The sequence below is a fragment of the Melopsittacus undulatus genome, chromosome 17, assembly GCF_012275295.1.
Source record: "Melopsittacus undulatus isolate bMelUnd1 chromosome 17, bMelUnd1.mat.Z, whole genome shotgun sequence".
Taxonomy (NCBI): Eukaryota; Metazoa; Chordata; class Aves; order Psittaciformes; family Psittaculidae; genus Melopsittacus; species Melopsittacus undulatus.
In genome coordinates this window covers 3,786,458-3,855,318 of record NC_047543.1, presented here as the reverse complement: position 1 = coordinate 3,855,318, position 68,861 = coordinate 3,786,458, and the positions used below count along the sequence as shown (strand labels likewise).

The window sequence follows — 68,861 nt, the reverse complement described above, 5'->3', positions numbered from 1 at the left end:
GTCGTGCAGAGGCTGCACTGGAAGAGGAGAGCCGCCAGAGGCAGTCACGCATGGAGAAAGGGGAGCCCTACATGAGCATCCAGCCCGCAGAGGATCCCGACGGTAAGCACAAAGGGGTTTGTGTGCACATCCACTGAGACAGTGCCATTACAGGACCAGCAGTAGAGAGAAACAGATGGAGATACAGAAAACTACCAGTGTACAGCTTAGAGTGTTTAACGTGACTTCCTTCCTATTTTAGTACCTTTAATAGTGATTTTCATTATCAAGTTTTATTTCATACAGCTAACAACTGACTTTTTCTTGATTCCAAGGTGTCAAATGTTATTTCAGCCTTTAATTATGATGAAGTAATACTTACAGTTCAAAACAAATAAGTCTGCTTAAAGCCCTGTAATGGCTTTAGTATATGCATTATAAAAGGCTTAGATGCCTGATTTAATCCAGCTCAAATGGAATTGTGTGTTTTATTACCAGAAGCACATAATTCTGATAGGCAGAGCTCTGGTATGATTAAGAGTACCTGAACCTTTAATCTGTTCAACAACTGTCAGTTGAGATTGAGGACATCACTTACCTTTGCTGCTGGCAAGTTGATGAGAAGGTTCTCAAAGTTTATTTGAGTGCAAGGAAAGGCCCCACCCAGTGGGAACACTCAGCCCCAGCCACCCAAGGACTGCTCTGCAGTTCACAGCCCAATGCTTGTTGAAACCTGGGGGGAAACGTAATCAGTTACACCCTTTTTTTTTCCTTCTCCTTTGTAAGTGCACACCTTGGAAAGAAAGCACAGGACAAGCAGCATTTTAGCCAGTGGGAGGTAACTGCAGAATTCATGTGAATACATTTAGTCTTCCAGTAGTTGGTATGTGGGGACTTCAGGGCCAAAGGAGTTCGGCTGGATCCAGCTGTATATTTGCTCAATACTTTTTTGTCTCTTGCAGATCTATTGCCTTCCCACTGTTTCTCCTCTTCTTTGCTTCATTTAATTGGGTACCTCAATGAAAAATTGAACATAACACATTGAAATAAAGGAGAAAGAAACTTTCATTAAAGTAGTTACCTTCTTTGTAACATTTTCTTGCATCATAGCTTAGGACTCTTCTTAAGATCTTTCTGAATAGATGGAGAATTATCTCGATTATGAAAGCTTGATGTGAAATAAATTTGACTTCTGGACTCTTCTACATGGCATCCTTCTGGAAGATAATTCATACTTGGTGCTTAACTGACTTTAATACTCAGCTAAATTTGAGTTATGCTCACATAACTTTCTTCTGTTTCTTTACCAGTATTTGATGCTATTTAATTACTGCACTTTTAAATTCTAATCAGTTTGACTTTTAATATCACATAATGCTGCAGTTCATGTTAAATTCTGTGACTAGATTAAAACTGCCACATCTTGCCAGAAATCAGAAGCTCCTTTAATTGGATCAGAGAGAAGAAAACTAAATCCTTGACCTGAAATATTCATAGCTCTTTGTGATTAATCCTGTAGAGAAATGTCAAACAAGACAGTTTAGTTCCTGTTGGGCTGCCTTTAATTCCTTTTCTTCACGAGAAGCTTACAAGGAGACCAGCACTTTGACCCATGTGCTCATGTATTTTCTCTCTTGAAGTGTTTTGGGATTTTTTTTTTGTAACTGTTCTTCAGTGAACTGCATTTACTAAAAAAATAAATCATTTCTCTTAACACTTTACTGTGAATTTTCAGTGATGAGGAAACGTATCACTGCTTGAGGTTTTCATTCCTCAGGTGTTTTAAAATCAGTCTGTCTGATCTGTGCTACAAAGCTTATTGAGAGAGGAGTCACTCTTCTCTTGGTATTCTGTAGTTTATACTGTTCTGGTAACACGATTGATCAGGAATGTGTAGGTGTGGGTTTATTTGGTGTACTAATAGTCCCTCTTGCTCTGGAAATGCAGAAAGCAGCACAGTAACTAACTAGGTGAATCCACATTTCAGGCTTGTAGGAAATGCATGTCAAATCCCAGCTGTTAGAGCTGTGTCAAGTAAATAGTTTGTCCTCATAAGGTGATTTTTCTGATGACCTGATGTTCTGTATGTGTTATTATGAACTTTTTGACACAACAGCAACTGGTGTTAAGATTTGTATCTTGTTTTTAAGAAGTGGTACCAAAACTAGACTTGGTCCTGGTTTTGTGGCATTAAAGCAGTTGCACTTAACACTCTTTTTTCAGACTATGATGATGGGTTTTCTATGAAGCACACGGCCACAGCTCGTTTCCAGAGGAACCATCGTCTCATCAGTGAGATCCTGAGTGAAAGTGTGGTGCCCGACGTCCGCTCTGTGGTCACCACAGCTAGAATGCAAGTTCTGAAACGCCAGGTTCAGTCTTTAATGGTTCATCAGGTAAGGGCAAATGAAATGAAGTGCTGATGAAGATAATGGTGTTGGGCAGTACTCCAAGTCTCTGATAGTTTGATCATCTGCATGACTCTTCTTGTTGGGTGTCAGTGTTCTCTACGCTTGAATAGCTCATCTGTCTTGGGAGGTGCAAGACACGAGGCGTCACCTCGCGGGCTGTTTTGTTAGTAAGAATCATGTTAAGCTCTAGTGTGTTTTTTTAGGATATCTTAAGTATCAATTCCACACCTCTTCACTATTACACACAACCCTTCTGGACGTATTGGAGTCTCCTGTTTAATGGGCACTGGTGGAGTTGTGACTTTGGGGTAGCTTATGACTCATAATCTTGTTTGTAATGATTCTTTATCCCAGTAAATGGTCCCTATTGTAACATTTTTCATTGTTAAACCCATACAAGGCAATCTAGTGAGGTGTTCCACTTTGCTTTAACTGGGCATGTGCCTCTTTTCCAAATGTACATTACCAGAAGACTCCTCTGTCAGTATAGTCAGTGTACATGTAGGTGAAAAAAAACTGAGACATCAGAATTTAATGAACAAAAGCAGATCTGGAGGAAGGTGGTATCCCTTCTTTCCTTTGAATTGTGGTCTTTCTGCATTAGAGAATGTAATTTATGTGTTCCATTGGTACATACCTGTGGGGTGTATAATATGAAAGAAAGCATGTAGTTTTTATGCTGGAAGATTCACCTCAGTTACATACATAGGATTTTCCACTTAGAGTACACCTCACCAATCCTGAGTGACTGCAAAGACCTGTTTATTCATACATTTCAACAGCATAAAGTCATTTATGTATTACATAGGTATATTTTTAAATACTGGTGTATATATTTCTATAGGTAGCTGCAAGCTGTGTCCAGCTCTTCAGATGACAGCATAGTAAAGTTCTCACAATTTATCTCATTTCCAGCGTAAACTGGAAGCTGAGCTTCTACAAATTGAAGAGCGTCACCAGGAAAAGAAGAGGAAGTTTCTGGAAAGCACAGAATCCTTTAACAATGAGCTCAAAAGGGTACAACTCTTGTTTTTCTCCACCTTGAGGAATCTGCTAGTTACCCATTTGTACAAGTGCTCTCCCCACAGTTCTGTATTCAGTGATGTGTAATTACACAGCTGAGGACTGCAGTGTCCTCGTGTGTGCATGCTGGAAAGTGCACAGGGCTTGTGCTGTTTCATGCTCCATCAGTGACCTTTAGTGGTGACATTCAGCCAGTACAGCTTGGAAGTCCCCTCAGGCATCATGGCTTGAGCTCATGGGAGAGTAGCTCTGGCTCAGGGAAGGTGGCCTAAAGCCACTACTCTCTCTGTCCTTGTCTGCATTCAAAGAACAAGCTTAGCTGGTTTATTCCCCCCTTTTTTTATAACATGCTTTTGCCTCTCTGCCTGGTTACTGATGTGTCTCCCTCTCTAGTTACTGATCATAAAGTTTGACAACACAAAAGAATCTTGATTTAGGAATGCTGAGCTCATCATTGGGTTTTACTGATGTTTTAACTGAGGTAGTAAAAGCTTTCCTGGTTTGTCTCTCTTCAATTGCCAGTTATGCAGTTTGAAGGTGGAAGTGGATATGGAAAAAATTGCTGCTGAAATTGCTCAGGCAGAGGAACAGGCTCGCAAGAGGCAGGAGGAAAGGGAAAAGGAAGCAGCTGAGCAAGCAGAATGCAGCCAAAACAACATCACAGCTGAGGAAGAACAGGCAGCTAACAAGGCAGAGGAGAAGAAAGAAGAGGAGAGTGCTCCAATGGAGACAGGTAAAGGCACAAGAGGCCCAGTGTGGCCAGGAGCATGCTCCCTCTGCTTTTGCTGTTAGTAGGAAGAAAGACTTCAGCATAATAATAGAATAGAGAACTTGATCTTTGTGACCTAACACATCTGCTTTCTTCTTAAATTGCTCCTTTTTAAACAGGAGAGAGTAAGATACCACAACGCCCTGTTTAATGTTTTGAGTTATGTACACAAGGGGAAAAATGCTTTCTAAGCCCCTCTCATCCCTTAAATACCGGTTAGTCAGAAGCAACTGAGAGTTTCCTTGTGCTAGTATCAGCATTAGGAGGACAGGACAGTGCTTATCCCCTGCTGCTCTCACCACCTGGTTTGCAGGTTGTGTTCTGTACAGTGACATTAGAAAATGTGGTCAGTAAAGCAGCAAGTTGTTGCCATACCAGAGTGAGCAGAAAGGAAAAGGCACCAGGGATCTGGAATTCTGCTTCTGGTGTAACAAGGCTTTATGGCTGACCTCTTGTTACAGAAGAGCCTCACCCAGAAGAGAGCACAGAAACCCAGCAGAACGGAGAAGAAGGAACATCCACCCCCGATGACAAGGAGAGTGGCCAAGAAGGGGGCGACAGCACTGCAGAGGAGGGAACCAGCGACAGCAACACTGGTTCTGAGAGCAACAGTGCAACCGTGGAGGAGCCTCCTGCAGACCCCAGCACTGAGGACAGTGAGAAAAAAGAATAAATATTGACTCATTTCATGTGTCTCTTTAAGGAAGTACTGGTTTGGTTTCAACCTGTGCTACACAGCTTTTGTATCTTCCCTGCCTGTATCCCTTGTTCCCAAAGGATACTGGGCTTCAGTAATGCATCACATTATCTGCAAACTGATGTTGAGGGGCCTTTAGAGGCACAAGGTGGCTTAAAGCAGACAGAAAACCTGTTAAAATACAAACAGGTGCTTTCTATTGCTTGGGATTTCTCCCCTAGAAGAACAGGTCTGGTTTTGGTTTTTACATTACAAATCAGCCCTTCCACTATTCTACTTGCATGATAACAGTGAGGAGGCCTTTCTCAAAGGCCCCTCTTGGCTGTTTGTGGCTGAAATGTGATGCTGATGGGCCTCCCTTCTCTCTGGGGGTTTCCTGAAGAGCTTGGCTCTGTCCTGACACATCAGCTTACTGCACCACGACCCAGAACATGTCCTTGATCTCACAAAACCAACCCCACAGCAGCCCCACTGCTTTGGTTCTGGCCAGCCAGGGACACAGCTCTTTGCTTTTAGAGAAAGCTTTTGCTGCTCAGGAGCACTCCTAAGTAAGGCTGATGGGCTCATTCTTGGGGGGGTTTGGTGCAAGAGAAGCTTTTCTGTAGTGACAGAAACTTGCTCATATTCCACATGCAACATTTCAGGAGATCCACTTTCAAAGGGATAAGTTGTAACTGTCCTTTTGCAGTAAATGATGTATCCTGGGGGGGGGGGGGGAGGTTTCTAATCAGAACAGCCTTTGCTTTTCTGTACCAATGAACTCCTTTGTTTCCTACTAAGAGACCAAAATCACCCCATTTTGTCCCATGTTAACCTGAAGCCCTTCTGAAAATAACCCACTGAATTGCTACAACAGACAGAAGCTGCTTCCTGTACATCTAAGAGAACACATGATGCATTGGGGTCAATAACCTGGAATGTTTTTAGGGAATAGTGGGTCCAGGGGTGGTAATGGTTTGTAAATCCTTTTGGTCTTTTTTTTTAATGGTTTAAATAAAATCCAGCAAGTTTGGTTTTTTTAAACTCACAGTGCTCTGGTTCTTGTCTCTTAAGGAATGCCTGTGTTTCATTTAGGGCTTCCACCAGCCGCCCTCCTGCTTGAGCCCAGAGGGGAATAAAACCATGGAATTAATTAGTGACATACCCAACATACAAACAGTTACACTGAAAAAGGGCTTGCAAAACCAAAGAAACCCCTGAGCTGGCCTTGACTTGTGTTTGAACACTGGCTACATCTAGAAGGATCTTTAAAACCAATGAATGGGAGAAGCTGTGGGGGAAATAATACTTGGAAGTTGTTACTGAGGCACTGCCTTGTATGCACACACAGAAATGAGCCAGTGGCAGTTCAGAACAAATGGGGTTGCTTGTTCCTGTTTTATTCCCTTAATTCCATCCTTGATCTGTTTGTGCTCTAGATCATGCACAAACTACTGGGAGCAGAGTCCTGTCAGCTGAGCTCCCTTTAATGAAGCATGTTGGTTACACAGAGATTACACCTTAACCTACACACCTGAAGATTTATTTACTGCATTTTGCTCTTCTAAAAAAGCATTTTCTGGAATGATGGTTGCTGCCAACAGAGTTTGATTACTTAAATGGTACCAGCTGCTTCCTGGACCACAAAGGGGCTCAGGTGGAATCAGTTGGTGCAGAAGTAGGAGGAGGTTCTACACCTGTGCTGCAGATGCTCCTTATGCCACAGTTCTCTGTGCTGGTCTTCTGCAGGGCCCATGTGCTTTTCATCTCCTCTGTATTCTCAAGGTGTATGCAATAACAGTCATTACTTGGTACATGCAGGGTGTGCTGCACCTCAGTGAGTAGGAGTCAACTTCAAGGGTAAAATAACTCCTCCAAACACATGCAAACCTGAACAAATGCCTGGTGGGCAGCGTTTGAACACTGACCAGCCCCCATGGGACATGGGCATCAGGGACTGGCCTGGTGAGAGCCCCGGCTCCTTTGCTGTGCTCCTGTAACAACCCTTCCTCATCCCTTCTGCTCCCCAGGCTGCAGCTGGGAACTGCTGCCCACCTGACACCTCTGATGGAGAACAGCTCATTGGAGCTCCTCATGAGCCCACACACCCACCTGGAGGGGCTCAGTGGGACCTGCTGCCTCCCATGAAGAGGATGGAGCAGATAAAGCCCAAGACTGGGCTGTGCTCTTGTCTGCTGGGCTCTGTGGTGTTAGCTGTCTGCTTCTTCTGATCCTCGTGTGCTTTATGTGGCAAAGGGCTGTCATCTCCTAGGGCTCCTGCTTCCTCCAGCTGTGGTGAGTGACCCTTAGCCCCTTGGGGACATGCTGATGTGGGTGCAGGCTGTGCTTTGGGTGCTGAGAGCACTTGTACCACGGGAGACAGTTGTTGGGGCCCCCCTGGGTGCCTCAGAGCTGGCAAGTCTCACACCCACAGGGACTGACACGGAAGTGAAGAGGCAAATCCAAAGCATTGCATCACGGTGAGGGAGTTGTTTTCTTTGCTTTGTTTTTAATCTTCATGAAACACCCATGTGTTTTCTGAGCCTGCTTCATGTTTTGTGACCTCTGCCATCCCCACGGCTCTGCTGTTCTGTGCCTTCTGCAGGGAAAGTCAAGTAGGCAAAGGTTCCTTCTGCGCTGGTTACTTCTTAAAACTATGCTTTTATCTCACCACAAAAATACATTTTGTAAAGGTTATGAAGAAGCCTGGGTTAAAAAAAAAGAAAAAAGAAAGTTCTTAGAGGGTTTTTTGGGTTTTTTTTTATTATTGCATTACTGTAATTATTAGATTTTATCACCAAAAAAACCTTCTGACCTATAAAACTGAACTACAAGAACAGGCCCACAGCATGGAGCAGGCCCCAAAAGGGAAACAGTGAAAGGGTTTAGATGTTTAAGTATGAACCAGGCACCTTATGAGATTGTTCAAAAGCAATTCCAGAGGTGCAGTGCTTTGCTCCTTGTAAAATACAGGTGGTTTATGCACCTTAATACCCTCCCAAAGCACTCGCCTGTCTACATGACTGTGGTCAGTGTCCCGTGAAAGACAAAAGTCTGATGTTTGTGCAGGAGCTAAACTTTAGGAGGAACAAAATCCCCAAACTTCTTGGGGGTTTAAGCAAAATAATCGCCTGCATATACATCACGTGGAGGGTTTGCAAAGCTGATGTGCTTACAGCAAAATGAGGGCTTCAGATGTAGAATCTGTGCTTGCAGAAAGGATTATCCCTGTGACAGAAAGCAAGAAAGAAAACAGATTAATTGAGCTTTAGAGGGATGAAATGTCAAAGTAAAGCTGAAGCCTGGCACAAATGGAGGCAAGGGCCAGCCCATGGTGTGTGGGGAAATGGGAGCTGCCACTTGCAGCATCATGTGCTGATGTGCGGCAGCTGGGTCTCCAGTTACAGAGCAGGCTCTATCTTGAGGGCCCATGATGGTGTATTTATCCCTCTCTTCCTCCCAGCTGTTGTGCTGAGCCCCAGCTGGGCAGCCCTGGCTTTTTATTTAATAATAAAAAAAGCTATTTTGGATTATTTTCTCAATTTATCAAAAGCTGCTTTAAGAAAATGCCACAGGACTGGCCATTACCCCAACACCCTGTGCTGACACACTATCTACACTCCTGTGCTTACCTCTCCTTCCACCCCTTCAACTGACAAGTGTTCCCAGCAGTCCCAACTGCTGGAATATTGAGAATCCTGCTCCCCACTGGCTCCGGATGAGCAGCAGCACAGGCTGGGAGCTTGCAGAGGTGCATGAGCTGGACCAAGCGCTGCCACCAGGCGTCTCTAAGCCTCCTGCAACTGCCTGTGTGGAGCCGGAGCGCAGGAAAACACCGTTGTACCCTTGGGTGCAAACTGCTCCTAGCTCTTACTCTGCTTCTGTGTAATACCTAGGAAGTGCCAGCCAGCAGCATGACTGTAACAGGGCTGTGCATTGAACTCCCCCCACGTTGTAAGGCTGCGCATTGTGTTGTACCAATGCATCAGGTACTGCACGTGAGCTTACCTGCACTCTCCTGTTTGCAACTGAGTGGCAGTTATGGGTTTCTAGCTTCATCCAGGTGATGGCAAAGAGAAAAGCATTAAAAAGAACACGGAATCTATCTTCTTCCTTTCCTTTTTCCGGCTTTCTAACAAAGAGCTGTTGTGAAAAATGCTTCAGCTGTGACAAAGGGATCCCAGGGAAGAATCCTGTGTGCAGGGGCATTGAAGGAAACCACTTCTGCACCAGCAAAGGCTGGTCTGGGCATGTGTCTCCTGCCAAGAAGGGTTGGTCTCTCCCTGCATCTCCAGCTCGTTTTCCCAGGCAAATGGATGCAATTTCCACTCTGCTCTTGGATAACTTGACATGCCCCTGCTCAGCAATCCTGCTACACATGATTCAGTTAGTCCATAAGGAGAATTTATAGCTGCACTCGTTTAATTTTCAATGTGAATTAAGATAAACTGAATCAAGATCATGTTAATTCCCAGTAAGAGTGTCTTTGTGTGGGCTTAATACAGGTTAACTAATCAACTTTAGTCTGTGCATGTGAATTTATCAGTATGTCCTTGGACACTTCAGGAAAGAGAAATAATGGCTTTAAACTGAGAGAGGGAGACTGAGGTAGGACTTGGGAAGAAGTACTGGCACTGTTGGGAAACGGGACCAACAAGTGTGTGGTGTTCAGGATCTGGCCACTGTCAGAATGGTCCTTATCACAGTTGGGATGGAGCAGGGAATTCCGGATTTGAGCCTTGACTTTGTTGTCAGCTCCCAATGACTCCTACTGCATGCCTGGGCAGAGAAATGCAGGTCTGGATGCTGTGATAGATGCTGTGAGTGCTGTAATAGGATGCAGGTACCACTTTAGCAGAGGCTAGGAATCAGCTTGAAGCTCTCTAGGCACCTTGGGTAACTGAGTGGAGACCAGCTACTACGCTGGTGGCTTGAGAGCAGGGATCCTGCTCTGGTTTAAGTCCGTCTCTTGTTGTTCTCAGTTCCCTTCTTTCACTTTGATGCTTTTTCTTCCACAGCCTTCAAGGGGTTTTTTGAAGTGGTTTTGCAGTTATCAGGCTGGTGTCTTATTTTGTCGTAAATCCTCACTTGTGACTTCGAGAAGTCTGTAGTTTCTGTAAACAGCTAGTTTCACTTTGCCCTTTTTTTCACTCAATTCTATGAAGAAGGCAAGGAAAAGGTCATTTAATCCTGGTACCAATTCCAGAAAGAGTGACAGTAACAACAGAGTGAAAAATCAAATCTGGTTTGCTCATTATCATTTTTTAAGGCCAGGGATGAAGAATCCCAGATGTCTGACAGCGATGACTGGATGAGCTGCCCTTGGAGAAACTACTGACAGGGTTATTCCCTGTTTCTGTATCCAGCTTTCTTTCAAAGACAACAGGGGACTGGTGTTACATCTTGCACCTTTTGAACACAGTAACACCAGCTTGCAGGAAGGATGCTCCCTGTATGGTCAGCAGATGCCTTAACCCTCAGTTTTCTTTAGGAGACCTAATGCTCTCTCTTTATCTCTCTAAACAAGTTATTGCTCACTAGGGAATGAAGAACAGGGAAGGCTTCAAAACACTCTCTAGACATAACCGATGGCTGTGGACCACTTCCTTCCTATTTCTTATCTTCTCTCCTTTCCCCACCTGTTATTCTGGGGCCTGAACTGTTTCTCACGTTAGTTCAGGCCAGAAAGGATCTGTCTGTTCATCATAGGCCCCTCTATATACAAATGGACCTGGTGGTGTGGGCACAAACTGAAGCAGATCTCATAGGAAGCCACCAAGCCTGGGCTGAGGGCACAGAGGAGCCACCAGCACAGGGGCTAGGGACCAGCAGTGGCAAGCAGAGGGGCTGTGTCTCTGCCAGTCTCCATCTCTGAGTACGTTTCCCTCCTCACGGCTCAGCTCCTGCACTGCTGGGAAGCTGCTTCAGTGCAGAGCAGATGCCAGCCCACTAAAACTGCCCTTTTTCTGCTTTTATTCTCCAAAAATAAACTGGGGACAAAGGCCATCACCCGTGGCATGACGCAGGCAGGGGGAAGGTGACTTCCCAGTGGCACCCAGCATGTGCTCTGCCCTCCTGCGGCTGCATAACCGGCATCATGGGCAACTGCACGTTGCTGATAGGAGCCTGCCTGATGCACTGATTGCTTCCTCTGCTGGGAGGATAAGGATCTTTTATTAACCTCATGGTGAGATCACAATCATGAGATGTTTTTCAGGGCATCCCCCTACAACCACTCTAAGAGCTCCTCTTGGTGAGGATTCCCAGCTCGGACTGCTCTTAATGTCAGGAATTTACTCATAGTTTTAACTTCTGCTATTTTGTTTGCCTGAAGGACAACTCTGTTGAGGCTCCTTCCACAAGCAAACCTCCTGACATCAGCACACAAACTTTCCCTGTGTGCCTTCCAAATGCCAGCTCAGTAGCCGGGGAGCTGAGGGGGAGGTTTGGGCAGGAGGCAAAGCTGGACATGGGAGATCCCAAGGTCTTGTTGTGTCACTGCTGGGCAAAACTAAGAGCAGAGAAGACATCAGTGTCCCTCCTTGACGTAAGAGGAGGGATGTGACTGGGAAGTGAGCAGTTAGAATAAGGTTCACCCTTGATTCACCAGTGCTTCTCTCTGGGTGACTCTGTCTTCCTCTAGTGAAGGGGAGAAACCCTTCCTGGTGCTTTCGGTCAGTGAAGGAGCAAAGCAGAGAGCAGGGGGATGGAGCTGGTGCTTCCTTCGGAGCTCCATGGCATCTTGTCCTGTGGCAGGGTGCAAGGCAAGAGAAGGACAGGTCAGCAGATTGCAAGGGACCTGCAATATATGGGTTTGGAGTAGGATCCTTTTACTTGTATGCAAAACCAGTGTGCTGATCTGGGTGAGAGCAGCTGCGCCCACCTGGACCCACCACGGCTGGGCGAGTGCCTTTTGGGGCTGGTTTCATCTCGATTCACTTACAGCAAACTAGTGGAAAATACAGGCAGGGTTTGAGTTGAGGATGCAAAACCATCCTGGGCTGTGCTCTCCTCAGAATGAACTGTACATTAGAGCTTCAACAGTTCTGCTTTCTAAGATCACACAGCCCGGGCTGGCCAGGCACCGTCTCCCCAGCATTGGGATCCTTTCCATCTTGGCTTGTCCAAGTGACTTAGCTGAGGGACAGACTGCAGGAAGTCCAACCTCACACACAGACGTACATCACACAGATTCCCATGAGATATTTCATTGCTGAACGAGCTACAGTTTCACGTCAGCTCAATTCCACGTTACTTGTTTTGATTCAGTTCAGCAAATTCAGTGTTTCAGATGAAGTGGAACCAACCTGAACTGAATTCCTTCTTTCTGAGCTAACTTCCTGGGGAATTTGTTAGGAGCTGCATTTGCTTTTGAGAAATCACATTGATGAACAACTGCCACCCAGGTCCAAGTGCTGTGTCCTGGGCAGCAGATTCTCACTGCTGATTCCCACCCTTCCTGCAGTGGAGGTAAGCAGAGTTTCTAATAGAAGACTGAAAATACCTGGTTACTTGGCTTTCATATTTACATATATATATATATATAGTTAATTTAACTTTAGAGTAACAAATGTGTTCTGGTGAGCAACCAGCCCAGTGTGGCTTTCCTAGGCACAGCTCAGGCCTGGCACTGCCAGTTACTCACGGGATACACACGTTAAAGGGAATATGTCAAAGAGACAGGATCACTAAGGCATGAAATAGACTGCAAATACACACAATCAAATTAAGCAAAGCTTTAATAACTGCTTTGAGAACTGCCTAGGTGTAAGGCATGACTGCACAAGAAGATTCAGTGTCATAAAGACAGAGTAAACTGTTTATTTTAAAATATTCCCATTCTTTTTTTAGGGAAAACAATTTGCTTGGATTGGCTCCGACAACACAGACCTTGGCACGTCCTGAAACGCTGAAGTTAAAGCTTGGGAGTCTGTGCAGAAAACAAAGTGCAACCAGCTGCTTGGCTGCTTTCTCTCCCTGTCTGGCTTGGATGGATTCTGTCTCACTGTGGATGGATTCACCCAGACACTGTCTCTCCCTCTGCAGCAGTGAGTACAGAGCAAACCTGGGTGCTGGTGCCTCTCCACACACCCACCACTGCACAGCCAGCATCAAGGCTTTGTTTCAAAGCTTTACACCCACCATTTCCAAGTATTCTGCCTGTACCTGAGAGAAGTCTTTCTTCTCTAGTCCCGCTTGGCGGAAGCGGTTACAAGATAAAGCTCTCTCAGGCAGTACCTGCCTGGATAATCGACCAACAAAGAGCAAACAGAGCAGTAAATAGACTCTCAGAGATGTGAACTGCATGTGCCTGGGGAGATAAGTGAGAAACCAGTGTGCTTCTCACCCAGTGAGAAAAGCAGTGATGTGCACTGGGAGCGCGAAGGGCAGCGCAGGGCAGCTCCTGTGGCGCCAGATAGAAACACTGATACACCTCCAAGCACCAGCATCCTGCCCATGAAGCACCCAGAATGGGATCAGAACCACAGCAGTGATGGCCCTACTGAGAGGGGAGCACTGAGGAGGTTCTTAAGTGACAGCTGGGCTGTGGATGGGTTTTACACAGGATCCTCCACTTCAGGTATATTTCATTTGGGCTTGAGAGAGCTAGAGAGGGAAACATCTGGCTTCATGCTGGAGCGGTTGGTGTTCAAGGCAAGGCGATCAGTTTAGGTTTAGGATCAGACTCTTACATACTTGAATTCTCCTGTTTTGGCTGTGGTTAGCCTTATGGTATCTTAGAGTAATTCAAATAGAAACATACCACTGTAATCTTGTTATTTCTAACAACAGCAAATCTTCAGATCTTCCAGCTCTAAACTATGCTAGAGGAGAACAAATTGGCTTTTCCCAACAGGGAAGTGTTTCCTTTCCTCGAGAGCCATGGAATTCACTGGCCATAGCATTTAGTGTGTAGGAAAGGTACTGAAGTGGCTGAAGCCACTTGCTTTGCAGAGGATGCTGCAAGCAGATGGGAGAGCAGTGAAGGATGTGGCCACTGGCACTCCTGCACGCAGAGATGTTTCATGTGGCAGTTGAACACCTTCTCTCATGTCCTCAGGGTCTGACGTGCAGGCAGAGAGATGACAAGGAAGGAGACTTCCCTCTTGTCCCTTCAATGACAGTTTCTCATGTGTCAGTGCAAAAGCAGATCCCACTTCATCTGACGGGTGTCAGTACAACGCGTGCTGCGGTGCAGGCACTGAGGAAGCACCTGAACCCCCAAGCGCATGACGGCAGCGTGGCACCGGGCACGGCTCTCCCGTGCTGCTGAAGGCATGAGGAGGAGGAGGAGGGTCCAGTGAGTGTCAGTGGCACCAGGGCGTGCCGTGAGCTTGCAGGGGTGCAGGAAGTATAAAAGAGAGTTTCCCAAAGAGGGTCTCTGGCAGGAGCTGCAGTGTGGGGAGGCTGCGCTGGGACATGCGATGCTCTCACTAACCTCGTGCCTGCATCTCTGAGACCAGACCATGGAGGGTGGTGAGTACCTGTTCTGCAGCCTCTGGCTTGTCTTCAGCTTTATTAACAATGCCCAAATTCATGTCCTGTGTCACATAGATGGAGCACTTTTAACAGAGCATTTAACAACACAAATGACTTTCATCTTCCTCATATGCAGCGCTATAAAAAGGGCACAGCTCCCTTTGACAAGCTCAGAAAACCTCGAATCAATTACTTCAGAAACACACACATAAAACAGGCTCGGAAGCAATTTTCGGGGGCTGTTTTGTCCTGAAGCAAATGAGCTCTTCTCACATAATTTGTACCTTTCCTTCTATGTTCTTAAAAACAAATTAAGACAAGGAATGCTCTCAGTGAATGAATCACGGAATTAGGAGCAAGTTTGTGTGAGTTATTGCTGAGTCTGTTCAGTCTCTTGCAAAGGGTTTCTATTAACAAATACCTCCAGTGCAGCAGCAGAGCTTTGCTATAAAGAGCTGGGATTTGTGCTTGCTCTGCGCTGGGATAGCCCCGGGTCAGTGCACTCACAGGGGTCTGTCCCTCTGCATCACCCTGTCCCAAAGCACCAGGGGAGAGCAAGTGAGCTCTTTGGAGCATGACCTCCCTTAGCACAGGGGCAAGCACAGTGGCTGCTGCTGAAAGCTTCATGCTTCCTTTTGCCGTTTGTTGTTGTTTCTCAGGTAGAGCTGTGCAGGCAGCAGCCTCCAGGAGCTCTAGTAGGTGGGTGGCCATGGCAAGGGGTGGCACTGTGGGTCCACAATGGGGCAGATAAGGTGCACGCTCTTCTTGCCTCTCAGGCTCTGATTTGTTCCTTTTTCTATGGGCTTTGGGGTTTTTATTGCTCACATATTTGCACACACTACTCCCAGTTGCCAGGGAGCGCAGGGAAGAGGGACAAATGCAATAGCTCAAGTGGGTAAATTGGTTTATAACCAGATCAACCAAACAGGGCTTACAAAACAACCACTACCTCTCCATGCCAGCCAGCACAGTCAGAGCTGCAATAAGGATGGTGAGAGCCTTGGCAGTTCACCCCAGTAAAGCTCTGTTCCAGGTGTAAGCTGTGGTGCAATGGGAGGTGTCACTGCCTTTTCTCTGTACCATTTTTAAATCACAGCTTTAGATTAGCTGGGATGCAAGAGGGTTCCCTGAGCATCCCAACCCCACGGGTTTATTGTGGCAGGAAAAAGAAAGAATTAGTGAGAACCTGACAAGAAAAGTAGCACAAGTTTCCTGCTTTTCCTGCCCTACTATTATACTTCAGTGGAATATTCCAGAATAGCCATTTCGGAAGATGCACAGCTGGATTGCTTCTTGTTAACAGTTACATAGGAAACACAATTGGCTCACTTAAGAATGATGCTATCTCTGCTTATCTTGTCTTTGGATTCACAATGTCCTAAAAAGGGAGGTGGCAGGTAACTCATTTTCTTCTCTAACACGTGTTTGAACACACAATAAAAGCGCAACTTCGTTCCATTACGTCTGTGCACTCCTGAGATGATGGTCTCCTTCCTGTGCCAGTTGTAAGGAGCAGAGGGACAGAGGGGGTAGCTGCCAGTAGTCATTACAGCACTCGGGTATGATTAACTCTTCTCAGAAATAGCCGGTTCTTCACCCAAAACCCTATGACTGTGATGGTGAAAAGGCACCAAAACCATGGTTCAAGAGATAAACAGTACATTACTCACCGCCTACACACGTGAGGTGCCTGAGACTGAAACCTTTGCTCTGCAGCTCTGGCCAACAGAAGATGATTCTTTCACCACAAGGGTTTAGCCAGAGCAGGCTTGTTCAGCTGTGCCAGTGCTCCCTAAAGCATTCCTGACTCCTGCTGTTCATCCCATGCATTCCCCAGCACCAGCAGGGAGGAGCAGCTCTGCTCCTGCATTGCTTGACCTGCTTGGGTCAGAGCTGAGCCAGGGCTTTGTCCTGCAGGATTCCACTCCAGTTTAACCATCCTACACCACTGTTTCTGCTCCTCTTCCCTCCTCTGTGTAGACTTTCTCCTACCAAATACTTCTGACTTCTCTGGGCACATCTGGATTCACTGCTCCTACAGCTGCTTTTATCTTCAGGTTTGCTGCTGATGCTGAGGGAGATTCAGATAAACTGGATGGGATACTCCTGTCTAAACTCACTGACCCTTCTGCCACAGCAGGGAATGAACCTGCCCCCTGATGCCCACCCCTTGGCAGCTGAATCATGACTTCAAAACACCAAAACCACCCAGGTCTTTCCCTTTGCTGTCGAGGGAGCCTCAACCAGATGTCAAGGGCTTGAGTTCAGAGGGATGAATCCCACCCCTTGTGCTTACTCCATAGAGGAAGAGTCTCAAAACTGATGGGTTGCTGCCTCCTCTGCCCATGCCCTGCATCAACAGCAGAGAGCAGACCCCTTCCCTCTTTCATCTGCATGGAGCAATTCTCCTTTCCTCCTTTTCCCAGGTCCTGCAGGACAGGAGTGTGCTTTTGAGAACTGCAGCACCTGATGTAGGGCTTTGTAATGCGTCTGACTCATTTGCTGCAATGGGTTTTTGCTCTTTCTATAAATGAGGTTTCAGTGCAACTGTTTGTGGGGACTTTTGAGGGGGTTTTTCTTCTTGGTATTTTGAGGAACAAAACTTTAGGAAAATACCCACAGCAGAAAACTGCCAGAGGGGAGTGAGGATAGAGAAGCAAAAAGTAAAGAACGATACCTAGAATTACCTATTAAACACCAGTGCATGCCTCATTTCTTTCCTGCCACTCATTTGCTTCTGTCCCCTGTCCCAGACCCCTAAGAGTTGTGTCCTGTCTGCCCAGGCACTCACTCAAAGAATTCATGTGGGAAGACCATGAGGCTGCGTTGCCTCCCTGATTCTGCCTTAGCAAATGTGTAAGCTGAGGTGGGGGTATAGAAAGAGGGGACAAACAGGATGAGCTTCTTACTATTGAAGTCATTTGACATTTAAGGCACTTGAAACAGCAACTGAGAGAGAAAAGAGAGCGATGCTCTTCAAAGGAATGAGTCAGCTGAACTGCTCCAGGGTCAGTATTTGAGTCACTGCAGCATCCTATTTTGTTTGACACTTCACAGAGTGCTAGGAAAGAAAAGGCAAGAAAAGCAAAGCAGATCACCAGGGCTGTGCACTCATGGCTCATCAGATTAAGGAAGGGCTGGGGCTGTGCTGGGGGCACCAGCCTGGTACCCGGCAGCACCGCATCCCTTCCATGGGATAACAGAAGGATGCAACCCAAGGAATGCCAAGGGCAAGGCACTGATGGAGAGGGGCTGAGGTTGGTGCCTTTCCTCTCTGGGCTGTCAGTGGCTCTTCTCCTCTGCCTCCTCTCTATATACAGCAGCCAAGAGGTGACTTAGCTTTGAGGCCTCAGCCCTGGGCCAGCAGACGCAGTTATTGTCCATCCCCAAGCAGACACAAGCATCAACTCCAGGAGGCCCCTGGAAATCAGGTGTTTAAGAGGGTGGAGCTTGAGGCCAAAGACCCAAATGACTGGTCCTTAGGCAGAGGGCAAGGACCCCATGCCTGTGTCCCAGGGGGCTCTGCAGAAACAGAACAGGGTGGAAAAGCCAAACTCCCTAGAAGCAATGGGCAGCTGAAAACCGAAGGCAGCTCCTGTCTCTGCCCCAGCCTTGCTCAGGGATCCTGAACCAGATAATCATGGAATCATGAACGAGCAGGGAAGTGAGTGACAGTGATGCAGGGAACTCTCCAGTGCCTAGAGACACATCCTACGATGAGCAGCACAATGCTCAGAACAGCCAATGCCAACTCTCCCTCAAGGAACAGCACATCTCCTGCTCATGCCAGAGCAGAGGCCGAGGCTTTCTCATGACTGTCAGATCATTTCACTCACAACTGCCTGAGGTAGATGCTGACACATGCTTTAAATAAAGAGAAAGTTTTCACTGGCCTCTATACCTCTGCTAACCACAGCAGGAAGAACTGCTCGTCTGAGATTGCTCTCACCATTATCACATCTGGCTCTGAGCTCAGCTCTTCCTCCCAGCTGTCAGCATCTTCCATCTCCCCATCCAAAGGCAGCAGAAGCCAACTCTGACATTTAGACACAAGCAATAAATTTCAGGCAGCTTCAGTGATGGGAGCAGAGCTTTCCTGTTCTGCCAGGGAGCAGCTGGGACAAATGTACTGCATTCCCAGCTTTCTGCTTTCACATGGGTTGAGCAGGCTACACCCTGAGCTCAGAACAGGCACAGGAGACAGGCTGCTGACTGTCTGCAGGGGAAAAAACATCCACACAAGAAAGATGCAGAAGTTCACTCCTGAGCTACCAGCCTCTACAGGTGAAACTGGAAGGAACACACTCCTGAGACTTCATCTGTGTTCTGACAGTACCTTGTTATGTGACCCCAGGTTCTCATGTTAGCATCTTCACCATTAGTTAACCAGCCGTGGGGAGTTCTGCAGGGTCAAGGATGCCACCACTGCTTTTTCACAGTGAGCATCATGTGGAAAGCCCCACTCAACTACCAACTCTAACCCAGTGTCTCCTTCTTCCACAGGCAAGCCATTAAAGGTCACTCTTGTTCTCAGCCTGCCCCTGTTTTTTCAGGTAAGATGTTAAAAGCAACACTTGAAATCCGGTCATGTTTTTGTTGTGGGGAGGGAGAGGGTTTGAAAACACTGACAGGCAAAAAGCAACCACCCACAGCCCTGAAAGGTGCGTGGGGACACAGCTGCTGCCAGCACGGGGGGTGAGGCAGCAGAGCAGGAGCTGGACAAAAAACACACAAGAGGAATGAAAACAAAGAACAGAAGCAATGACAGACACTGACATTTAAGATGGTTGGACTGTTAGAACTAAATCCCCTTTAGCACCAAAACAAGCATTTTCAGGAAAGACAAGAGCATCCTATGCTGAGCGCTTGTGAAGAGCCAGCTCGATGCTCTCTGCAGCACTTGGTCAATGCGCTGAAGTCCTCAGTCTTCAACAACTGAATTCAGTGTTGAAGAGCTGATATGCTCAAGGAGGAGGAGTTCAGTATCTTCCTCTGCCTGTTCCTGCTTAGAGTAGATGTGAAGGGGGAAGCAGAACCCAGAGCACGGAGCTGAGCCATGACCTGCTCCTGAACCACAGCTTGGCCCCAGCGCTCGCGCTCTCATAACCACAGGAGCAGCCTCAGCCACACCATGGCCCCCAGCAGACAGACAGACAGACAGACAGACAGACAGACAGACAGACAGACAGAAAGAAAGAAAGAAAGAAAGAAAGAAAGAAAGAAAGAAAGAAAGAAAGAAAGAAAGAAAGAAAGAAAGAAAGAAAGAAAGAAAGAAAGAAAGAAAGAAAGAAAGAAAGAAAGAAAGAAAGAAAGAAAGAAAGAAAGAAAGAAAGAAAGAAAGAAGGAAAAGAGAGAAACCTCTCCAAGAGGCTCAGCAGAGCAGGGAGGGCTTTGCAGCCTGTTTCTTTTCCCTTTCACTTCTGGTGGCATGCCTCCAGCTAGCAGGCAGGATGTGGTGAAAGCCAAACCTGCCTGAGATGAAGAGCACGCAAAGATACTTGGTTATAACAGGCAGAGGTATCCAGGGGAAACCTTTCATCTCTGTGCGATGGAGAGAAGGTGCTGGAGACTAATAAGGCTCAAAAAAACAGGGCACTGAGACCACAAGCTCACTCTGCCCTGTGTGTTAAGACAGTGTAGGAAGATAAAACAAGAATAATCAGAACTTAAATCAGGGGCAGGAGCCTGAATGAGACACGAACAACGTGTTTGTGCCAGCGCCATAACAGTTTCCTGCTTCACTCTGGGTTTCCTCCCAGTCTCATCAACACCTCTATTAATTTAGCAGAGAAAAGAGCCCAAGGAGGCTCCAGCTTCATTCTCCCATGGAGCTCCAGGCACCCGCGGGCTCACCCCTCACTGTGGGGATGGGACCTCACCATGCCAGGTTGCTGCTGTTGGGAACCACCACCACCACTGCAGCCTTCTTCTAGCACTGCCGCAAGTGAGAAGTGAGCAATAGGAATACTGCAGATAGGAGAAGGGAGGGAATGCTCAGGTTAGAAAGTGCCATGAGTAATCAGTCAAGAGGAAATGTCCCTGCTGAGAGAAGGAGAATGCTGAAGGATGAGTTATCTTTCACTCTTTATCCAAGGGCTGACTGTATACAAAGAGCTGTAACGTGGGTCCTGAACCACTCTGGAAAGCAGCCACAGGTTTGAGAGTTTGCAGGTGGTACTGTGACTGAGCACTAAACAGTGCGGGTGGAATTCCCACTTTGAGCCTAAAAAAAAACCCTAAACCCCATGTACTTATGGGAAGTGGTTTTGGCCATGAGACCTTGCCAGCCCTTCATGATGCTGGCATGAGCCAATGCTTGGGAACTCCCTGGGACTTCTCTGCTGGCCGTGGCTGGGTAATCCTGCTCCCCTCCTGACGAGGGGCATGGTACCTGTCCCAATACTCTTCTTTTCTCCCCTGTTCTAGGTCTGTGCTGGAAACAACGTCACTGATTACTATGACTCCAACACCACCATCGACTACAACGAGTTCGAGGTCCTGTGTGAGAAGGATGATGTCCGTAACTTCCGCGCTGTCTTCCTCCCAGCCATGTATGCCCTCATCTGCTTCACAGGGCTGCTGGGGAATGGGCTGGTGGTGCTCACCTACATCTACTTCAAGAGGCTCAAAACCATGACAGACATCTACCTGTTGAACCTGGCTCTGGCAGACATCCTCTTCCTGCTGACTCTCCCCTTTTGGGCCATAACTGTAGCCAAGCACTGGCTTTTTGGGAAGTTTGCTTGCAAAGCTGTGTATTGCATCTGCAGAATGAGTTTCTTCAGTGGGATGCTGCTCCTCCTGTCCATCAGCATTGACAGGTACTTTGCCATTGTCCAGGCTGCCTCAGCCCACCGCTTTCGTCCCCGGATGATATTCATCAGCAAGGTTACATGCATCCTCATTTGGCTCCTGGCCTTCATCCTCTCAATCCCCGAGTTGGTTCACAGTGGTGTAAATAACGTGAACAACAATCCCCATTGCTCCATCATCGCTCACGACTTGCAGACCTTCAATGCTGGCATCAAAGTGTCCCAAATGGTTTTTGGCTTCTTATTCCCCTTGCTGGTCATGTCTGCCTGCTACCTCATCATCATCAAAACATTACTGCAGGCCCGCAACTTCGAGAAGAATAAAGCCATCAAGGTCATCATTGCCGTGGTCATTGTCTTCGTTGTCTTCCAGCTGCCCTACAATGGGGTCATGCTGGCCAAGACCATCTCAGCCTTCAACCGCACCAGCTCGTGTGAGGAGAGCAAGCAGCTGGACGTGGCAGATGATGTGACCTACACCCTGGCCTGCTTCCGATGCTGCCTCAATCCTTTCCTCTATGCCTTCATTGGCATCAAATTCCGCAACGACCTCTTCAAGCTTCTGAAGGAATTGGGCTGCCTGAGCCAGGAGCGCCTCTGGCAGCTCTCGACCTGCCGCGAGAGCAAGAGGTTCTCCTATGCCATGGAGACAGAGACAACCACAACCTTCTCCCCTTGAGCAGAGCTCCAGGCAGGCTTTGACCAAGCTGCAATAGTTCCGTACACATCCTCTGTCCTGAACTATTGGTAGAGCAAGACCTGCCACTACTGTAGGAAAGAGGAAAACAAACACTGCTAGCCAATACTCCCATGGATGGAGAGACTCCAGTAAAGATGGGACTAACAGCAACGCAAGGGAGAGGGAGCCTGGTGAGTCCAGAACTCATCCCATCATTTCACCTTTATTTCAGTCTTTCCTAGTCAAAATGAGAAATGTTCAGAACATTCTCCCTAAAAGCAACAAATATTGAGAGAAACAGACAAGAATTATACAAGAACTTCCAAGAGCATCATCCTTGCTTTGAATGTTGCTTTTAACAGGACTGTCTGTTGCTCTTCCATACCTACAAAAATGATGCCCATTGAACTGATCCAGTCTTCAAGCCAGAACAGCACCAGCAGCTTCAGGCTCCAAGCTTGTAAGCTGTGAAGTATGCAAGCACACCAGTCTTCACTCTGCCTTCCCCCATGAAACCTCAGAAATGTCCATAACTAATACTAAACCCATACATAGGATAGATATAATTTCAATAACTTCATATATTATTGTGGAAACTCGTATGTTTCTCAAGGAAAGTACAAATTCCACTCCTCTTCCACCTGTATCTGGTGTTTCACCTATAAAGAAGGTGCATCCTAAGGAGCACAAGTGATTCCATCCCAACATTGACTTGAATTCTTTAGAAATGCTGCTTCACTCTGGAAAGAAAGTCTCCTTTCGCCTCTGAAAGGGCACAAGGCTCCAAATAACCAAGTGCCAGGATCCTCAGGATTTTAAAGACTTAAGCCCAGGACAAATCCAGGCATTTCTTAAGGCAAAACGTTCAAATTCTGGATATAGTTGTGCCCATGGTCCAGCCACTCCAGTTTACCAGTATCTGAAGCTTGCTTGTATCTGGCTTTATCAGCCATGACGGGCACATACGCATGGGGCCTTCTGTGTTATTGCTTGCTGACCTCAAGAGATAAGCAGGAATATGGGCTTTCTTTTCCCTTCCCAATCATGTGTCCTTCTAGAAGGACTTTAGCAGCTGGCTTGGAAGTCAGATCTGTATTTCACTTATAAGCTACTGAAAACGTGTTTTGCATTCACACAGCCCATGCTAATAAAGATGCCATTCACTGGTGTGATTTCAATGCAAAGGACAGTGATGTGTTCAAGATGACTGCCAGGGTCAGAACTTGGAAGGAAAGTGGCAGCTGAACAACAGATTATTGTCATGTAAAGACCTGGAAAAGAAGCCCAGAATGTGATGCCAGCTGGTGCTTTTACTACAAGAGCCAAGATTCCTAAGGACAGAGCAATACCCTGGGAACTGCTGGCGTGGGTGCAGAGCCTCACCCTCCAGAACAGCAGCTGGACAGCTTTGTGCAAACCATGAGGCTTGTTCCCATGGACATACAGAGCCACACGGAGCAAACCACACGAAGAAGACATTTATATTGTTTTCAGTACCACAGGTAGATCCATTAGGAATGCTGCAGGGAACGCTCTGGATCGTAGGCTGACAAACATTCCTTTAGAGACAGGAGAATTAAAATCAACCTTCCAAGGAAAGAATTCAGTTAGCTGGGTTTCAGACAAGGCTGCCAGTTCTACAGCTGGCTGCCATCATCATTAAATCAATTCTTCTTCATAAACCACTTGGCTCTGGGCTATGGGATGTTGCCAAGAGCTGGGAATTGGGAAAAAAGCACATTCTGCTCCTCATCACCTGCCTGTGCCCCATCCAACTGTTTAATGCATTTGCTGTTAGGATGTCCATGTAACACATGCACAAGTGTTGCTTCTCTGACCTCTGAAATGGGGGTTACAGCTGACACTGACGAGTCTTTTGTTCTGGGTTTGCTCCTATAATCCTCACTCAGGCAAGACACTGGCTTAAGGAGAACCCTGCCAGAGCAAGGAATACCCATAATACAGGCTCAGGTTAGTTTTCTTCATCAGTAACAACATATTCTCAATGTATATGCATATATGTAAAGCTGCTTTCTACAGAGAAAGATAAATGTGTACCTGAATGTACCCTGAAACTACACTGCTTTAACCATACCTTCTCACACAAAGTACTTTCACCTAACTTATTCCAGCAAGGAGAACTGCAGCACATGCAGCTGCATTTGTCCCCTGACTGATAAAAGCCATTCCCCTTCTACAGCCTGAGAAGCCTTCAGGTTTTTATCAGCCAGACAATTGAACAGACAAAACAACTTTGCCACTTCCTGCCATGAATCACATCACCAGTGGCCCAAGATCCTGGCTCCCTGCTCAAGTCTGAAAACTGACTCTATTTTGCTATTATTGGACAATAAATTATACCATTTTTTAAACAGTACCTTTGGTTTTCTGTGGTATTTCCTCCATAGGATGCATCTCGTACGTATCACAGTAGTTGGTATCATCTCCTTCTGGTCCTGTCAAGAGCTGCCTGCTGATCAACCCAGCTCCATAGCAGCCCTGCAGGAAAAAAGCCTGTAAAATAAACTAAGTAGAACAAGAGCTGGTTTCCTTCCTCTGTTGATGCACTGTAGAGTAACCAAGTCACCAACAGATTAAGTAGTAGCCTTTATTTTAACTCTTAGCCCAATGGCTTTAACTCCACTGGGTACACCTGAATGTGACTTACCAATGTTCGTGTGAAACATGAAACTTCTACTGTTCACTTTTACACTAAAAGGGCAATCAGTAATGAAATACCTCATCCCTGTGCAAACTGCTACAGGGAGAGGCAGTGACCACAGCTCTGGTGGCTACAACACCGACACATGAGGTCCAAGCAGTAACTGCTGTGCCAGTTGTGATGTGCTGCCTGTCTACCCCAGCTCTGCCACTCAAGCAGGCCAATGTGGCAGGGTGGATGTGCACAGACCTTTTCCTCCTGGCCTCCCCAAATAACCCATGCTTCAAGGCACACAGGGATGATCAACACCCTTCACAAGACATTGTCTCTTAATGACAACCATGGAACGAAAAAGGAAGGAACCCCATAGAAAACCGGAAGACGTGCAGCTTGACATGTGAGTGCTGAACCTAAGCACCATTTCTGCTTTCACTAGACATGTCTGTCATGGTTTCTCCCTAGAGAGAAAGTATTAGGGCAGTTTCAGCATCCGGCCCAGAGGTACAAGCAGTGGTCAGGAGCATCTCAAGACCTCACCACCACAATACAACTCCAGACAGTAACAGTCTCAACCCAAGGCTCCTTCAATAAACATGAGGTCTTGCTCACCACAACTAGGTCAGAAGCCCCAAGTGCAGGGAGCTCATCCGTGCAAGAGCTGCAGCCTGCGGAAGCAGGAGCTCTGAACCAGGGCACACACAATGTGAAACAGAACCAGGGACGTGCAGAAAGCCAACAACCCCTCAGCAATTCCCTGTGCCCCTTCAGAGGTGACCCAGAACCAAACCTGCAAATAGTGAAGCTCCTGAATGTTAAGAAAACAGAGACTTACAACCCAAATTTCAACCAGTACAACTCAGCCCCCCAACAACAGTGCAAGGCTGCACCTCAGGCCACAAATACCCTAGCTAAATATACACAGAACAAGTTACAGGCAAAAGAAAAAGTGCATTTCTAAGATGGATTTAACCCATTTTAATGCCTTTCACCAGCAAGACAGAGACAGAACTTTCCTTTCCCACTTCTCTGGGGGACTGGAACTAATCTCAGGTTCAAATCTGCTTTAAAAAGTCAATTAAAAAAGCCTGGCCCTTGTTACAGGAAGGGGTCATTCATCTGCAGTGAACTCAACAGCAGGAGAGGTGTCTCCCACCCAGTCACAGTCAGGTGGACACCAGGGCAGTCCTGTAATCCCTTCTCCAAGTCATTGTGGAAAACCTCTTCACTCCCAGGCTCTATGGCTGTTAATCAGTCCTCCTTCCCTGCGAGCGCTTCAGCTAGGCACATACATTCAAAAGCCCTCAGTGCCAAATGGATCTGGGCTGGGAGGGAGATAAACTGGAATGAGAGGGAAGTAAATCATTACGAGGCCTCACTAAGTGCAGATGCTCCCACCCAGCTCAGAGCAGATACCAGTGGGTCCTCTCCCTTCTCGTGCTGTCCCAGGTGCTGCTTCCCATCACTTGCTGGTGAATGAACTGATTAATGTGAGCAGGAAGGGGAAGCAGCCCCAGGCAGGGCTGTGGTTTCTGATGTGCCACCTGGGTAGTTGCGGGAGGAAAGTCCTTGTCACCCTAAGAAAGAATGAGCTGGAGTTGAGAGGCAAGCCTAAAAATAAAGCGTGTGTGTGCTGAGGAAGGGTGGTGGCATCCTGCAGCAATCAGGAGGGCTGAGAGGGGGCTCTGGTTTCCTCTCCCCCCATCTTCTTCTATATGGAACAAGAACCCAAAGTCCTGTTCTGACGGTAGAGGTGTCACATCCTAGGGGCACAGCTGACCATCCTCCTTCCCAGCACAAGTGCCCTGCCTGGGGACACCTCCTCCAAGGGGTTTTCTCTCCACACCAGGGGATTTCTCCCCTCTTACCTATGATGGATCTGTGGAAACTGAAGTCAGCTGAGACCTCAGCTGCCCCTTGTTTGTATTATCACAAGCAGCTTTGTGACCTCAAAGCAAGCAGATCAAAGGGGCTGACCAGAGTGGTTTGTCATGGATTAGAAGGTGGCAGGACCAGCCCAGAGCCTGCTCTCAGCACAAAGGATGGGACAAGAACATGCAGTTGGAATAGAAGGGAAAAAATAATTAAGCAGCATGGGTGGCATAGTTTAACATGAGGTGTCCCTACCCATGGCAGGGCCTTGGAACTGGGTGATCTCAAGGTCCTTTCCAACCCTAACCATTCTATGATCCTGTGCTGTGTCTAATGATGGCAGCACAATCCATTGCCAGACCACCTTACCTGAGCCAATCCTGCTCTTCTTCCCCAGGCACTAAAGCAGATAAACTGCCCCTAACATCCACTAACAGCCCCTGCAAAAGCAGGAATGGAGGCAGCTCCTCTGTTCCTAGCACCACACACTGGAGCCTTCCCACCCTGAAACAAGGCCGGCCCCATGCCTGCAGGTTTTACAGCAGTGTCAGGTACACACACGCACAGCTCTGGGCTATCCCACCTCCAACCTGCACTGGAAGTTACTTTTCACTCCCATCTTTCAGCAAGCCCCCAGTTCTGCACAGAGCAATGAGTATTACCCAAGCAGGGAGGTGAACCTTCCCAGTGTTAGGCAAATGCTTGTCACTGCCACAGACATCAAATTCAGGTCCTAACAAGCAGGGAGGCTCTGGGCTCACCTTTGCCACGTGCATGGCAGATGCAGAGCCCATCTAAGCATGAGCTCATGTATTTGTCATTGCTGAACCCATGCAAATCTTCAGCTTGCAGGAAGCGAAACTCCGACTTCCCTTCCTGCTGCTTTGGGGGTTCTAATTCAATTGTCTAAAATAAGGCAGCAAGCAGATATTTCCTCTCTCTGGTGATGAGCATTGTTGTCTAAAACCCCAATTCTTGAGTGATAATGTGCTTTTGGGGGGGCAATCTCTGGACTGAAGAACAATCCCAGTGTCTGAAATCATCCTACAGGAGAGGAAAAGACCAAATAGCTTCCAGTGCAGTAAATAATCCAAATGGCTTTCCTGGACACAGCATCCTGTACCAAAATGAGAACTTCTCCCATCAGTTCCAGTTCCCTCTTCTATGACGAGGAGCACAGTCTGAACTCCACTAAAGCCACAGGACACCTGAGGAGCTGGTTTGAATCTCTCATGCTATGAACACAAGGAGAGAAGGCAAAACCCCATTGGCTACACACACACAACTCAGCCTCCTCTCGAAACAACCCAGGAAGGAGAAACCACTTTGCAATGTTCTCCCCTGGGCACTGAGCTCTACTGGATGTGCTACAAGGGCAGCTGATTTCATGTAGGTCTGTTAAGGCTTGGAGAACCCCAGAACTGCTCAGGAGGGTGAGAAATGCAGCCACTTCTTCAGGCCCTACCTTATCCTCAAGGCTACACCACAGTGTAAAGCTCCTCTGCGGTGATGTCTTGGTTTATACTCACCCAATGACCAAACTGCAAGTGGTTGAATGCTCCAGAGAAGGGGAAAGATGCTTTTAACTGTGCTTCACTAAGCACATAGTGAAAAATGAGCCTCTGCAAGAGAAGCGACTCGCGAGTCAAAATGCTTTCTCCAAAGGCTCCTTCAGGCCTTCACCTCCAAGAGACACGAAAGCTTTTATGCTCCTCCCAACAAAGGCAGCTCTGAAAATGAAGGTGCTGAGTTGGACACCCCTAAAACCCTTTGTCCAACCAAGATATCATTGGTGACATCTCTGACCCCAGGGACCTTGTGCTCTGGCAATTCAAGCATCCTGGTTTACCAATTTTAATGGCAAGAGAAATCACTGCTCCCCTCTGCAGCAGCAGCACACTGCCCCACGTCTGACAGTGACTGGTGGGTACAAACCCCTCCACTCCATCCAGGTTCTTGGTAGCAAGCACAACCTTGCAGGTTACTATACTATACCCTCCGCTTTGCATCTTCTTAGCAGGGAATCACCCATCCCCACGTCTGTGGCAGGAGGTGTGAACACACACACGCACCTTCACACTTGCATGCGTTTGCGATGCATACACAGCAAAACTCAACCCCACCAGTGCAACATCTCCCCACTGGAGCAGCACAAACAGAAGCTCCTGATTTCAGGGGAAAGCTGACAGATTCCCATGGAGATAACGCGTTTCTTCTGCTCAGTTTTGGCCACACCAAGCAGTGAGAAAGAACCTCTAGAGCCTGTGCCAGGGCGGAGAGGGGAGAAGGAAAACAAGTCTCTTTCGGATGACTAACACAGCCAGCAGCTATTGCTACTCCTGCAGCTCAGCCCTGCTCTTCGGCAGGGAGTTGTGCAAGTCTCCTTTGAAGAGGTTAACACCTTCCTTCACAGCCGCTCTCTGCCTTGCCAGAGGGTCACAGGTAACTACAACCTGCTGCTCACTCTTCATGACCCAACCACGTGCAGAGGATGAGGGTCACTGAGTGTCACTGCCTGTGCCCCAGCAAACAGGCTTCAAGGGGACTGCAGCAGTGACCAGACCCTTACCAAACTCACCAGAGCAGCTTTATTACCGGCAGCTCCTGGCAGCCTCCACAGCCAGCTACAGAAGAGCAACCCCTCGTGTGCCAGGCTGCCTGCACAGCCCAACAAACAGCCCAGAGGCTGCAGCCAGGCACTGGAGGCTGTCTGAAGCACTCTGCAGATAACAAACAACACAAATGGTCTCCACACCATCACAGGCAAGACCTGAAATGCTGCCAGAACCTGCCTCTTCAGCTGGGCATCCTGTTGAGGGCATGACATGGGCTGCAGCCCTTGGATGTGTACCCAACATGCCAGCTCACCAACCCACGGTGAAGCACCGTCCTGCAGCACTACAGCACAGCTCTCCTGGCTCCGGTTACAGGCAGCTCAGCATCAGGGCCACTGATGCTCCTGCACAAGGAGGGGATGCACTAGTGAGACATCAGTTCTGCAGAGGAGATGTTCCCCTCTGGGGACTTAGGGCTTCTGGTACATGCTCACCCCAGAGACCTGCTCCTAAGCTACAATAGGGAGCATGCAGGGCATCACACCCTGCTCTGCAGCAGCTCACCTGAGCAGACAGCTCTGTTCCCCATCCCTGCGGAGGTTTTGTCTTTCTCCCTCAGGATCATGGTCCAGCCAGACCGTTAGGAGCCATCAAAAAGCAGCTGAGCCTCAGACATGCTGCACGTACCTGACACCACAACTTTGCATGGTGCCCTCCAGCATGTAAAACACACGGGGTGGGAGAGAGGCAGGAGAAGCAAGAGCAGAGGGGAGCCTGCATGTGCATAAGTCACCTCCTGGCTCTAACAACTGGCCATGCCTCACAGATCCTGTACGGCACTGGGAAGGAGGGAGGTATCTCCATGGCAAGCAGTAATGGTGATCTCCAGCTTGGAAATCAGTTCCCTTTACAATCAGCAATACAAAAAGCCTTTCCTCATGAGGCATTGTGTCCTGCAGACACACATCAAGTTTGGCAGTCAGGACACATGGCCTGAAACACTCTATGAAACAAAGCTTCAGTGACTTGAAACCAAGATGAAAACACTCCCTTCTCCTTCCTGCAAGGGGAAGCCATCTGAAGCAAAAACAGACTATATGCAAAGACAGAGACACTCTCACAATGCAGCAACGATGTCCCCAAGCCCTAGGTGATGTCTGGAAAGACCCAACAGCCCAGGCAGGCTCCAAGTGACCCACAGCACATCCAGACCAAGTCCATGGTCGCAGCCCCCTTTGGCTGTGGTCATCACAGAGCACCAGTAACCAGCAGAGAGGGAAAGCTGTGGGTTCTCAAGAGAGCCGGGACACGTCCTTCCCCTTGTCCATGCAAGCTCCTCTCTTCCCTTCAGCCACCCAGGACATGAAACACCACGCTCTTAGGAAAAGGCTTCCAAGCGAAACCTCTGCTCTCTGCTTACAGCCCGGGTAAACCTGCAAGCAACAGGCCCGGCCGCAGCCCTCTCGTTGAGAGATGCTGACACCAAGTGGGAACAGCTGAGAAATGTTCCAATGAAGACATTCCAGCGGGGCCCTGGGGAAAACTCAGCCCTGGAATAAAGGTGTGAGCTCCAACAGCGTTACCTGAACCGTATTCCAGTTCCCTGGGGACAATCAGGCTAAAAGGCAGAGTCAGTTTAGTTTAAATTTAAATATACCCAAGTGATTTTAACCAAGCAAAACCCTGTGGTTGGAGCCCAGGCCTCGGCAATGACTCAGGTTTAGTCACCCTTATGCAGGTGAGAACAAACTTAGCAGAGGTGTGAACGTTAAAGCCACAGCTGGCAGAGGGAGAGCAGAAAGGATGGAACCGGTGCTAACTGCTGAGTGTGTCTCGGTCCCTAAACCCCACCATGCTAACCAACTGCTGGTGCTACATTCCGGCTTCTAACGTGCCTATTGCAAACTGCACCCTCCTGGTCCTCTCTGGTGATGCCTCTTTCCCCTGTTTGCACAGAAAAATCCCTTCTTTGTGGCTTTCTGCAGAAGAGAAATGAACAAAACCAACAAAGAGAGCTCCACCCCTGCAGATGGCTGTTACCTGAAAGGGATGCAGCCCACACCCCACCCACCCAGCCTTGAAGAAATAAACACGGTGACATAAAGTCTGTTATCAAGGAAAGTTTCCCCACATCCCCTTACAAAAACACTTTGCTGTTTTGTTCTCCGAGATGCTGCCAACTCACTGCTCCCCCACGCACCAGAATGGGTACACCAGATAAGAAACCAGACACCCGTTTCTGGCCTTAAAGATGTTTTGCTAGACATTTACCAAACAGCACAAAAACAAGGATAGGGGCAAGGAATTCCTGCTGCTTTCTAAAGGCTGCCCAAGCACACCCCCAAAAATAAGTGATAGGATGATGAAGGATGGCACCAGGCTTTGCTACAGTAGGACAGGCCAGCGCCATCCTTTGGGGGTCATGCTAGATCTGCCTGTGGAGCAGCCAAGGTCCCATTTGGGTCCTGACGCTGCTCAGGAACATGGATTTTGTTCCCCACATCCATGGAGCACACAGGTACTGGTGCTGCAGGGTCAGCTGCAGACTGCAGGACTCCAGTGGGTTGGCAACAGGGAGTGCAGTGACCCTGTTTGTCTCTGCTCTCCTTTCACCTGCAGACAGACTCTAACCTGCTCCCACAGCTTTCATTTTGGCAAAGGGAATTCCTAATGCTGTCAGCAGCAACTGCTGTGATGCTGAAGGACATGAGCCTAGCTCCTACCTTCCACACTCCTGTTTTCTGGAATCTCCTCTCTGCACTGCTGTGGTGCTTCTGGACAGTGCACATCCAGCAGCTTTCCCTGCAAAGGGAGCACCTAAAAGCATTGGTCCCTGGTTTGATGGGCTCTGGAGAGCAGCACAGAGCCAAGTACCCCTGACTTGGCACCAGCTTTCCCAGGTGCTTGGCACAGCACGTAGGAAACAATTCCTACCTGTTCCAATGAGTCCCGATTACTTCTTCATCACAGGCTCTGACAAAGCAGCAGCCTGGATGCCTCAGCACAAAGAGAAGCTTGGGATCTGGTCCCCTTCCCAGCTTGCCTACACAGCCCCTGTGTGATCACAGAGGAACAGCAGGTCTCAATTCCCAAGCTATAAAATGGGGCCATTAACACTTAATTCCTCTCACCTGTTGTCTGCCTGAATTGTTCACTCAGCAGGAAGGCCTGTGTGTGTTTGTACTGACACTGCACGAAGGAGCCTCCAGACATACATGAAATATAAAATAGCCGTTCTAAATCCCCAGCAGCAGAGACAGGAGCAGCAGGGCAGGACAGAAACACACAATTGTACTTAATGCCAATGACAAACACCCTCTCAGGAGGCTCCTCACCATAGAGCCTGTAGGGATAGGACAAGGGGAATGGCTTAAGGCTCCTTCATCCCAAACCACTCCATGATAATAAGTGGAGGAGAACATTGACATCTAAAAATTGCTGTGTAGTGACCTAATCTACAAAGACTCCGAAAGACAAATAGGAAATAAAGGAAAAGATTTCAAACTTGTGCCGTTCCCATTCCAAAGTTGGAAGTGGGGAAGGACACAAGAGCGGTCTGTGTGGCTCTGCAGGTGTGATGGTGTGGAGCTGGCTGTTGGAGCAGACACATTCAGGCTGCCCTGTGCTGGGCAATGCCAGGATCTGTACTCAGTTGAGGTGGCTTCGCAGCATGTTCATTAGGCACATATTAAACACTAGGGGGGGGAATGATCATCTCCAAGCCGCCCAGGTGAGAAGCATCATTCCCAGGGCTGCTCTGAGCCGCGGCCACTGGAGGGCAACAGGAAACCACAGGATTCCTCCCACCCTGGTCCTGTGGAATGAGCACAAAGAGCAGCAGACATCAACCCGCGGTGGCAGAATCGGGCTGCTGGGAAGCTGAGCCCGCAGGAGGATGCGGGAGCTGCAGTGTGCCCATGAGATCAAGCCCTCATTTGCCATTATGTGTTTTCTGCCCTGTATTTCCCCCCCCCCAAAAGGTTTCCAAATCCTTCTCCAAGCTGTGTCATGGTCTTTTGGTTTAAGTGGAACAGCGTGGTGCCCTTCATTACTTTTTTAAGTGTCTTAATGCTCAATTTGATGCTTGAATGTCCTCAGGCCTCCCAAGCAGAGGCTGTTAGAACCTCCCCTCAGTGCTGCTGCAGGAGTCAGATAATGCCCAAGATATCCAGAAAAAACACATTCTTGGCAGCATTCTTGGCATCCTCCTTTAAACGCAGGCTTGCGCCATATAAATCCTGGCGCCCTGTGTCCTGTCGGTGGCCACTGAGGCATGATTTCCACTTCTGCAAACCGGGAACAATGCATTGGGAAAGCCCAGCTGGGAGCCACAGTGGGAGAGCCACAGTTTGCATTGCTCTGGTGCCTTTTGGGGATCTCAAGGGCCTTTGGAAACGAGAGCCAAGCTCTAAGTGTGTGTTCCAGAGGGAGAGAAGTCCGAGGTGATGCTTGGGAGCATGAGCAGAGCTGGGCATGGGTTTCCAGTGTCTCTTGCCTGTCTTGCTGGCACAGGACTGCAGAGCAGAGCTGCAGCACTCGAATTAACAGGGAAGGAAGTATTAACGCAGCACTTCTGGTATTAAAATGGATCAATAAATAGAGCGTGACCTGTCTGCAGTGCACTAGAAGGGCACTGCTACTTGGAGCTGTTCACTTCTTGGCTGAGGTCTAGGAGCTGATCCTTTCCCCGTGCTGCAGCTGGAGAGCTGTAGCATCGTGGGCTATCCACAGGCAGGGGCAGGAGGGAGAGCACCGGCAAGCAAGGAAGTGCTAATTCACAAACATGCAGGGAAACAAATGAAACCAGAGCAAAGCATCTTGTTCTTGTAAAAGCTGAACATCTCTTTTGGCTTGTTCTGTTTTCCTGTGACTCATTTTTGTCAGTATCATGAGAAAAGCAATGGAAATTGCTGTTAGCAAAATAGAAGTTAAAGAGGGCAGCTCATCACACCTAATGCATGGGCCAGGCCCTCTCCCACTGCCAGGACCCACCTCAGGCAGGATGCTCACCAAACAGCTCCTCTGCAGAGGAAGATGTTGGTGTTACTTGGCACAGTCGAGATGCTGGCGAGGCAGAGCCTGAGATACCCAAAGCCCTCCAAAGTGGTGGCACTGACACACGCTGCCTGCCTTGGTGGTCACGCCTGGAGTCACACTTCTTCCTCCTTTACAGTCTATGGAAGCTGTGACCCCAGGGGATGTCTAGGAATGACAGCCAGAACAACCGTGGAAGTGCCAGTGATCAGCTCACTGCTTTTTCTCTCTCCAGGACAGCTTGTCTGCCTCCCAGGAGAATCAGCAGGGCTCCATTAGAGTCCATTAGCACCTCAGCCTCCTTTAGCCTTGAAGTGAGATTAACACTGGGGAAAGGTGTTGGCAGGGCAGGCTGGAGGCTGATGCCAGCTCCTCACACTCTGCTGTGCAGAGGAGCCCACGGACTCTGCCTGCTCCACAGGCAGCCGTGCTCAGTGCAGGAAGGAACCACAGAGGCCTCTTGTCCTTCCCTTTCCTGCAGACTTGGACAACATTAGAGGCAAGGACTTGAAGAGATGGAGCGATTGGGTTTTCCAGCATCAAAACCAAGTGCCTGTGTCTGACACTAGTCCTGCAAAGGGGGTTTTGGGGCACTAGTGCTTTGCTGTGAGCTGTCTCTGCTATTCAGTTATCACTACCACAGCCCAGTATCCCAGTTGGAGAGCCCTTCGCATCCGTGCACCAGAAGCATGTGGGACAGGAATGGGCAGGACTCTACTGAGGGCTTTGGCCAGGACTGAGCAATAGCCCAGCCTGGAGCCCACAGTGGGGCCGATGGGCAGAGTGGGGCCAGTGCATTTCCAGTCCAGGAGCCAAGGCACAGGCAAGGGCAGTGCAGGCCAGGGCTGAGGCATGGAGAAGGCACGCGGAGCATTCAGCCCCTCCATACCCTGCACTGCGGATGGGAACAGCCTTCCATAAATATCAAAATGCTCTCGCAGCGTGACAAGTGTCAGCAGCTGTGAGTCAGCCCTTTGCAATGCTCAAATCAGACAAACCATGCTTTCATTGTCTCTGGGGCCCTGGAATGTGAGCCACACAGGAGCCCACCCTGCAGCCCGGCTGCTCCCCTGGGCTGCAGACAGAAGTGAATAAGCACATTGGGAAGCCCTGATGCAGTGATGCATGCTCAGGCCACAAGGGATGGAGGAGAAGATGCCGCTCTGCAGGTAGCACATGAGTGTTTTGGGTACAGCCAGCGTGTGGCTCCATGTGGGAAACAGATCCTGAGAGGACATTCCTACTCTTCTGAAGTCTGGGAACAGCTGCTGAGGGAGGGCTTGATCCTCAGCCCCTCAAGGGCTGCTGCAGTGGATTTTAGCCATTGTCAGAGGGAAACGGTGCAGAGCTGCAGAGGCAGCTGCACACCCTCAGCACTGCCCTGTCCCACTCACAGCCCCTGGCAGTCCTCCAGCTCCAGATGATTCTCACCTCTCACCATCCTTGCCCACTTCTTCCCATAAACCTGCATTAATTAACCTATTCTTCTCCAGCCCTTTGCTGCTGCACCCATCCGGAGGCCCTCTGTACACTTTGGCTTTACCTTTCCCCTTCCTCTCCATCCCTTCTTTCATTCCTACTCATTCCTAGTAGCAATAAGAGCTGTAATTAACCCTGCTGGCTGTGCCCAGAACCCGTTTCCTGCTTCCAGGAGTTCTTACAGGTTTTTCTGTTGAACAAATATGGTGCAATCTACCTGAATTGCCAACCCCTATCAGGGCATTGCAGCATGAGCAAACAAGGCTGATTGTGGAGAGGAAAAGCAAGTGCGGAAAGTGATTGTTCTCCTTGACTTCACCTTGATAACAAAGACGCCAGCTCCAAGACAAAGGCTGTTTCACGGCTCTGTGCCCTGAGGTTGCAGGAGTCTCATTCCTGGAAAAGGGAAAATTGATGGTGTTGGTTTCAGATGCAGCTCGGAGGTGGGGAGGATGGTCCAGGCAGGGGGGGAAGAGCTGGGTCTCTGAGGGTCTCATCTCCTTGTCCTCTGCCACCCACCAGGAGCCTCAGGTGAATCTCTTACCCTGGCCATGATTATTGAGTGGGAAGCTGTCAACAGCTACAGCTCAGAGGTCAACACCTCCCCTCCTGCAGCACTGCCTCTGTTCAGGGGTCACTGGAGCACAGCCCAGTGCACGCAGGCAGGTGAGATGCCTTCATCCATGCACCATCAGGCTCTGTGCACAGCGCACCCATGCCACAGGTCCTGCTGCCTGGGGCTGGGCACTGCAGGCTCCTCTGAAGATCCCTGGGATTTAGTGCTGATAGTTACCGGAATAGCTCCAAGTGTGTTTCTTTCCCAAGCAGCATCTCCACAGCCCTGTGCCACAGGACATCCAGGACAGTGAAAGTGCCTATGGAACCAATGTTAACGTGCTCTGTGGAGGTGTCTGTTCACATTCTGGCTCTGGATGGATGGGAGCAAAGCTTGAGGCAGCACATGGGGATTGGTGGATAGAGAAAAAGAGTCCCAGGGACTCAGCTGTGGCAACAAGAGAGGAGGGGAAGGTCTCCCGTAGCCCATGGCCATGTACCTTCACACCGTGCTGTCCCTATTGAGTTGATGTGAGGTGTCTGGCACAGGCACTGGGAAGATCCTCTGGTACTGGAGAACCCCAGCATGCAGAACCTCCTCCACCCCCAGCTGAGCATCCCCCAGGACTCTGCTGGCCTCCAGGGCTGACATCAGTGTGTGATGACAAGCTGCAGGGCGATGGTGTCACTTGGCACAGGCTAAAATGCATCTGTGGTGGGGAGGCAGGTGGCTCCGTGATTCATTCAGTGCCTTACATCAGTGCAGGGTTGTTCATGGTTGTTTCCGGGGTGGATCCTAAAAGCATCTTTCTCAGGAAAGTTTTGGATGGTGACGTCTCAGCTGATGGATGGGTGCTACCCCATAGCACAACCAGCGTTGCCAGCGCCCTGCATCACCCCCCACCACAGCACTGTGGAGGCATTTATTCCCCATGGGAGGTTTCCTCACTGGAAATGATCAGTTAAAAGCTTCCTCAGGAAAAGGGACATCAAGGAAAGAAGAATCCAGTCTCTAAGTGTTTGCTGGTTTGAGACCAAAAAGCAAGCCTCAGATGCACACTGTGGGATGCTCTCCTGGGCCCTTTCACTGGCTTTAATGACCCCAGCCTCTGAGAAAACACCCCAGAGAAACCAAAGGTGAGCTCAGGAGGCTGTTATGTGCTGAGCACCCCTTTGGGACAGGAGCCTCCAGCACCAGCCTCCTCTGGGGCTTGCCCATAGCTCCTTAGCACACCAGAAACCTCCGGTACTGTCACTGACCAAAAAAGGTGTTTTCTCAGTGCTCCACCTCCACAGCAAGGGAAGTCCTTGCGCTGCTGCTGCCTCACCTTTGCCATGCAGGGCAGCAGCAGCAGCATCTCATCCCTGCTCCTTGACGTCAGTGGTTTTCCCCTCACCGGCTGCCGAAGGCCTCGCACCGCTCGGCATGTGCAGGCAGGTCCATGGAGAAACCCTGGCACGCTCCAGGCCACAGCCTTGCTCCTTGGTTCCCTCCTGCACAGACACTGTTGGGTTGGGGCACCGCATAGGGCACAGAGGGAACCAGCCCCTTCCATTGCTGGCTGTCACTGACTCTCACTGAGCCTCCAGTGTGGCTTCCCCATTGGCTTGTGCTTGAGCTGATGGAAATCATAACTGTAAGGTATAGAAGACAAAAGGTCTATTCTCTCAGAGGAGGCTGATTAACATCCCCTGGGGCGAACCGAAGGGCCTCGTCACCCTCCCAGTGCTGCTTGTTCCAAGCCCAAGGGTGATTCACCTGGCAGAGGCTTCGGAAGCACTGAGGTCTCTGCAGCACACACATAGCTGTTAAAATGAGCCCTGCAGTGCCAGGGTCAGTGGAGTATGAAGAGCTGGCTCCTCAGCATCCATCTGTCCCCATGCCCTCTGTGCTGTGCAGCTCACAGCATCACGAGTGATGTTGGATGCTCTGGGCTCAGTGCTGTTGAGCACTGCTACACGCTGTGCCCACAGGCCCCTAAAGAAGGGCTCAGGGTGTCTCTGGGGGTGGCAGCAGGACCTAACTCCAGACCTCAGTGAGTGTCTGTGGTCCTCTCCCCTGCCCTGTGCCACTTGGTGGGCTGGTTGAGGTCCATCCAAGTGCAAAGCCAGTCACGCATCCCTCAGAGGTTTCCCTGGGAGCTGCCTGGACTTGCTCTGTTGATGGCAGTTGTGCCATCAATTCTAGGCAGGTCATAGCCCCAGTGGCTCTTCACGGAGGTGTTTCAGTGTATATCACATTTGCTTCATTTCTGAAGGCCCCAGAGGAGGAAGGAAGGCTGGAGGATGGGGAGGAGGAGGGAGGAAGAGAAGAGAGCAGCAGTTTGCTTCCTGCTCAGATCCACTTCCCACATCACTTCTGCTCTTTGGGGCATGGTGCCACTTCACTTCTCAAGCACCAGACTTGGAGCTGGTGATGGGAGGGAGGTGGCCTCAGTGCTTAACACAGGACATGAGGCACAGCACTGCTGAAGCAAAATGGGGCAGAGCAGGTGCTGGGGCCAGCTCACGAGTTTTATTTGGGGTGTTTCAGCTGTCAGATCAATACTTGGTCTTTTATAAGCACATCCCAGGTAGAGCCACACTTGGAGAGATCTGTGCTGCACAGACAGGTCCATGTGAGTTGAGAAGAGACAGCGCTACCAGCAGAGGTGCTGGAAGAGGATCCTGCTGCGGATGTGCCATGGGATGCTCACAGGGACCTGGAGGAGCAGCCTGCTCCTATTGGGAATGCCCATCTGCAAACAGCCCTTGACACTCATCCCATTCCACCTCAGAGGAGCTGCGTTACTGTGATTTTCTCCACCTGCACAACTATGTAAGAGTCTTGGGATAGGCTGTTTGCTAATCATGTTTGGGGCCTTCAGGGTGGGAAAATCCAGGAGGAGGCAGAGGCTTGTCCATAGTGGGATTTTTCCACCTCTATAAGTGCATCCTCACAGTGTGCAGACGCTGCTGCTCAAATACACAACATCCTCCATCAATCCACACAACCCAGGCTGTGATTGGGGTAACAAGCCCTAGTGCAAGCACATTTTCACACCTGGGCAGTACAGGCTGTGGTTAGTGATCCATCAGGGCAGGGCAAACACGTTGCTGTGCAGGCAGGCCCCCAGTGCACCTCATTGGTTCATTCCTGTTAACCTTCCATGCAGACGGAGATGCAAGGGCTTGGCAAAGGAGCCACGGAGCATCTTGGCTTCCCTGCAAAACCAGCAAAGCCAAAGCCAGATGACACTGATGGGTTTTGTTTTACAGAGGGGTCTTGCAATATCGTGTTTGCTTCAGCACTTGGCGAGGAGCTGGACAGCACTGCAACAAACAAGCCCTTTTCTATAGCAACTGGCCCCTCCAGGACACCTCCGAGTGCCTTACACAACGCAAATGGAAAAGCACTGAGACGTGAATGTCTGAGCTGCAGATTGAAAGCAATGCTCAAAAACCAACCCAGGATTTCAGTTCTTTGTTAGTGCCAACAGCAGTAACAATCCAATACCCTCTGAAGAGGAATTGCATCAGTCTGGGACAGAGAGGCCCCTTCAGGCCCGAGGCGAGCGGGACGGGACCTTAGAACACAGCAAGCAGCTTTGCATCACCAAATCTGGCTGATCACCACCTCCTGTCAACCGAGGCATGAAGCAGCCGCAGGCTGGAGCTGGGGCAGTGGGACAGGGTGGTCCAGCGCAGGCTCACTGTGGGATGTGCTTAACCCTGAACAACCCGCTCCATCCTGCTGACACAGGGTTTGTCTTACCAGGGCTGTGAACCTCAGAGAAGAACAGTGTAGATGCTCAGCTCAAGGGACCTTGAGTAAGTCCAGAGGAGGTCATAAAGATGACCTGAGGGCTGGAGCTCTGGAGCCAGGCTGAGAGAGCTGGGCTGGGGCAGCCTGGATAAGAGAAGGCTCCTGACGGGGAGACCTGAGAGCAGCTCCAGCGCCTAAAGGGGCTGCAGGAAACCTGGAGAGGGGCTTGGGACAAGGGATGTAGGGACAGGCCAAGGGGAATGGCTTGAACCTGCCTGAGGGGAGACTGAGCTGAGCTCTGAGACAGAAGCTGTTCCCTGTGAGGGTGCTGAGGCGCTGGCACAGGGTGCCCAGAGAAGCTGTGGCTGCCCCATCCCTGGCAGTGCTCAAGGCCAGGTTGGACACAGGGGCTTGGAGCAGCTGCTCCAGTGGAAGGGGTCCCTGCCCATGGCAGGGGTTGGAGCTGGAGGAGCTTAGAGTTCCCTTCCAAGCCATTCTATGAGTCTGTGTTTCTACAACCTAACACAGATCCTGGTCTCCCAACATGACTCCCTGCCTGCTCCCAGCTGGAGCCTCATGCTGTGTGTGCAGCAATAGCCGTACTGAGTGTCCTCCAGGTTGCAAAATGCTGCCTGTCAGGTCCCCCGTCAATGGGGAACTTTACCAGCCAGGAAAAAGGAAAGCTGCTGGGAGATCACTCACTCCCCTCTTCAATCCTGCAGCAGGAAAGGGGCTGTGCTGGCTGCATGGAGCACTGTAAATTCCAGGGATGTAAGGAAAGGAAAAAACAACCGCCAATAATAAATGAAACGTTGGAAAGATTGTAAAGTGAGATCAAGGAATTTAAAGGAAGGGAGTTTATATGGTGTATTTCCTGATAAAATCGGCCATTTCAAAGCATCCCTGCACCGTGTGGCAATGCTGCAGCCAGCAGAGAGCATTTCTGGGAGCAGAATAGGCATTTCCCCTGAAAACCGGTATTTCACATGTGGCATTTCAAAGGATGCCGCGTGGCTCTGTGCCCATTGAAACTGGAAGAAACCCTTGAGCCAAAACCTACAGCCATCCAAAACTTAGATGTTCGGGGATTATTTATTACCCTCCATTCCCAACGTGGGAATGCTGAATGCAGCAGTCAGGCCTGGCTGCTCAGGGATGGACACTGCACAAGCAGGACTTAGAGGCCCAGTTGCCTTTGAATACACACTCTTTAATCAGCTCCCTGTAATGTGCCAGCAGATAACGTGCTGAGTGTTTGGGCAGACCTAGGTCTTGGTTTAGATCAGGCCAGAACAGCCTTATAAGCCTATAGCCACCCTTCAGCCAGATGTGGATGAAGCCTTGGGTGATATGGTTTAGTGTGAGGTGTCCTTGCCCATGGCAGGGGGGTTGGAACTGGATGATCTTAAGGTCCTTTCCAACCCTAACTACTCCATGATTCTATGATTACCCTTTGCACCCAGTTGGAACCATCTCACCCAACGAGGCAGCACCTTTGCCACCAAGGCAGTGACACAGGGCCAGGCTGTAACCTCTCAAACTGCTCCTCCCAATGACAGCTTTATGAGTGCCCTCTGCACTGAGGAGCAGGGAGACACCACAATCCTGATGCTCCAACTGGAGTTTGTTCTCTCTCCACAGCTGTGAAAATAAATGAATTCAACTAAGAGTAAAGGAATAACAAAAGGTCACAGTACTCGTTCCTACTGCTAGCATGATCTGGCTGAGGTACTTGGGCCTTTCCTGGCATTTGGATAAATCAGGGGGCTCGAACACACAAAGGAGCATCATGAGTAAGATGGTTGCACTTCATGGCTTCACTTCAGCAGAGGCCGAACCAAGGCAATGGTTTCAGGCCAGGGAGTGAGGCTGAAGCCCGGTCCCTGTCTGCTCCCCCTCCACAAGCTGTGAGGGGCCCATGCCGTGGCTGGTGCTGGGTTTGGGGCTACTGCTGATGCAGGTGGGACCTCATGGACAGGGCTGTCAACAGCAGCATCAACCCCTCAGCTGCTGCCAGCAGTGACCTTGCCCTGCACCAGCTCACCCAGGTCACTCTGCCTCGGGCTGTGCTGTGCCCATGTGCTGGATGCAGCTCAGCACTGCTCCAGCTGCATCCCATCCCCTGGATCTTCCCTCTTGCATCACACCTGGTCAGAGCAGGGCTGCACCCAGTGCACAGAGGGGTGGTGAGCAAAGCTCAGCCCAGGTGGGAGGGACTGGGCTCCCATTAAATCCAAGGCTCCCAGAGGACTGAGTCCTTCACGGACCCACCCTTGTGCTGAGTCTAAGAACTCAAGGTGCTGTTGGAGGTGTTGCTGCAGGAGGGGACCAGCGGCTGCAGTGCAGGTACTGCTGAGTGCTGGCTTCAGGGGCCATATCTGCTTTTCCACCTCTCTCCTTCCATCCTCCATGATAATGTTTGCAGCTTGTATCCGTTCCTCTCTTCCATCGCTCCTCTTTCTTCTGCTGCTGCTTTGCGTTTAACTGGTGTTTATTCTTGTGCCTTGGGAGAAATCTGCTGCAGAGATCTTGAATAAGCCAAGACATGGTTGTTCCTGCCTGAACAACGCTGCTGGCTGGCAGAGAGACCAAGGGCTGTTTATCCTGGGGGGAATGCTGCTGGATGTTCTGTGGGAAATGCCACAGGATTATGGTTTTTTGCTCAGGTAAAGGGTTTGGACTTTCCTCAGTCTTCAATGGGTTCTATTTTAGTAGCAATTACCCTTCTGATTCACCCAGAGCTTGACACTTCCCCAGGATGTTTGCTGTTCCACTGGGGTGAGGTGCTCCACTCACTCTGAAGTGAATTCAGCCCATAGCAAGGAGGCAACAAGAGCAGGTCTGTGTGTACACAGGGCTTTGTGGTGTGGTAAAGTGTTGAGAGTCCAAGGCAATCAACATGCCACGTGGTAGCAAGGAGTCAGAGGCAGTGCTTTGTCGCGGTTATTTGGTACCACTGGACTTCCTTAAGCCACTGAGAGTCAGCAAGGTCACAGTGCAGTGACTTGGGTCAGTACCAAGAGATGCTGTGAAACCACAGTTAAAGTCCTGAGGGTCCATCCTTGCCTAAGAGAGAAGCAGAACATAAGTGTGATCCTGTGGAAGCTCCAGCCAGGAGCACTGCAGACACACTGCTGTGCAGGCAGAGGGATTGGCAGGAAGATGGAGTTCTGAGGAGGGGAGGAAGAGCACCTATAGTCCCACCTTGTGCTGTCTGTCCCTTGCACTCAAGAGCAGAGCATGGAGCATGGTCTGTGGCTTCACAAGGTGAGAGCTGATGTCCAGTGTCCTTCTGGAGCACTGAGAACCTGCAGAGCTTCCATGCAGCAGCTTCCATCCTCTCCCTTCCTTTGGCACCTCTGAAATGCAGGTAAACAGCTTCCCTAATGCTGCAGCTTCCCTTGTCATTATGCAGCCTAATGTGGGAACAGAGGTGAGATGTGTTTGTGGTATCAAAGGGAGCAACTCAGGCTGGTGTTCGAGGAGCTTGTTGGTGTGACTGGGAACTCTCATATTCCTGTAACTCATCTCAGATGTCCCTAGGATTAGCTAACTTAGTCTAATTTTGGACACAAACCCTCTTCCAAAGCTCCTCTTGCTGCTCAATGCCCACCCTGCAAAGAGCTGGAGGCAAACCCCTCCTGGCTGCGCTGGGACCTCTCCTGGGGGTGGAGAACCAGGCTCTGGTCCTTGTCTCATACCCAGACAAGTTCTTGCCAACAGGGAAAGAGCCATCCCAGGAGAGGCAAAGGGAACAGGGCAGCGGGAGAGGAGCAGTTTCGATATTACAAATAACCTCATCCAGAGCCCTGGAACCCTGGCAGAAGCCTGCAATGTTGCTAAACAAGGATGCTCTGGGGCTGCTGGCAGGGGATCGCTGCGGGAGGATGGCTGCTGCTGCAGGGCTGTGTTGCAGTGCTTGTGCCTGCCCCAGCAACAAGTCCCCCTGTGGCAATGGCCACACGGATGCTGCCCCATCGTGGGGCTCTGGGGGCTGATCCGATACCAAGAAGCTGTCAGGGATTTCATAAAGGCTTCCTTTGGCTGCTGAACTTCCCAATTCTTGTTTGAGCAAGGAGGGAGCTGGCTCTGTCTGACCATCACCCCCCTCACTGCCTCGTGCTCCAGAGGTGCTGGAACCCGCTGTAGCTGGAGGTGTATTGGTATTTGCTGTGTGATACTGCTGCACTCCCTGCTCTGTGGGCAAAACACAGCATAACCATGGGAACCCTGATCCTCACCCTCATCAGCATGACCTGCTGTTCCAGGCAAGTCACCCTGCAGCCCTCCCCGTGATTAAACTGGGTGTAATGAACCCTGTAAATCTTGGGTGTCCCAGCAGCTCCTTCCACTCTTCCTGGTGGAATGGGGAGGCTCCCATTGCACGGGAAAACAGCCCAGACTTGGCAGCTGGATTTGCTGTGTTGGGCTCTCTGAGCAGAGGGGGAACAAGGCTGGGTCCTGGCTCATGTGTATGGGCAGAGCTGGAGCCAGGGGGGCCTCACTGTGCTCCCACCGACAGCACTCTGCTCTATGAGGGATCCATGGGGCTCACCCCACGTGGCTGGGCTGGGCTGTGCCTGGCGGGCTTGGCAAAGGCTGTTAGGGAGCACCAGGGTGTGCCTGGCACAGCCCTGGCCCAAAGGCACCAGGAGGCACCTCCAGACCCAGCTCCTGCAGCCCCATGTGGGTGCTTCCGCTCCAGCCCCAGTGCTGGCAACGCCGAGCCCAGCTCCTTTGCACATGGGGGGCTTTGGGTTTCCATAGCAGGGGATGCCCCACAAGCTGGGCTGGAGGAGGCAATGAGGGCCGGGGTTACTGGGCTGACTCCTGCCTCGCCAAGCTGGGTGTTTTGGTGGTACCCCACCAAGAGCCTTTCCAAGCGTGTCTGTCTATGCCTTCATCTGAAGGGGAATTCCATTCCACAGCCTGCTTCCAGAGGCAGAAGCTCTGTAATTTCCAGTCTAGATGTGTTTGTGACAAGCTGATTTCCATTTCTGCCTGTGCTGGCCTTGTCTTCTCCTAAACAACAGCACTCCTTCCCCCCGTGTTTCTGTGCAGCCAGGGAACACTCTCAGGCTCGGATGAGCTCCCAGCCAAGCCCTGCAAGGCACGTCTGCAGCACCGGGTTAACTCTGCCAGGGCTGCGATGCTTCTGCTGCAGCACCCATGCATCGTGCCCCACGGCATGGACGTGCCATGGGCTGGTTGTGCACAGACACCGTGTCCTTAACCTCCTTCATCCCAGCCCTTTGCTTCGGCTCCTCCGAGCAGAAGAGCCTGCATCCGATGCTCAGGATTCTTGCGAGGAGCTTGGGAGCCCTCTCACTTTAACCCAGAGAAGGGAAATGAGGTTTGGAGGCTCATTCTGGCAGCATCAGGCATGAGGAAGATCAAAAACTCAGGCAGGAGTACAAGAGAGGAGGGAAGCTGTTGCGTGCATGCTCCTGGAACCCCCTGACAGTCCTGGTTCATGCATACTGCACGTTATTTCTGTACCTACTTAAATTAAAACCAGCCTTGCCTTGCGGATGCCGTCTGGAGCCAGGCAGCTCTTGTCCCCGGGGGAGAATCCAATTTTCACTCCATCTCACTTGTGTTTCTGACCTGGAATGACTCTTCTTTTTATACTGAACCAACGCTCTCTGCAAGCCTTGTACTGTGCTGCACTCCTCACAGCATCGCCTGCGGCACCAGGGCACATACGTGCTCCGAGGCAGGGAACCAGAAGTGGGCAGAGCATGGACCTGTGCTGACAGCAGCTCCCCCGAGATCCAGCTCTTCCCACCCATTTTCTAGTGGATCCCAGCTGGCACTCCATAGGGATAACCTGCTCCAGGCTCTGGTCTTCTTCCATTGGGATGGGACAGACCTGGCTTGCAGAGCCCCGAGTGGCTGAAGGGGCTGTGTCTGTCCCATCTGGAGTATTGATTAGCTCCAATTCAGAGATGCCATGTCCCTGTCTGAGTCCCAGTTAAAGGCACAGCAGTTGCCTCCCAGAGGTGCTTTCCTTCCTGCAGCACAGGTCTTGGTGCAGGACACGTCCTTGTCCTGAGCCTTTCTTACAAGCCAGCCTGCTGGTCCTCTAAATAACATCTCTCAAGAGGCTCAGGAGATACAGTGGGACCTGGACAGGATTCTAAATGGGTCTGAAGCATTTATTCACTTCCTGCAGTCCTTAAAAACCTCTCCTTGCTCTTCAGAGCGTGTTAACTGGTGTGACTCGTGATCCTCAGCCTCTCATGCAGCAGACAGCAGCAATGTTTTGCTTCTAATGCACTAACCTTAGTGAGCGGCTGCTATTCTGGGTGTCTCTGCAGCAAGAGGAGAAGCTTCTCCAGGGTTCTAGCATTCACTGAGGGCAAAGCCACCTCACCCAGCACAGCAGTTAGTCACCACTTGGCAGACATGACGTACGGCACCAGCCCTGCCCACGGCGCGATGGACCCAGCACAACGTGTCTGCCTCCATCCTGTGACTCCACAGTTAATCAACCCGAGATAGGAGAGCCAGTAACTCCTTCAAGGCTGGGGCAGGAAAGGACAACGGCTGTGCTAAGTGTAGCCCACTGTGTGTATTACACACCACATCCACACAGGGTACAGAGGAGCGAGCCCTGAGCTCTAGGATTAACTCTAGGATTAACAGAGCCTCTGGCTCTGACTTTGTGGTCCCCATTGGTGCTGCCCTCCCTGAGGACTGCAGAGGATGGGCACGTTCCCATGCCTCTGGCATACTGGGGAAGGTACTTGGCATTGATGTCCAAGCACCAAGACATTGGGGTTTGGTTACCCTGGTGGGTACAAGGGGGACAGGTTTATTTTCCTCCTCCTAAGGCAGAGTGAGGTCACCTCAGCACATTGGTGGCAGTGAGATCTGCTGACTGTGCCGAGGGGTAGGAGGGAGAGCAGCAGCCAGGGGGGACCCCACTTGTTTGCAGATGCAGTTGCACGACTTCCCCCACCTCCAAACAGTGTCTGAGAGTCCCCAGAGGAACCCAGCTCCTGGCATGGGTCTTTTGGAATGGAGACTTCAAGAATACTTTCTATCTAAAGCAAAGCCAGAGTATTCCAAAGTTAATAGCAGTCAGATTCCTAGAGAAAGCAGACACATACACAGGCTTCCAGGGCTCAGCTCACACTGTGCCAGCCAAATAAACCCTCCAATTAAGTGTACACCCACTGCTCTGGCAGCAGCTCCATCCCTATGGCCCATGGCAGGTCTGACCTGCGTGGTTCTGGGCTCGTTGTCTGCGTCCAGGGGTCCCACACTGATGTTGTTGGAGTCGTCCTTCACTCCATTCCTGCCCAGGGAAGGAAGCAGTGTGCACATGAAGTGGAATGCAGCTCTCAGGCCTTTGAATCCTGAAAAGCTGTTGTGAATTAATCCTCCTTGCACTTGCCCGGATGCACTGTGGCGGCAGGAGCAGGGGCTGGAAGGGGGTAGAAAAGCAATATGGGATGACTTGTTTGCTTATGAGCTGAATTCCAGCTTTGCGCTCCAAATCCCGGTTTTTATAGAGTTTTCCGCTGCAGTCTGCTCCTGCCCGGGGCATGCCTGTGTAACCGCTCCTCTCTCTGCATTCCTCAGATTCTTCTGCTTGAGACTGGAGTGAAGGGGTCTGAAGACCTTGGTGGAGGAAAGGAAGAGGGGAAGACAAGGAGGAGATTTCCCTTGGACTCTCAGCCCTCAAAGCAGGAAGCCAAAGCATGTCCCAGGTCATACAGAGCCATGTGCTGCGTGTTGGACAGACTGTGTGTGTTTCCTCACGGGAGGAGAGCAAGAGTTTGCACCCAGCCGGGTACCAGGGCTGCTCAGCACTGCCCATGCAGTGCACTTACTACTCCACAGAGGGCTGGGCTGACCCACCGGCCATGGTGCACCCCAACACACGCCTGCTGCCCCATGGGGGGCTCTACGGAGCCCACCCTGTGTTTGAGCACATGGCTCCAAAGGATACCCCTTTGGAGAGACCGTATCAGCCAAAGGAGGAGGAGAACCCCAGTGTGGATGCTGAGGCTCACCTGGGGTCTCTTACCTTGGACATAGAGAGCCTCAACAAGATGATCCTAGAAATCGATCCGACCTTTCAGCCGCTCCCATGCAAGCCAGTGAAGGATGCAGGGAAAGCTGCTCCTCAGGGTGACACTGCTGCCACCAAGAAACAGGATCCAGAGGCAATAGGTGAGGCAAAAGGTGCTGGGTGTGGGGTGGAGCTGGTGCAGCTCAGAGCTAGTGAAAACCATCTGTAGGAAGAAGCCTTTCATTCAACCTGATCTTTGTTCCTCTGTGTTTGGGGAGTCATTTCTCATTAGAAATGGGACTCGTAGCTCTTGGGGAGAAATCCTAATCCATGTTATTACCATCAGTGATTAGGGACAGGCACTGACCCTGGCTGTGATGTGTGGACGTGCTCACCCTTGCAGCACAGGTCCGGTTCTACCCAAGGGTAGCAGAGCCTTCCTCAGGGTCATACTTGACCTGTGGAAGCACAAGGATTTGGAGCCAGACTTGCAAAGCCCTGGGCTAAGGTACCGATCATTGCACAACCATCCCACTTACATGTTCCAAAGTCAGTTTGCCAGGGAAATTCTTTTTCCAGAGCCTGTGCACTCCTCCAGCAGCATACCTGGCATACACCAGGCAGAGCATCAGCAGCACATACCAACCCCCTCTTCCTGCCCTCATGCCTGGGTGCCTTACGTGAACCCTTGTGCAACAGCCTTCTGTCATCCCAGCAGTCCAGAGCTCTGCTCTGTGTGCTGCTCCTGATCCCAGCACTCCTGGGCTGTGTGTGAGCTGCTCAACACCCTTGCACATGGTGACACCAGCTCAACACCCTTGCACAGGGTGACACCAGCAGACTGTGTTGCCCACTACTGCAAGCACTGTGGTGCGCCTCAGGGCAGCTCTGCAATGTGTTTGGGTGCCTAAAGATACAGTCCCCATGCCCCTGGAAAGCTTTTTTATCTGTCTGTATCTTTAGAAATACCCTGACAGTCTGTGCCCAGGGCTGTTTCCAGAGGAAGGGCAAGTGAGATGATGTTAAAGGCACTGCCGTGGGGCTCGGGTGGTTGTGGAAGAGGCATTCCTGCTTCCCAGTGGGATGGAAGGGGTGGCCTTGCAGATAAAGTAGTGTGGCAAAGGGCAGGTTCAGCTCTTGGCTCCTCAGCCTGGCTGCAGAGGCCTTGGGATGCCCCCCCAGGCATCAGGCAAGGGCTGGAGTCCCCAGCAGCCCGCAGGTATCAGTATCGTGCCCGTGGGTTAGAGAATTTGGCTCCCAGTGTGGAACTGAACATCTGGGAATCTGGCTCCAGATTCATGGGAAAAGCCTCACTTCAGCTTTCATTTTCTTCTTACCACAAACTCCAACTGCTGCACATCTCGCATCACCCACCTCCTCCTGCCCAGCCCTGCTCTCATCTCCTCATCTTGCTGGGTTCCTGCCTCCCTTTCCTCCCCTTGGCCCTGCAGGGGAGGCCCCACAACACCCCTGAATCACTTCCACACCCTCCTTTTCTGCCTGATGCTCTTTCTAAGGTTCTCTCTTCCCTTCAGGCACAGTCACTTGATGTGGCAGGAGACTGTCAGTGCCCCAGGCCCATGAGAGGGTCTTGTTCTGGTCTAGTGGAAACCATGAGGAGGGTTTTAACATCCCAGCTGCTGGAGACACATTGATGAGAGTCACCAGCTCCCTCTGGTACTTGCTTGCTCCTGGAGAAGGGGAAAGCATCCCAAGCATCCCAGCTCGTGTGACAGCTCTGCTCCGTGCTGGTGACACTCCTGCCACTCCTTGATGCTGAGAACATTGCCAAGGTCTTGAGCTTTCTGATAAGCAGGATCGAAGGCAGCAAAGCAGGAGGCAAAAGGCCCCTGCAGCGACAGATGCTTTTCAGTTATTTCTTTAAAACTCAATTAAAATCCCCATTTATTTTCCCCTTTTGAGGGAGACATTGACAAAAAGCACCCAAAAGAGCTTCTTGTAAGGGTTTGATGCTGACACCAGAACCACAGGACTCTGGAGGAGCTGCTGCTGCCTGCCCATGGTAGGAGGCTGCAGTTCCAGCTCCTTCCCTGTGCATGCTCCAACTGCATTCCCATTGGGACCAGCCTGACCCAGTGCCTCCTCGGCAGCTCTCCTCTGGCTGTGCCGATCGGATCCCACGCTGGGATCAGCGCAGAGAAGGGGCTCAGGGAGTAACTTTTGTACAGACTTGTGCTTCTCCTACTCATCCAGCTTCGTGCCCTAGAGGTCTCCTTGCTCCTTGCAGTAAACTGGGGCTGCAGCACTTGGCACTGCAGGGGCAGCTGCTCTGCCCTGGCCAGCAGGTCCCAGTGCAGGAACCAGGCACATAAACCATCAGCTGCAGGGAGCTCAGGGCTGGTGAGAGCAGCTTCTCATTGCTGCAGCAAAAGGGGTTTTCTGCCTCCAAAAACACCTTCAGGAAGGGGAACTTTCCTGAACTCCATGGCAGGGTAAGAACCAGGAGCTGAAAACAGAGCTGGGCACGTTCAGACTAGAAAGGAGCATGCTTAAAGCAGTGGAGGTGATTAAGCACAGGAAGAGCCTTTCTAGGGAGGTGATGAATTCGCCATCATTGTGAGCATACAAATCAAGCCTGGGTGTCTTTTGCTAAAAGGCATCTTCTAGCTCGGATAGAAATGAGGGCTTGTTCAAGGCACATAGAGTCTGACATGCACCATGGGGAGCCAGCACCCCCTTGTCCTGGCCCTGAGATCACACTGAAGGTCTGGGAGCGAGTGATGCTCTGCTGCATATAGATAATGGTGAGCAAAGAGGGAGCAGGAGATGAGGCAGTGCCTGCCTGCCCCGAGCATGAACGGAAGAGCACAAGGAAACCCACAGCAGGGCACAGACACAGAAACTGCCTTGGAAATGAGTACTCTTGTGCAGGATGGGAGAAGGGAAGGGTGAGCGGGTCCCATAGCCGGCACCTACAGCCTTGTGGCTTCACTCTGCCCGGGTGCAGGTGCCCCTGGGGCCAAGGAGCCACCGTCCCTGTGCTCAGACGGGTGTGCAGGGCCCTGCTCTGTGGGCAGCCTCCATCCCGGTGCCATCCCTGCGGCAGCAGCCACATGGTTTGCTCTTGAGTCAGGTCCAAGCAGAGGAAACACCCTCCCCTGGCTGCAGGTCTCAGCACGCTCCGGGGGTGCAGTGCAGGATGGGGGGGGCTGTGTGTGTAACCCCTTCCCCCTGCCAGCACCGAGGGGGGGGCTCTGTGGCTTGGGCTCTGTGGCTTGGGGTCTGTGAAGGAATCAGCACTCACAGGGTCTTAATGAAGACAACGTTGGGCCATGGGGGTCCTCCCCAGGCACAGCACCCTGCAGGGCATGTGCATCAGAACCAAAATGAACAGCAAGAAGGGACATGTGTGTGCCACAGAGCTCAGCTAACAAACCTGATTCACACTGAGCTGGTAACGACCTCCTCTTTCCTCCTGCAGACATCAAATACATAGAGATGACACCAGGCAGAGCCACGTGTCCCGAGCGGCTGCAGGGCTCCCCCAGCCCTTCGGGCACCCCGTTCTCGAGGTCCCCCCAGGGCAATGGTTTCCTGTGCCAAAAAGGGGGGCTCAGGGGTAACTACAGCACCAGTGGCAGTGTGGTTTTCTCCAGCCCATCCAGCCCCAGGCCAACCTCTGCAGCCTCCCCACCCCACAGCAGCGCAGCCGAGTGTGTGGCTGTGCCCCATCAGTGCCGGACCGACAGCATCTCCTATGGCCCCGGCACCCCTGGCACCTCCCCAGGCCTCGACAACCTGCTGAAGCCAGTGCATGTGGTGAGGGCACAGCAGAGGAGCAGCCGGGTGTCCATGCTCTCCACCAGCCCTGGTTCGGACACCAGTTACATCCTTGGAAGGTAAATGCTGCCTCATGTCTGGTCTTGGGCTGGAAGGGGATGGAAGGGGCATGGGGTGGTTATCCCAAGTCCTGCAGTCCAAAACCTCCTTCCTCAGGCTGGGGTTCGATGCCCTGCAGGGCTTGTGTGGTCCCTGGGGTGTGCTGTGCATTGCATCCCAGCTAAGCAACCCCCTCTGCTCTCTGTGTCCCTCTTGCAGCAGCACCTACTCGCTCCAAGACGACTCGGATGCTCACCCTGCTGCCTGCCCGTCCCCTGCCAGCTCCATGGGCAGCCCCTGCCCAGCTTCCCCAAGCATCACCTCTCACTCTGGAGAAGCTTTTGGGCTGAGTCCCCACCAGCACAGGGCAGATTCCTCCACCAAAGCCAGCACCTCCCCATCCCAGAAGGGACAGGCCAGCAGCTGCCCCCCCTCCATCCTCAACTCCTCAGCTGACGTCCCAGTGCTGCTGGTGAACGGGTGCCTGGAACAAGGGGATGCCTCTTCCAGGCTGGCCAAAGCCCCCCCAGCCTCTGCCAAGCAGGTTCCTGCTCCCACCTGCAGCCCATCCTCAGGGCTCAGTGGCCTGAACAACGCGCTGTCAGCACCAGCACTCTCCTGCATCCCGGACAGTAAGTCACCTCCCTGCCATAGGGCAGGCCTGAGGGGGGAAGGAGCTGCAGAGCCAGAGCCTAAGAGCTGCTAGGAAAGGGGGAGCAAACACCGTTTTCCACTGTGGATTATCCATGGGTCATAGACATAAAGGACAGGAGGTCCTTGCTGGAGCTGGAGGTCCTCGCTGCCTCCCCACCAGGCTGCAGAGCTCTGCGGGGTCCCCAGCTCTTTGCTGATGAGCCTGCATTAGCCACGTTGTTTTGCTCAGCAGGCAGAAACACTCTGGTCCCCTCCAGGAGATGCGGATACACTTATTTATAGCACCTGAGAATGAGAACCACACTTGTGTTGTTTCATGCTTGTCGGTGAGGCCAGAGCGGGTGGGGAGGAGGGGTTAGGGTTCCAGTTTGCTCTGGAGGGCATCTAAAGATACCAGAGCTCATCGGGTCCCTCATTCAAGGGTAAACACTGGGGCTATTGTTCTCTGGAGATGAGCAGAGGCAGCCCTCAGGGCAGAGGGTTTTAATTGGGACCCTTATGGGGACAGCAGGAGGGCTTTGTGGGTCAGATCCTCAGCTGGTGTAAATCCCCATGGGCTGGTACACTTGTGCAGATGGGCACTGCTGGGGGATTCCATGCCTGCCTCCCTGCTCCATCACAGCCTGCCAAGAGAGATAATTATGTGGGGGATGAATTATTGTGAGGGCAGGGAGGAAGCTCTGCTCAACAGGACTGAAAACAACCTTCAGCCCTGGCCAGCCTGTCCTCTTAGTGATGGCTGCTGTGAAGTCTGTCAGGTCCTTGACACTGTCGGTCTCTTGCAGGTCCCCTCAGGGCTGGGCAGCCGACCATGAAGTTTGTGATGGACACATCCAAGTACTGGTTCAAGCCGAGCATAACTAGGGAGCAAGGTAAGGCAGCAAAGGGTCTCTGCAGGGGTAACCCCACCATAGGATTGCTCTTGGGAGGATGCTGCCTGTTCCCCAATGCTGAGGGCTGATGGGTACGGAGATGCCCCCTCCCAGGTTCGGAGGAGACTCAAACATGGGCTGTGACACAGGCAGTTTGGGACTCCCTTAACTTCAGTAGAGTTCCTCCTCTCTCTGATGTGCTGCTACTCAGCATGGCCTGGGCAGGGGCTGACTCTGTCCTGGGACCACAGGACCTATGGGACCAAGCCGGGTTCCTCACTCTGCAGGGGCACCAGGTCTGGTACCCACACAAGGGATGTGTGTGTCCTCTGCACGTGCTGCCAAGGAATGACTCCCCATGAGAGCATCAGCAACATGGGGAGGTTCTACCTGTTTAGCTTGGCTGAGCCTCTTCCTGTGCTTTGACAGCAATCCAGCTGCTGAAGGACAAGGAGCCAGGCACGTTCGTGGTGCGGGACAGCACGTCGTACCGCGGCTCCTTCGGGCTGGCCATGAAGGTTCTCGTGCCTCCATCCGGCAGCCAGACAGGTACAGGGCTCATTCCCAAAGTCAAGGGTTTAACTGAAACTGCCCCAACTGGAGCAAGCTGAGAAGCTGCTCTTGTCTATGAGAGGTGCAAGTGTCAGGGTCTGTGTGTGCTCATTGCACCCCTGTGCTGGGGCTGGCACTGTGGGTGCACTGGGGTGGGCAGGGGCAGGCAGGGAAGGGCAGGGGTGAAAACGGCTGTGATGCTGGTGCTGACCCTGTCTCCACTGCTGCCTGCAGGCGATGAGAGCAGTGACCTCGTCCGGCACTTCCTCATCGAGTCGTCTGCCAAAGGGGTGCACCTGAAAGGAGCCAGCGAGGAGCTGTATTTCGGTGAGGATGCTGCCATCAACCACAGCAGCCCAAAAAAGCCCCTAAAAGCCCTCAAAAGCACTCTCCAAAACAGGAACATGGGATGTGGGCTGGAAAACCCACGTGAGACCAGAAATAGTCAAACCTACCCCCCCTCCCCTCCTTCTGAGCTCCATGGGACACTGTAGCAGGGCCTGAGGCACACAGGTGGGAGGTTTGGGGCACCAGCAACCCCTCAACTCGCAGCTCTGTGTTGCAGGGAGCCTCTCTGCCTTCGTGTACCAGCATGCCATCACACCACTGGCACTGCCCTGCAAGCTCAGCATCCCCACCCGAGGTAGGTGCTGGGGACAGGACAGATGCTCTCAGTGGTCCCCAGCCTGGGGGGTGGGTGAGGTCCTGCAGTGGGGAGGGGGCTGAACCCCAGTGCCCCCACAATAGGGCTGGAGGTGGAGCAGGGACCTGCAGCTGACTTGAGGCCGAGTCAATGGTGACTCGTTTCTGCTGCGGATGGAGGGTGCTCAGCAAAGCAGTGGGGAGCAGGGGAGCACTGAGGGTGGGCAAGGAAAGGAGGAGAGGGAAATGGAGGGTAAGTGGTGGCCCAGAGCACCCTGTGCATCATTGCTTCTGCTTCTTGCTTGTGCAGATCTTGCTGATGGAGAAGACAGCCCTGACTGTGCTCTGGAATCCACACTGGGCTTGCTGAAGAGAACTGCTGGTGAGGAAATGAGCTGGGGAGGACACCAGGATAAAGCTGAGCTGGTGATAGCCACAGCCCTGGGCATGCAGCCGTGATTCCAGCTTTAATCCTTACCTATCAAACAAGAGGCTCTATTTTCTATGTCATTCCTTCCGGCACCGTTCACAGCAGAAGCTGTCTTTGGAGCTGTGCAAGGCAGTAGGTCACCAATGGGTGTTGCTGCAATGTCCCCTCCTGGCTTTATCACCAGCCTGGAGATACCTGCAGGTTTTCTTCACCTCCTCAAGTGTGGCCTGCAGGGGAACATGGCATTTTTAAAGAAAGGAGGCTTTTGGTCCTCAGGATGGTGGAAAACGCAGTTCTTGAGGTCACGAGGCTGATAAAAGGCTGCAATTCCCACAGTTTTAAATAGCCTGTGATTTTTAAGCCTCTCCTACTTGTATGGAACTAATAGATATTGAACATCTGGGGTTTCTAGAGCAGGGATGGGGCAGTTGAGGCTGGTTAAAGCACTGATGGAAGGCACATGGAAACAGCACAGCAGGATGGGGAAGGGTCTTTACCTCTCTTCCACCACCGGTACCCCCAGCCTGGGTGCAGGGGTGGGTGGGCTCCAGGTGAGAGCAGAGGGTGATGGGCAGGAGGCCATGGGGAGGATCCCGGAGTCGGGAACCACTTTGTTTTGCTGGAAATGCTGGAAAATAAGTTGGCAAGTTGGAAAGTTCAGTTTGACCCAGAAGAGCCCTTTACAGAGCTCAATCAGCCCGAGCAGTGATGGTTCAGGGTTGGCTTCAGCCCTCCATTGGCTCGGGGTATTTCTGCTTTTCATTAAAGGAAATATGCACTAAACAGGAAAAAAACTCCCAAACAAATGTGACATTTAGGAACTGGAAATGAAATCTTTGACTTTTAAAACTCTGAGCGCAAAGAATTAAAATCAACCAAAATAAATGTGTGATGAATTTCTGAGTCACCAGCTCTTCAGTTTCCATCAAAACAAACCTGACCCATGTCCGTGTGGCCGGTGCTGCAGGATGATGGCCGTGACCCCCCTTGGACCAGCATCACACATGGCAGTGAGATGCTGGTGCTGTGCTGAGCAGGGCTCTGTGCTGTCCTTGCAGTGTGCAACGTCTTGTACCTCAACTCGGTGAGCACGGAGACGCTGACGGGAGCCCCGGCCATCCAGAAAGCCATCTCCTGCACCTTCGAGCTGGAGACACTGCCCACCCCTACCCTGGTGCACTTCAGGGTGACGGAGCAGGGGGTGACGCTGACGGACATCCAGAGGAAGTAAGAGCTGCTTGGGGAGGGTGAGGATGGAGCTGAGGGCTCACGGGTGGGGAGGTGCAGGTTGAGCCATGGCTGATAGGAGCAGAGCTCACCCCTGAGCACCCAGCTCTGCTCCTGCCTCTCAGGCTGCCAACAGGCTGATCTGCAGCACGTCCAGAGCTGGCCTGTGAGCACAAATCCGTGTCGCAATCCAGGGGAGGACTTGACCCCTTCTGTTACAGCCCAAGGCATGGAGCTGCTTTACACAGAGCCAGGGGCAGCATCTCACAAGTGGGAGGCAGGAGCAGGCTGATCCCAAGAGCTTTGCCACCCTCGGCTTGGTGGCAGCCCCAGGGAGCAGGACCCTGAAACTCCAATCCCCAGCAGCCAAAACAGTGCAAACAGAGCTTAGTTTTGCAGATACCCATTTCTTCCACCAGCTCTGCCCTGGTGCTTTCCTCCTCTAACACCACAATCTCCTCATCCTCCCACAGGGTGTTCTTCAGGCGACACTACCCCTTGGCTGCCATCCGGTTCTGTGGGATGGACCCTGAGAACAGAAAGTGAGTTATGGGCTGAGGGCTCCCACCCCAGTGGAGCAGGTCCAAGGGATGCTCCATGGCTCCTGCCTCTGCACCATTTGAAATCCCCAGCCACCTGCAGCCCCTGCCCCAGCCTTAACGTGCTGGGGTTTAGCTAAACATAAACCTTGGCTTTACAGCTGATGGGATGAGTTAAAAACCAGTCTGTGAATCCAATTCTGTTCTCCCCTCAGGTGGCAGAAGTACTGCAAGTCCTCCAGGTAAGAGGTGCTGGTGGAAAGCTGGGGGGGAAGATGCTGTCTCTTCAGTGGGTGCATTGCAAAGCTGCACAGAGCAGCAAAGAATCAAAGCTTAGAAATGAAGAGGGGGGGGGATAAAAGTTAATGTGGTGGCAGGGAGAGGCATGGGGCAGCTGAGTGAAGCCTTGGGGGGCATTTTGCTCTGTAGGCTCTGATGAGAGGCTTGGCGAAGCCCAGTTCTCCTCATCCAGCCGTGTAGAAAGCTCCTGCCCAAGCCCATCAGCCTTCCCAGGGCCTTGCTCTGGGCTCAGGAAGTGAGTTTATATCTGGCTCTACCTTGTGTTCAAGAAACCCTGCACAGCCTTGCCAGAAACACTTCTCCTGGGTCTTTTGCTTCCAAGTAAACGTGATTGGGGAGCGGGCCAAGGTGGAATTGCTGGAGCTGGGGTTTTGCTCTGTGGCTGGGGCTGGTTTGAGCGGATTCCTCTGGATTCCTGGATGCAAACTGAGCGAATCTCTTTCCCTTTCCCGAGAATCTTTGGGTTCGTGGCCAAAAGCCAGACAGATTCGGAGAACCTCTGCCACCTGTTTGCAGAGTACGACACTGTGCAGCCTGCGTCCCCTGTCATCGACCTGCTCTGTAAGCTCCTGCCGGGCCCATAGAGCACAGACACCCTGGGGCAGCTCAGGTCCCCTCGCTCTGAGCTCTCCCTGCTCCCCTTTTCCTGCTTCTAGGTTGCATTTTGGCAACAGCTCGTATTTATATCTATATTTTTGTTACATACCAGCACGTCAAGAGTCTCGGTTAAAGATTTTCATGCTCTGGTGAGATAAAATGTTGCTCCAGAACTCTCTTTTTGGGGCATCTCAGGATAGGAGCTGTGCTCCCGTATGGAACTGCTTTGCCTCCCTCACTGGGCACCCACCATTCCATTGCTCTGGAGCACTGGAATACTCCAGCTGAGGTCTCTACCTGCACTCAGGGTGTCCAAGCTGAGGCAGGAGCTGAGCTCCAGCCTTTGGGGCCTCAGCTCTAACCCCTGGTGAAGCTGGGGGGGGTCTCACCCCCCTGCCCATAGACCAGCAAATCAAAGCATGTAAACCCATCAGGCCCTGCTGAAAAGTCCAACTTCCCTAAGGAGCAAGGAGCTGCCGCATTGGAGCAGGGTCTTCTTGCCTGGTGCTGGTCAATCCTCCTGCCCCTCTTTGCCAGGCAGCATCAGCTGGATGCTGGAGCTGACGAGCGGATGTTGACGTCTTCAGGACACTGAAATGTTGGGGTTTGGAAATGGATTTGTGGGAATCTGGGCCAGCTCCTGGGATGACGTGAACTGACGCGGGGGGGGTGCAGCCGGCACTGCTGTGATTCACACCAGCTGAAGGCTGTGCTCTCGCTGTAACCTCAGAGGAGTGCAGTGGGTTCCTCAATCACCTCCCTTAGCACACACTTACCTGGTGCCTCTGTGGGGTTTTCGTTCTGGGCCCTGTGTAACACACCTTGCTCAGGGGTTATCTGCAATAAAGCAGTGGGTCACTTCCCTCAGTGTTGGCCACTGAAACGCGTTACTTTGCTCTCCTCCATGGACGAACATCTCTGTGCTGCTCATGGACATCTTCTCCCCCAGCCAGGCATCCGTCTGCCACAGCTCCTCGGGACCCATAGAACAGACACTGGAGCCACTGTGAGGGGAGGAGGATTCTCCTCCTTCACCATCAGCTCTGTGTCAGGAGAGCTGTGACCCCATGGGCCCCATTGCACTGCACTGCCCAGACCCAGGGCACTGCAGCTCCCCACGGTCAAGGAGCTCAGCCCCTTGTGCAGGATGTGACCCACTGCAGTGCGCGCTGCAGCCGGCAAGGGGCCCCAGCACCACGTTATCAGCCCTGCCTGCGCCCTGCCTGTGCTCTGCCTGTGCTCTGCCTGTGCCCTGCCTGTGCTCTGCCTGTGCCCTGCCTGTGCTCTGCCTGTGCCCTGCCTGTGCTCTGCCTGTGCCCTGCCTGTGCTCTGCCCGGCTGCTGGCAGCCACAGATGAGGGCAGAGCTGGGTGCTCAGCGCTGTTTGCAGTAACCAACACTTCACCAGCACTGCAGTGGCTGCAGGACCCCAGCCCCTGCACCCCAAGGGCCATGCAGCACAGCTCCATCACGTGTATCACGATGCTGTTGAGACAGCAGCAATAAGCACCAGGGAATATGATGGTCACATTCAAAGGCTTTGGCTCCCAGAGGGGGTCACGCTGCTGTCCCCAAGCCTGGCCAGTGCCATCCCTGCCCTGCTCCTTGTCCTGGCAAATCCCTCTCCCTGTTGCAGAAGTCCCAGAGGGTTCATCCTCTGGGGAATGGGGAGGTCAATGCTACTTTTCCCCACTTCAGGACCACTGTGGGATGGGAGCAGGCCCCTTGCCAGGCGCTGTCTCACACATGGAATTTTCAGTTCATTGGAAAGCCTTTTCCAGTGCAGCGGAGCTGGAGCCTGGGCCCAGACGTGGCGGCAGGGACGGTTCAGCCAAAACCACCTGGATTCAGGAAAAAACAAACAATTCTCTGAGCTCCTCGTGGCTTCCAAGGTTTGTCCCAGGCTTCCTGGAAGCTCCGCTCTTGGTTTGGTTCCTGGGTCCGGTTCCAGCCATTTTGTAACCAGCCCAGCCCCTCTGTGGCTCATGGGTCTGTTCCCGGCAGCCTCTACCCCATGTCCCCAGCGGCAGCAGGACCCCAGGAGCCAACAACTGCAGCACATGGCAAGGATGGCACCGGTGCATGGGGTGCATGGACACGTGTGGGACACACAGATCCCCCTCAGTGGCTGCTATAGGTGGAGCTTTACTCCCTGGCGAGGTGCAGAGTAGTGCACCCAGGACCCAGGACCCAGACCCAGCTCCGGCCACTGCTGGGGTGAACATCAGCACATCCCAGCACAGCAGGGTCCCACTCAGCATTCCCATGGTTGGGCATCTCTCCAGTGCATCCCCTGACACCCTTGCAGGACACTGAGCAGAGCCGGTGGTGCTCAGTGTGTATCAGCACCAGCACGTACCCACACACGTGCTGCAGGCAGTGGTGCTGCCTGGCCATGAGCACATTGCCTTGGCACGAACCAGGGCCTGTCCCTGTTCTCCCTTGAACCTTGTCCAGCCTCATCCCAGCCCAGCACCATCCCCAGGCCCCATCTCTGCCCTGTGCCGGTCTGGTGGTGATGGTCTCTGCTTCCTTCACTGTGGCACCAAGCAGAGGCAGAGCTGGGACTCAGGACAAGGCATTAAATCATTTGCCTCCCACCCCATCCCAGCTCCTGCAGCTCTTCCTGATGTTTGTGGTGCTGATCCCCAATCCCAGTGCAGGGTCCCCCAGGCTGGGCTGGTCCCTGCACTCGTGGGATGCCCGGTGCTGGTCCCTGAGCTCTCAGTGCACTGATCCTGCTCCTGCAGCCCATCCCAGGATCCACAATGCACACACAGCTCCAGCAGTTGTTCCACTGCTGCAGTCCAGCCGCTCCCCCTGCCCTGGCCTCCCTCATCCTCCCTCATCCTGCTCCGCAGCCTGGCCACGACCCCTGGCCGAGGTGCTCTGGAGGTGGCCAAAGGGGGTGCCATGGGTGTGAGGAGCAGCTGCGGCCCCTCTGGATGGGCTTCCATGGGTCAGGGCTGCTCCTCTGCCCTCTGCCATGGCTCCAGGTGGCAGCAGGATGGTGCCAAGGCCGTGGGCAGCCTCCGGTTCATTTGGGAACATTTCCATACGCTCACACCGGCACTGCAGGAACACGGGGGGGGGGGATCCCCACAGACCCCCCTCTCCTCAATGCAAAGATAAAACACCCTCGACAGAAACACATTAAATAACAAGGACAATTACTACAGGAATTACTTTTGTTCCTTGTTGACGATACAAAGGTTCAAGTTTACTGTAAAAGGGGTCGGTGCTACATGGGAGGCTGAAGGGATGGGCTTGGCCCGGGAGGAACTGACGTAAATCACATCGGCATGGAAAAACGCAGCTGGGGTTGGGGAGCCTTACGCTGGTATATGATCGTGTGTAAATACAGCCTTAACCTACAGGAGAGACAATACAAAACACTGGAGCCCTCTGAGCTGGATACAGAAGTCCCTGGTCCCTGCACAGCCACCCCCTGGCCACCCCAGACCAGGAGAGGTCCTATGGGATCTGGCGCGGTGCTGCCAGTGCAGCGCATGGACCGGCACTGGGACCTGCTCTGGTGCCCAGCAGCATCCCTGGGGATGCCAGGCAGGAGATCCAGGAGCCCAGCAGGGCACTGGGCCATGCTGGGACACGTGGGGACGCAGGATGTGTCCCAAGGACACCAGCACAAGGCTGAGAAGCCAGACACAGCCGTGCTGATGAGCTGCAAACTGAGCCTGGTGCCAGCCCCATCCCTGCTCCGTCCTCACCATCCGGCCAGGGATGGCAGCACTGCTGCCGAGACATGTGGGGACATCCTCGCTGGTGCTGGGAGCTGCTGTGCCGTGCCGTGCTGTGCCATGCTGTGCCGTGCCATGCTGTGCCATGCCATGCCATGCTGTGCCATGCTGTGCCAGGCAGCTGCTGGGAGGCACAGGGTGTTTCACTAAAACTGAAACATTTCCTTCCCATTGGAGCCTTGGCATCCACCAGGGAGAATCCACATGGAAAACCAAAACCTCCCACTGAGGCCGTGGAGCCAGGGGATGGGTCTGGAGGGGGGGATCAGCAAAATCCCCTCCATCTTTGGTACCCACCACAGCAGCCAGCAAGGCCACTCCTCACCTAAAGCCATCCCGGTGAAAACTTCCAGCCCAGCTTAAAAAATAATACAAAAAAAGGGAATTAAGGAAAAAAAATCATTACAAAAGTGGTGACAATTTCCCAGCTGAGAACTTGGTGCTGGTGAAACCTGAAGATCCCATCCTGGGATGCACCAGAAACTCATCCTGGTTTTGTCATGTCGGCCAAGTTGGAAGAAGACATGCCTGGGGGTGCATGACCCCCCTCATCCATGGGGACCGGGCATGGGGAGATGGGATGGATGGATGGATGGATGGATGGATGGATGGATGGATGGGAGGATAATGCTGCGGCCACTGGCTTTGTCCCTGTGCAGGGATGGGGCTGGGCCATGGGGCAGGCAGGACCCAGGCTGTGGTTTGGGGGCTGCAGTGGGGAGGGGGAAGGTTTCTTATTGCTCTGTGTGGCTGCGGTGCCCATGGTGCACACACACTGGGTGAGGTGCAGGCAGGGAGGGCTCCAGGCAGGCAGGGGCAGTAGGGGGGGTCTCTTTGGGCACCCCCAGCCCATGCCAGCTGCCAGTGAGGGCAGGATGAGGCACTTCTGCTGCTGCCACCTGCAGAGGTCCAGTGTGGACACAATGCACCGTGGGCAGGGCTGATGCTGCTGGTGCAGCCACTGGCATGTCCATGGCCACACCACTTCACCGGGGGCAGGATGAAAACCAGAGGGTTACCACGGGGTGGGAGCAGCATCAAGGGGCAGGAGGATGTTGTGGTGATACCGGCCCCAGTGCAGCATCAGTCCCAGTGCGTGTCTGTGCAGGATGGAGGTGTGCCGGGGGCCCCTCGGCACTGGCAGGTAGTGGTCATGGCGCAGGTCGCGGTGCTGTGCCCTGTGCTGGGGCACCGAGCACCGCAGAGAGCCAGGCTGCATGGCAGGGTCCTCTGCACACAGGAGCTGCTCCACCATCGTGGCCCCTCTCTTCCTGTCCTGCGCAGCCCCGGCGGGTGTCCCGGTCACGCTCACATGCTGTCTGCCAGCTGGTGACAGTCCAAGTCCCCCTTCAGCTCCAGGAACCCCGGCAGCTTCACCCCAGTCTTGCGGTCCACGCACCAGCACTTGCCCCGCTGCCCGTCCAGCGCCGGGTGACACTGTGGGGACAGGTTCAGGGAGGGATGCTCAGCCTGGACCCACAGCCCCATTCCCATGGCTGGGGTAACCGGGAGCTCTCACGTGGGGCTTTGCCACCCCTATCCCAGCCTGAAGGGTGATTCCCACCGGTGGCTCCTGCCCCCATCATCTGTGTCCTGCTCCCAGCCTGACCCAGCCACACAAGCGGCACCACCATGAGGGATGTGACCCTGTCCTACCTGCTTGGGGTGGAAGTTGCCGTTGCGGTCGCAGTTGGGGATGGGGATGACATAGAGGTCCTCGTGCGTGCGGGTCTGCGAGGCGGCCAGCCGCTCCAGCGCCCGGTGCAGCTCGCTCTGGCACGAGCCCTGTGCCTGCAGGAAGGGGGGATATGATGGATGCCTCCAGCCCTGCACCCCAGCACCCCGACTCTGGAGCACAGCTGCTCAGCACCCATCCTGCCCTCCCCAGCCCGGTGCTCACTATGGGCCGTGTCTCCTCACGGTGATATGGGCTCCCGCTGTTGCGCATCTTGTTGCCGTTGTTGACCCGCTTCGCCTGCTGCTTCTGCAGGCACTTGCGGTCGTGGATGCTGCAGGGGCTGAAGCTGTTGTTGGGGTGGTCGATCTCCTCCTTCTCTGCAAGGACACAGACAAGATGGGGCTCAGCCCTGCACTGAAACCCTGATCTCCATGGGCATCACTGCCAGCCCTGGGTCCCCTCCTGCCTCTGGGCTGAGCACTGCAGTGCTGGGAAATGCTCCTGGGAGCTTTGACAACTCATTAGCCATGATTCATGGGCTTATTGCCATGTGTCTTGTTATTGTCGGGTGGCAAATGCATGCAGTAAAAGCATGGGCAGTTGCTGCAGTGACAGCACAGCACGAGGGTCTGGCTGTGCCCTGGCCAGACACGTGCACTGCATCCATGGGGCTGAAAGGTGACCATGGGGTGCACAGCCCCAAGAGCATCCTGATGCCCCCCAAGGAGCTGCCTCTGAGGAGCTGCAGCAGGAACGGGGGCACTGGGGCTGCACCGGGGCCGTGGCTGGGACCGGAGCCGTGCTCTGCTGCAGGGCACAGCCCCCGCAAAGACATGAAAGGAGGAATTCCTGGAATAAGAAAGTTAATCTCCCACAGGGCCGATCCCGAAAGGCGGCGCTTGGCATTCCTGCCTGTGCCCGGAGCGCAGCCAAACTGCGATCCCAGATGTTGGCAGCTGGATGAGGTGTCATGAGACCCAGCTCCTGGGGCCACTTGGTTTCTGAAGGAGCTGCCGGTCACTCCAGCTTGGGGCCCATTCATGCTCTGCAGAACAGGGACACGCTGGGCAGCTGGGTCCTGCCTGCGCTCAGAGCCACATCAGGCAGCGTTCTGACTCCCCGGCTGCACAAGGAAAGCAGCCAGGGCCCTTTCCTGCCTGAGCTTATCCCAGGATTTGGCTTGTATTAATCAATACTGCAGCCAGCAATGGGAAAAACCTTCCCAAACCAGGCGGGAGGCGGTCATGGTGGAAGCACCCAGGGCCCCACAGCACCAGGGATGGAGGCTGCCAGGGTGATGCCCAGCACCAGCCCTGCCCACAGGCAGGCAGCGGGGTCAGAGCCACAGCCTCCTGCCTGCCACTGCCCCATGGGATCCCGGCCCTGGTCTCCCATCAGCTCCCCTGCAGTGCAAGGCTCCTGGACCAGCTCCCAGCCGCCTGGTTAAAGTTCACAGCAAAGCCTGGATCGAAGCTTTCTCCTTCAATTTGTGTTGTTTGCTTTTTGTTTCATTTGTCCTCAGTTTTTTTTTCTTTTCCAGGAAATGGCTCATGCCCTTGAAATTTGAAACACAAACCCAAAGTCTGCAGCACCCGGCGCTGAGCGATGCCAGCCCCATTGGCACCAGCCACGGGGCCGTGGTGCAAAGCAGGCGCTGGCAGCAGAGCTCCTTCCCTCCCCAGCCTCTCCCTGCACCTCCTCGGGGATACACACAGGGAAGAGCCAGGTGGGAGCTTTGGCACCAGGGGGGACCAGCAAGCTCAGGTCCTGGCACCACTGCTGTGCCATGGAAAGGCACTGGGAAGGACCGCCTGGGGGAAGCCCCCAGCCAGCCCTGGCATGGACCAACCCCTCTGCTCCCCCTGAAAGCCAACTGCTTTCAGAGCATCAAATCCCTCAGCTTAAATAAAACCAGATGCCAACAACATCCTCCTAAGGTCACATGAAGCGTCAGTGCCTCCGGGCAGGAAGGAGCCTCTTGGTCCCGCACTCGGCTCTGGGGACAGAGCTCTGTGCCCATGGTCCCTGACTTGCACACGGATCCAGGATCCAGGATCACTGCAACCCTCGGGGTGATTTTCTCACCCACTAAGAGACAGGAGCAGCTCGAGCCGCCCTTGGCAATCCTCCTGCACCGGCTGCATGAGGGAGCTCCTCACAAAAGGACATGGATAAAGCACAATGGGATGGGCACCGGTGCTGCCCACACTGCCCTGGCAGGAGGAGGGTTCTGCTCTGGACGGGAGACACAAACGGGTCATTCAGCACCAACTGCAATTAACGGGAGCTGCAGATGAGGTTGGTCACATGCGGAGCTTGTGATTCCAAGGGAGCTGGGAAGGGCTCCGGCTCCACCGCATGGTTCCCATGGGAGGAGAGCCCGGGGCTGTGTGTCCATGGGAGAGGGACAGCGTCAGGGCCCCACAGCTCCAGCCCTGCTCCCCCACTCCACTAGCCCAGGGGCAAAGGACCAGAGGGAGCCAGAAGGGACACATCCATGTGTCCCTGGGTCCCGGCACCCTCCTCTTCCCCATCTGGCAGGGCTGGCGCAGCCGGTGGGTGGCCCTGGCAGGGACCAGCAGCACTGGCTCTCCTGCCTGCCGAGGCTCCGGGCTTGGCAGACACTGGCACAGGGAATTCTGTGCTTGTCCTGGCGAGCGCTGGCCCTGGCAGAGCGCAGGGAGCCAGGCACGGGGGGGGCCGGGCACAGACACCTCCTGCCCCTTGGCCAGGGATGCTTCTGGGAAGCCAAGTCCGTCCTCATCCCGCAGGAACATGGTGCTGAGCCCTTGCTGTGCTCAAACATGGCCAAGCACATCTGCACCTCCTGGCTCGGTGCCCAGTGTGAGTCCAATGGAGGTGAGGTTGGGATACAGGGATGCAGATGATTCCTGGTAGGGACCAGAGCTTTGCTGGGAGCAGCGCCCAGCCTGGACAAACCCAAGCATGGGCAAAGGCCAGACACCATCCTGGGTGACAGACAGGACAGGGCTCCCTGCCAAGGCAGAAAGGGACAGATGAATGCAGCCTGTCCTCACCATCCCTGTGCCATCCAGCCAGGCACAGCTACCACTGTCCCTCCCAGTCACCGCACATGGGAAGGGAATAGGGTCTGTCCCAGACACTGCTTCCAGCAACCACATGGGATGAAAGCAGCTCCCATGGGGTCAGTTTTTCCCAGACATCATTATTTAACCAGCATTAAATCACTTGTCATGTGTGCTGGGGAAAACGTCCTCACCTCTTCCCGGCTGCCACGCGCGGCTTCAGCCGTCACCTTCCCCAGGCACCCACAGCCTCTGCCAAAACCCCATGGCTGGAACCTCCCGGGGTTGGCCTGAGCAGTGGGATGGAGCTGGCAGGGCTGGGAGTGGGAAGCAGACGCCAGGGTCCTGCACAAGGTGCTCAGACCCACAGCCACAGCAGGCACCAGCATCCCCAGTTCCTAGGAAGCCCCATGCCATGGTGCTGCAGGTCCTGGTGAGCAGAGAGGCTCTTTCCTGGCAGTGGTGCTCGTCCCTCCAAGCCCAGCCCCCTCCATCCCAGCCTCTTCCCTGGAATGCAGAGCCCCCCTGGGCTGAGCCCCCAGACAAAGTGTTGACTGTATGAGCTGCACGTTAACCGCTTCCCAGCCACCCTCCTGCTGCAGCCTCTGCTCCCCAGCACCCGCGCAGCCCCCGGGGCACCAGCTCCCTATGCCCCTGCCCCTAAGCAGGCATTTAATCCCCTTCTCCTTACCCAGAGGGAACCCATCAGATGCTGGGATGCCCTCACTGTGCCAGGCAGGTTTACGGTGGGAGTGACAGAGCTCACAGTCCCCAGCCCCACATTCAGGCTGCTGGAGCAGGACAGGGACCCACGGCTCACACATCCCATTGGGATCTTCCCACCAGGGCTGCACCAAGCAATGTGCTGTGGGGTGAACCAGGGGAAGGTGCTCCCTTACCCTGCCACCTGCGATGCTGCAGGCAGGCAGGCACAGAGCCCAGCGGGCCAGCCCGGCTCCCACGGCCACCCACCCGTGCCCGGCAAGGCCAAAACACGGTGGGAAGGAAGGGAAAAATCTGCAAGTCTGTTTCCTAAAGGCTCTGGGAAAAAATGCTGCGTTACCAGGGGCACAGCCAAAACCAACAGGCCTTGGCAGCCCCACACAGCCCCGGGCCAGGCAGCCCAGACAGCTCCTGCAGGATGTGGGATGAGGACAGACAGGCAGGGCAGGGGGTCCCTCAGCAGACCCCATGCTGAGCACTCGTGGGGATGTCCTGTCCCTCGTGAGGGGTAGATGGAGGGGCCCATCCACAGAGGGCATTCCTCACTATGGGACACGAGTGGAGCTGCCGTGGACCAGCTACATGAGGACGGAATGGAGCTGGGATCTGGCCATCAAGGTGGACAGGGACAGACACTGCTCCAGCTCCTCTGCCTCTTGGGGAGCTCTGGGTGACCCCACATGGGCACACAGGGCCAGAACAGCCCATGGACTATCCCATGGCAGGATGCTGCTCCCTAGCTCCAGAGGACGTGGTCCTGAGCACAGCTCACAAGATGGGGAAATGGGGAAGTGGCAGTATCCAGACCCACTAACAGACCAGCTCCATGGGCCTGGTCTTCACACTCAGCCCCCCAGGAGCAGCTCCATTCCCACTGTCAGAGCCACATCATGACCTGCTCCCAGCGCCAGCCCCTGCCTGAGCACAGGGGTGGCACAATCATCAGCAAGAGGGTCCTGGGGCAGACACAGAGGCAGCTTCTCTGCCCTGGCCCTGCCTGCATCCTGCTCCCCTGTCCAGCCATGGGAAGGACACAGCCCTTGGCAAAGCCCCTGCAGAGCCCAGCCTGACCTGCCTGGGAGGGAAGCAGGTGCCCCGAGGCCTCTTTCCTGTTTCCTCCCAGCAGAGCTGTGGACAACATCCCTGGGAAAGGGTCACCGTGCAGTAGGAGCCTTCCAGACAGCTGGGACCTGTCCCAGGGACCATGGGTGCTGCCCTGATGTCCAGGGGCACGCTGCAGCCAGGGACAGCGGCTGACAGGTCCCTGGCAAGCACCTTGCTCCTGCAGTGGCCACGGCACAGCTGTGCCCATGCTGGGTAAGGATGGCACAGATGTGACCCACTGGTACTCAGCTGTGGGACCTCATGCAGCTCAGCACCACTGGGAGACACTCCCTGTATGCCCTTTCCAGGCTCCCCATCCCATTCTGCCAGTCCCTGCTGAGCCCCCAGCCCCATCACCCCAACTCTTGCCAAGTGAGCAGAGAGCGGCCTGGGGCACACTGGGGCTGCCTGTGCGCTACCACCTGCGAGGGGCAGGGACCCCCCGGCACTCACCCCTCGGCCCGGCCTTACCTGGGGGCTGGAGGCTCTCCTGGATGGCCTCGACGTCGGCCAGGTCGGTGCAGATGCCCTGGCCGTGCATGAGGGTGTGCAGGGGCCGGGGCACGCCGCGGGGGGGGTAGCAGCGGAGCCCGGCGCCGCAGCGGGCGGTGTAGACCCCGCAGGCGGTGCCGCGGCCGAGCGCGCAGGTCGCGCAGCACCCGCAGCCTGGCTCCCGCACCAGCTCCGCGCAGCCCTGCGGTGCCTTGCATCGCGCCAGCCGCTCCTCCGAGCACGGCGGGCACTGGATCGCCTCCTCGCCGCCGCCCGGCCCCGCCGCCGCCGCCAGCAGCAGCAGCAGCACCGGCAGCACCGGCGGCACCGGCGGCACCGGCGGCAGCGCGCACCCCGCGGCCCCGCGCATGGCGGCCCCGCGCCCGCGCTCCGGCCCGCGGCTGGCGGCGCTCGGCTGGCGGCACAGGCTTTATGCGGCCCCTGGCCACACCTCCCGCCGCCGGCACCGGGGCCACCGGCGGGGCCGCCCTCGCTGACACCGGGGAGCACGGGGAGAACCGATCCCAGCCCCCGGCGGCGGCGGCACCGGGGAGGGCGGCGGCAGCGGCACCGCCGCAGGGACAGCTCCGGCCGCGCAGCGCGGACACCCCCGGGGCTGTGCCCCCCTCCCCGCAGAGCGCCCGCAGCCCCCTCCG

At 52.8% G+C, this 68,861-nt stretch overlaps 4 protein-coding genes across 5 annotated transcripts in view; 3 read left to right on the top strand and 1 right to left on the bottom strand.

Moving 5' to 3' along the window:
* The window catches only part of SMARCE1 (SWI/SNF related BAF chromatin remodeling complex subunit E1), a 15,850-nt gene extending 9,944 nt beyond the window's left edge, over positions 1-5,906 (top strand). The window contains exons 7-11 of the mRNA XM_013127951.3: positions 1-102; positions 2,203-2,375; positions 3,306-3,407; positions 3,936-4,146; positions 4,644-5,906. The exon at positions 1-102 is cut by the window's left edge and continues 70 nt beyond it. Coding sequence (XP_012983405.1) covers positions 1-102; positions 2,203-2,375; positions 3,306-3,407; positions 3,936-4,146; positions 4,644-4,855 — 800 coding nt within the window. The 3' untranslated portion in view covers positions 4,856-5,906. The remainder of the gene's footprint in view (positions 103-2,202; positions 2,376-3,305; positions 3,408-3,935; positions 4,147-4,643) is intronic.
* Positions 5,907-18,860: 12,954 nt separating this feature from the next.
* Positions 18,861-21,829, top strand: CCR7 (C-C motif chemokine receptor 7). The gene is made up of 2 exons (XM_013127952.3): positions 18,861-18,891; positions 20,765-21,829. Exon 2 carries the CDS (start codon positions 20,888-20,890, stop codon positions 21,827-21,829), a length of 942 nt encoding a protein of 313 aa, XP_012983406.1. The 5' UTR covers positions 18,861-18,891; positions 20,765-20,887.
* Positions 21,830-41,944: 20,115 nt separating this feature from the next.
* On the top strand, positions 41,945-57,564 carry TNS4 (tensin 4). 2 transcript variants are annotated; one of them, XM_034070248.1, is made up of 13 exons: positions 41,945-42,074; positions 47,319-47,912; positions 51,194-51,611; positions 51,811-52,223; positions 53,031-53,117; positions 53,547-53,666; positions 53,904-53,996; positions 54,235-54,312; positions 54,622-54,693; positions 55,800-55,968; positions 56,442-56,510; positions 56,723-56,749; positions 57,262-57,564. In XM_034070248.1, the coding sequence occupies exons 2-13, from the start codon at positions 47,438-47,440 to the stop codon at positions 57,389-57,391; spliced, it is 2,151 nt and encodes a 716-aa protein (XP_033926139.1). In that variant the 5' UTR covers positions 41,945-42,074; positions 47,319-47,437; the 3' UTR covers positions 57,392-57,564. The 2 variants fall into 2 exon arrangements, 1 of the variants encoding a protein (XP_033926139.1); XR_004550365.1 differs by lacking the exons at positions 55,800-55,968; positions 56,442-56,510; positions 56,723-56,749; positions 57,262-57,564 and adding an exon at positions 55,653-55,690 and having other exon boundaries at positions 54,622-55,292.
* Positions 57,565-60,573: 3,009 nt separating this feature from the next.
* Positions 60,574-68,575, bottom strand: IGFBP4 (insulin like growth factor binding protein 4). Its single transcript, XM_034070152.1, has 4 exons — positions 68,185-68,575; positions 63,062-63,216; positions 62,818-62,952; positions 60,574-62,598 (listed from the first exon to the last, which is right to left on the bottom strand). Exons 1-4 carry the CDS (start codon positions 68,573-68,575, stop codon positions 62,470-62,472), a joined length of 810 nt encoding a protein of 269 aa, XP_033926043.1. The 3' UTR covers positions 60,574-62,469.
* Positions 68,576-68,861: the final 286 nt, after the last annotated feature.

What these genes read in the sequence shown, in the direction of transcription:
- TNS4 (XM_034070248.1), top strand. Translation starts at nt 47,438, where the DNA reads ATGTCCCAGGTCATACAGAGCCATGTGCTGCGTGTTGGACAGACTGTG. An exon ending in TCCATCCGGCAGCCAGACAG is followed by an intron (nt 53,667 to 53,903) that starts GTACAGGGCTCA and finishes TGCTGCCTGCAG; the next exon opens with GCGATGAGAGCAGTGACCTC. An exon ending in AAGTACTGCAAGTCCTCCAG is followed by an intron (nt 56,750 to 57,261) that starts GTAAGAGGTGCT and finishes CCCTTTCCCGAG; the next exon opens with AATCTTTGGGTTCGTGGCCA.
- CCR7 (XM_013127952.3), top strand. Translation starts at nt 20,888, where the DNA reads ATGTATGCCCTCATCTGCTTCACAGGGCTGCTGGGGAATGGGCTGGTG.
- IGFBP4 (XM_034070152.1), bottom strand. Translation starts at nt 68,575, where the DNA reads ATGCGCGGGGCCGCGGGGTGCGCGCTGCCGCCGGTGCCGCCGGTGCCG. An exon ending in GGAGAGCCTCCAGCCCCCAG is followed by an intron (nt 63,217 to 68,184) that starts GTAAGGCCGGGC and finishes GTGTCCTTGCAG; the next exon opens with AGAAGGAGGAGATCGACCAC. An exon ending in GCAACTTCCACCCCAAGCAG is followed by an intron (nt 62,599 to 62,817) that starts GTAGGACAGGGT and finishes CTGTCCCCACAG; the next exon opens with TGTCACCCGGCGCTGGACGG.